Genomic DNA, 71,532 nt, shown 5'->3' with positions numbered 1-71,532 from the left:
GGAGGCATCCTGCGAGAGGCCGAATTCCAGGAGGCACCCGGCAATTTAAGGCCGCAGGACCCAAAACAATTCTACAGGCTTTTTCCCTGGAAAACAAAATTCAGAAGCCACTGTTCTGGGTGTCAGTTTTCAGGACCAACTTGGCACTCTTAAACCAGACCAAGTTGGCACTGGTGCCACCTTGCGTCTGGGAGGCATCCTGCGAGACGCCGAATTTCAGGAGGCACCCATCAATTTAAGGCCGCAGGACCCTGAACCATTGTACAGGCTTTTTCCCTGGGAAACAAAACTCACAAGCCACTGTTCTGGGTGTCAGTTTGCAGGAGCCACTTGGCACTCTCAAAGCAGACCAATTTGGCACTGGTGCCACCTTGCGTCTGGGAGGCATCCTGCAAGACGCCGAGTTCCAGGAGGAACCCGGCAATTTAAGGCCGCAGGACCCTGAACCATTGTACAGGCTTTTTCCCTGGGAAACAAAACTCACAAGCCACTGTTCTGGGTGTCAGTTTCCAGGACCCACTTGGCACTCTTAAACCAGACCAAGTTGGCACTGGTGTTGCTTAGCGTCTGGGAAACACCTGGCGAGTTGCGGAATTCCAGGAGGCACCTGGCAATTTAAGGCCGCAGGACCCTGAACCATTGTACAGGCTTTTTCCCTGGGAAAAAATAATTCAGAAGCCATTGTTCTGGGTGTCAGTTTTCAGGACCCACTTGGCACTCTTAAACCAGACCAAGTTGGAACTGGTGCCACCTTGCGTCTGGGAGGCATCCTGCGAGAGGCGGAATTCCAGGAGGCACCCGGCAATTTAAGGCCTCAGGCCCCTGAACCATTGTACAGGCTTTTTCCCTGGGAAACAAAACTCACAAGCCACTGTTCTGGGTGTCAGTTTGCAGGAGCCACCTGGCACTCTCAAACCAGACCAAGTTGGCACTGGTGTCATGTTGCGCCTGGGACGCATCCTGCGAGAGGCGGATCTCCAGGAGGCACCCGGCAATTTAAGGCCGCAGGACCCTGAACCATTGTACAGGCTTTTTCCCTGGGAAACAAAACTCACAAGCCACTGTTCTGGGTGTCAGTTTGCAGGACCCACTTGACACTCGCAAAGCAGACCAAGTTGGCACTGGTGCCACCTTGCGTCTGGGAGGCATCCTGCGAGAGGCCGAATACCAGGAGGCACCTGGCAATTTAAGGCCGAAGGATCCTGAACCATTGTACAGGCTTTTTCCCTGGGAAACAAAACTCACAAGCCACTGTTCTGGGTGTCAGTTTTCAGGACCCACTTGGCACTCTTAAACCAGACCAAGTTGGCACTGGTGCCACCTTGCGTCTGGGAGGCATCCTGCGAGAGGCTGAATTCCAGGAGGCACCTGGCAATTTAAGACCGCAGGACCCTGAGCCATTGTACAGGCTTTTTCCCTGGGAAACAAAACTCACAAGCCACTGTTCTGGGTGTCAGTTTTCAGGACCCACTTGGCACTCTCAAACCAGACCAAGTTGGCACTGGTGCCACTTTGCGTCTGGGAGGCATCCTGCGAGAGGCGCAATTCCAGGAGGCACCCAGCAATTTAAGGCCGCAGGAACCTGAACCATTGTACAGGCTTTTTCCCTGGGAGACAAAACTCACAAGCCACTGTTCTGGGTGTCAGTTTGCAGGACCCACTTGGCACTCTTAAACCAGACCAAGTTGGCACTGCTGCCAGCTTGCGTCTGGGAGGCATCTTGTAAGACGCCGAATATCAGGAGGCATCCGGAAATTTAAGGCCGCAGGACCCTGAACCATTGTACAGGCTTTTTCCCTGGGAAACAAAACTCACAAGCCACTGTTCTGGGTGTCAGTTTGCAGGTCACACTTGGCACTCTCAAACCAGACCAAGTTGGCACTGGTGTTGCTTAGCGTCTGGTAAACATCTGGCGAGATGCGGAATTCCAGGAGGCACCCCGCAATTTAAGGCCGCGTGAACCTGAACCATTGTACAGGCTTTTTCCCTGGGAAACAAAACTCACAAGCCACTGTTCTGGGTGTCAGTTTTCAGGACCCACTTGGCACTCTTAAACCAGACCAAGTTGGCACTGGTGCCACCTTGCGTCTGGGAGGCATCCTGCGAGAGGCCGAATTCCAGGAGGCACCCGGCAATTTAAGGAGGCAGGAACCTGAACCATTGTACAGGCTTTTTCCCTGGGAAACAAAACTCACAAGCCACTGTTCTGGGTATCAGTTTTCAGGACCCACTTGGCACTCTTAAACCAGACCAAGTTGGCACTGGTGCCACCTTGCGTCTGGGAGGCATCCTGCGAGAGGCGCAATTCCAGGAGGCAACCGGGCAATTTAAGGCCTCAGGCCCCTGAACCATTGTACAGGCTTTATCCCTGGGAAGCAAAACTCACAAGCCACTGTTCTGGGTGTCAGTTTTCAGGACCCACTTGGCACTCTTAAACCAGACCAAGTTGGCACTGGTGCCACCTTGCGTCTGGGAGGCATCCTGCGAGAGGCGCAATTCCAGGAGGCAACCGGGCAATTTAAGGCCTCAGGCCCCTGAACCATTGTACAGGCTTTATCCCTGGGAAGCAAAACTCACAAGCCACTGTTCTGGGTGTCAGTTTTCAGGACCCACTTGGCACTCTTAAACCAGACCAAGTTGGCACTGGTGCCACCTTGCGTCTGGGAGGCATCCTGCGAGAGGCCGAATTCCAGGAGGCACCCGGCAATTTAAGGCCGCAGGACCCAAAACCATTCTACAGGCTTTTTCCCTGGAAAACAAAATTCAGAAGCCACTGTTCTGGGTGTCAGTTTCCAGGACCCACTTGGCACTCTTAAACCAGACCAAGTAGGCACTGGTGTTGCTTAGCGTCAGGGAAACATCTGGCGAGATGCGGAATTCCAGGAGGCACCCGGCAATTTAAGGCCGCAGGACCCTGAACCATTGTACAGGCTTTTTCCCTGGGAAACAAAACTCACAAGCCACTGTTCTGGGTGTCAGTTTGCAGGACCCACTTGACACTCTCAAACCAGACCAAGTTGGAAATGGTGTCATTTTGCCTCTGGGAGGCACCCTGCGAGAGTCCGAATTCCAGGAGGCACCCAGCAATTTAAGACCGCAGGCCCCTGAACCATTGTACAGGCTTTTTCCCTGGGAAACAAAACTCACAAGCCACTGTTCTGGGTGTCAGTTTTCAGGACCCACTTGACACTCTCAAAGCAGACCAAGTTGGCACAGGTGCCAACTTGCGTCTGGAAGGCATCCTGAGAGAGGCGCAATTCCAGGAGGCACCCGTCAATTTAAGGCCGCAGGACCCTGAACCATTGTACAGGCTTTTTCCCTGGGAAACAAAACTCACAAGCCACTGTTCTGGGTGTCAGTTTTCAGGACCCACTTGGCACTCTTAAACCAGACCAAGTTGGAACTGGTGCCACCTTGCGTCTGGGAGGCATCCTGCGAGAGGCCGAATTCCAGGAGGCACCCGGCAATTTAAGTCCGCAGGACCCTGAACCATTGTACAGGCTTTTTCCCTGGGAAACAAAACTCACAAGCTACTGTTCTGGGTGTCAGTTTGCAGGAGCCACCTGGCACTCTCAAACCAGACCAAGTTGGCACTGGTGCCATTTTGTGTCTTGGAGGCATTCTGCAAGACGCCGAATTGCAGGAGGCACCCAGCAATTTAAGGCCGCAGGACCCTGAACCATTGTACAGGCTTTTTCCCTGGGAAACAAAACTCACAAGCCACTGTTCTGGGTGTCAGTTTCCAGGACCCACTTGGCACTCTTAAACCAGACCAAGTTGGCACTGGTGTTGCTTAGCGTCTGGGAAACACCTGGCGAGATGCGGAATTGCAGGAGGCACCCGGCAATTTAAGGCCGCAGGACCCTGAACCATTGTACAGGCTTTTTCCCTGGGAAACAAAACTCACAAGCCACTGTTCTGGGTGTCAGTTTTCAGGACCCACTTGACACTCTCAAAGCAGACCAAGTTGGCACTGGTGCCACCTTGCGTCTGGGAGGCATCCTGCGAGAGGGGCAATTCCAGGAGGCACCCGGCAATTTAAGTCCGCAGGACCCTGAACCACAGTATAAGCTTTTTCCCTGGGAAACAAAACTCACAAGCCACTGTTCTGGGTGTCAGTTTTCAGGACCCACTTGGCACTCTTAAACAAGACCAAGTTGGCACTGGTGCCACCTTGTGTCTGGGAGGCATCCTGCGAGAGGCCGAATTCCAGGAGGCACCCGGCAATTTCAGGCCTCAGGCCCCTGAACAATTCTACAGGCTTTTTCCCTGGGAAACAAAACTCACAAGCCACTGTTCTGGGTGTCAGTTTTCAGGACCCACTTGGCACTCTTAAACCCTACCAAGTTGGAACTGGTGCCACCTTGCGTCTGGGAGGCATCCTGCGAGAGGCCGAATTCCAGGAGGCACCCAGCAATTTAAGGCAGCAGGACCCTGAACCATTGTACAGGCTTTTTCCCTGGGCAACAAAACTCACAAGCCACTGTTCTGGGTGTCAGTTTTCAGGACGAACTTGACACTCTTAAACCAGACCAAGTTGGAAATGGTGTCATTTTGCCTCTGGGAGGCACCCTGCGAGAGTCCGCATTCCAGGAGGCACCCAGCAATTTAAGGCCTCAGGCCCCTGAACCATTGTACAGGCTTTTTCCCTGGGAAACAAAACTCACAAGCCACTGTTCTGGGTGTCAGTTTTCAGGACCCACTTGGCACTCTCAAACCAGACCAAGTTGGCACTGGTGCCACCTTGCGTCTGGGAGGCATCCTGCGAGAGGCGGAATTCCAGGAGGCACCCGGCAATTTAAGGCCGCAGGACCCTGAACCATTCTACAGGCTTTTTCCCTGGAAAACAAAATTCAGAAGCCACTGTTCTGGGTGTCAGTTTGCAGGACCCACTTGGCACTCTTAAACCAGACCAAGTTGGCACTGGTGCCACCTTGCGTCTGGGAGGCATCTTGGAAGACGCCGAATTCCAGGAGGCACCCGGCAATTTAACGCCGCAGGAACCTGAACCATTGTACAGGCTTTTTCCCTGGGAAACAAAACTCACAAGCCACTGTTCTGGGTGTCAGTTTGCAGGACCCACTTGACACTCTCAAACCAGACCAAGTTGGAAATGGTGTCATTTTGCCTCTGGGAGGCACCCTGCGAGAGTCCGAATTCCAGGAGGCACCCAGCAATTTAAGACCGCAGGCCCCTGAACCATTGTACAGGCTTTTTCCCTGGGAAACAAAACTCACAAGCCACTGTTCTGGGTGTCAGTTTTCAGGACCCACTTGACACTCTCAAAGCAGACCAAGTTGGCACAGGTGCCAACTTGCGTCTGGAAGGCATCCTGAGAGAGGCGCAATTCCAGGAGGCACCCGTCAATTTAAGGCCGCAGGACCCTGAACCATTGTACAGGCTTTTTCCCTGGGAAACAAAACTCACAAGCCACTGTTCTGGGTGTCAGTTTTCAGGACCCACTTGGCACTCTTAAACCAGACCAAGTTGGAACTGGTGCCACCTTGCGTCTGGGAGGCATCCTGCGAGAGGCCGAATTCCAGGAGGCACCCGGCAATTTAAGTCCGCAGGACCCTGAACCATTGTACAGGCTTTTTCCCTGGGAAACAAAACTCACAAGCTACTGTTCTGGGTGTCAGTTTGCAGGAGCCACCTGGCACTCTCAAACCAGACCAAGTTGGCACTGGTGCCATTTTGTGTCTTGGAGGCATTCTGCAAGACGCCGAATTGCAGGAGGCACCCAGCAATTTAAGGCCGCAGGACCCTGAACCATTGTACAGGCTTTTTCCCTGGGAAACAAAACTCACAAGCCACTGTTCTGGGTGTCAGTTTCCAGGACCCACTTGGCACTCTTAAACCAGACCAAGTTGGCACTGGTGTTGCTTAGCGTCTGGGAAACACCTGGCGAGATGCGGAATTGCAGGAGGCACCCGGCAATTTAAGGCCGCAGGACCCTGAACCATTGTACAGGCTTTTTCCCTGGGAAACAAAACTCACAAGCCACTGTTCTGGGTGTCAGTTTTCAGGACCCACTTGACACTCTCAAAGCAGACCAAGTTGGCACTGGTGCCACCTTGCGTCTGGGAGGCATCCTGCGAGAGGGGCAATTCCAGGAGGCACCCGGCAATTTAAGTCCGCAGGACCCTGAACCACAGTATAAGCTTTTTCCCTGGGAAACAAAACTCACAAGCCACTGTTCTGGGTGTCAGTTTTCAGGACCCACTTGGCACTCTTAAACAAGACCAAGTTTGCACTGGTGCCACCTTGTGTCTGGGAGGCATCCTGCGAGAGGCCGAATTCCAGGAGGCACCCGGCAATTTCAGGCCTCAGGCCCCTGAACAATTCTACAGGCTTTTTCCCTGGGAAACAAAACTCACAAGCCACTGTTCTGGGTGTCAGTTTTCAGGACCCACTTGGCACTCTTAAACCCTACCAAGTTGGAACTGGTGCCACCTTGCGTCTGGGAGGCATCCTGCGAGAGGCCGAATTCCAGGAGGCACCCAGCAATTTAAGGCAGCAGGACCCTGAACCATTGTACAGGCTTTTTCCCTGGGCAACAAAACTCACAAGCCACTGTTCTGGGTGTCAGTTTTCAGGACGAACTTGACACTCTTAAACCAGACCAAGTTGGAAATGGTGTCATTTTGCCTCTGGGAGGCACCCTGCGAGAGTCCGCATTCCAGGAGGCACCCAGCAATTTAAGGCCTCAGGCCCCTGAACCATTGTACAGGCTTTTTCCCTGGGAAACAAAACTCACAAGCCACTGTTCTGGGTGTCAGTTTTCAGGACCCACTTGGCACTCTCAAACCAGACCAAGTTGGCACTGGTGCCACCTTGCGTCTGGGAGGCATCCTGCGAGAGGCGGAATTCCAGGAGGCACCCGGCAATTTAAGGCCGCAGGACCCTGAACCATTCTACAGGCTTTTTCCCTGGAAAACAAAATTCAGAAGCCACTGTTCTGGGTGTCAGTTTGCAGGACCCACTTGGCACTCTTAAACCAGACCAAGTTGGCACTGGTGCCACCTTGCGTCTGGGAGGCATCTTGGAAGACGCCGAATTCCAGGAGGCACCCGGCAATTTAACGCCGCAGGAACCTGAACCATTGTACAGGCTTTTTCCCTGGGAAACAAAACTCACAAGCCACTGTTCTGGGTGTCAGTTTGCAGGACCCACTTGGCACTCTTAAACCAGACCAAGTTGGCACTGGTGTTGCTTAGCGTCTGGGAAACATCTGGCGAGATGCGGAATTCCAGGAGGAACCCGGCAATTAAAGGCCTCAGGACCCTGAACCATTGTACAGGCTTTTTCCCTGGGAAACAAAACTCACAAGCCACTGTTCTGGGTGTCAGTTTTCAGGACCCACTTGGCACTCTTAAACCAGACCAAGTTGGCACTGGTGTTGCTTAGCGTCTGGGAAACACCTGGCGAGTTGCGGAATTCCAGGAGGCACCCGGCAATTTAAGGCCGCAGGACCCTGAACCATTGTACAGGCTTTTTCCCTGGGAAACAAAACTCACAAGCCACTGTTCTGGGTGTCAGTTTTCAGGACCCACTTGGCACTCTCAAACCAGACCAAGTTGGCACTGGTGCCACCTTGCGTCTGGGAGGCATCCTGCGAGAGGCGGAATTCCAGGAGGCACCTGGCATATTAAGGCTGCAGGACCCAAAACCTTTCTACAGGCTTTTTCCCTGGAAAAAAAAATTCAGAAGCCATTGTTCCGGGTGTCAGTTTGCAGGAGGCACCTGGCACTCTCAAACCAGACCAAGTTGGCACTGGTGCCACCTTACGTCTGGGAAGCATCCTGCGAGAGGCGCAATTCCAGGTGGCACCCGGCAATTTAAGGCCGCAGGACCCTGAACCATTGTACAGGCTTTTTCCCTGGGCAACAAAACTCACAAGCCACTGTTCTGGGTGTCAGTTTGCAGGACCCACTTGACACTCTCAAACCAGACCAAGTTGGAAATGGTGTCATATTGCCTCTGGGAGGCACCCTGCGAGAGTCTGAATTCCAGGAGGCACCCAGCAATTTAAGGCCTCAGGCCCCTGAACCATTTTACAGGCTTTTCCCCTGGGAAACAAAACTCACAAGCCACTGTTCTGGGTGTCAGTTTTCAGGACCCACTTGGCACTCTTAAACCAGACCAAGTTGGAACTGGTGCCACCTTGCGTCTGGGAGGCATCCTGCGAGAGGCGCAATTCAAGGAAGCACTTGGCAATTTAAGGCCTCAGGCCCCTGAACCATTCTACAGGCTTTTTCCCTGGGCAACAAAACTCACAAGCCACTGTTCTGGGTGTCAGTTTTCAGGACCCACTTGACACTCTCAAAGCAGACCAAGTTGGCACTGGTGCCACCTTGCGTCTGGGAGGCATTCTGCGAGAGGCGCCATTCCAGGAGGCAACCGGGCAATTTAAGGCCTCAGGCCCCTGAACCATTGTACAGGCTTTATCCCTGGGAAGCAAAACTCACAAGCCACTGTTCTGGGTGTCAGTTTTCAGGACCCACTTGGCACTCTTAAACCAGACCAAGTTGGAACTGGTGCCACCTTGCGTCTGGGAGGCATCCTGCGAGAGGCCGAATTCCAGGAGGCACCCGGTAATTTAAGGCCGCAGGACCCAAAACCATTCTACAGGCTTTTTCCCTGGGAAACAAAATTCAGAAGCCACTGTTCTGGGTGTCAGTATTCAGGACCCACTTGGCACTCTTAAACCAGACCAAGTTGGCACTGGTGCCACCTTGCGTCTGGGAGGCATCCTGCGAGAGGCCGAATTTCAGGAGGCACCCATCAATTTAAGGCCGCAGGACCCTGAACCATTGTACAGGCTTTTTCCCTGGGAAACAAAACTCACAAGCCACTGTTCTGGGTGTCAGTTTGCAGGAGCCACCTAGCACTCTCAAAGCAGACCAAGTTGGCACTGGTGCCACCTTGCGTCTGGGAGGCATCCTGCGAGAGGCGCAATTCAAGGAAGCACTTGGCAATTTAAGGCCTCAGGCCCCTGAACCATTCTACAGGCTTTTTCCCTGGGCAACAAAACTCACAAGCCACTGTTCTGGGTGTCAGTTTTCAGGACCCACTTGACACTCTCAAAGCAGACCAAGTTGGCACTGGTGCCACCTTGCGTCTGGGAGGCATCCTGCGAGAGGCGCCATTCCAGGAGGCAACCGGGCAATTTAAGGCCTCAGGCCCCTGAACCATTGTACAGGCTTTATCCCTGGGAAGCAAAACTCACAAGCCACTGTTCTGGGTGTCAGTTTTCAGGACCCACTTGGCACTCTTAAACCAGACCAAGTTGGAACTGGTGCCACCTTGCGTCTGGGAGGCATCCTGCGAGAGGCCGAATTCCAGGAGGCACCCGGCAATTTAAGGCCGCAGGACCCAAAACCATTCTACAGGCTTTTTCCCTGGGAAACAAAATTCAGAAGCCACTGTTCTGGGTGTCAGTATTCAGGACCCACTTGGCACTCTTAAACCAGACCAAGTTGGCACTGGTGCCACCTTGCGTCTGGGAGGCATCCTGCGAGAGGCCGAATTTCAGGAGGCACCCATCAATTTAAGGCCGCAGGACCCTGAACCATTGTACAGGCTTTTTCCCTGGGAAACAAAACTCACAAGCCACTGTTCTGGGTGTCAGTTTGCAGGAGCCACCTGGCACTCTCAAACCAGACCAAGTTGGCACTGGTGCCACCTTGCGTCTGGGAGGCATCCTGCAAGACGCCGAATTCCAGGAGGCACCCGGCAATTTAAGGCCGCAGGACCCTGAACCATTGTACAGGCTTTTTCCCTGGGAAACAAAACTCACAAGCCACTGTTCTGGGTGTCAGTTTGCAGGACCCACTTGGCACTCTTAAACCAGACCAAGTTGGCACTGGTGTTGCTTAGCGTCTGGGAAACATCTGGCGAGATGCGGAATTCCAGGAGGAACCCGGCAATTAAAGGCCTCAGGACCCTGAACCATTGTACAGGCTTTTTCCCTGGGAAACAAAACTCACAAGCCACTGTTCTGGGTGTCAGTTTTCAGGACCCACTTGGCACTCTTAAACCAGACCAAGTTGGCACTGGTGTTGCTTAGCGTCTGGGAAACACCTGGCGAGTTGCGGAATTCCAGGAGGCACCCGGCAATTTAAGGCCGCAGGACCCTGAACCATTGTACAGGCTTTTTCCCTGGGAAACAAAACTCACAAGCCACTGTTCTGGGTGTCAGTTTTCAGGACCCACTTGGCACTCTCAAACCAGACCAAGTTGGCACTGGTGCCACCTTGCGTCTGGGAGGCATCCTGCGAGAGGCGGAATTCCAGGAGGCACCTGGCATATTAAGGCTGCAGGACCCAAAACCTTTCTACAGGCTTTTTCCCTGGAAAAAAAAATTCAGAAGCCATTGTTCCGGGTGTCAGTTTGCAGGAGGCACCTGGCACTCTCAAACCAGACCAAGTTGGCACTGGTGCCACCTTACGTCTGGGAAGCATCCTGCGAGAGGCGCAATTCCAGGTGGCACCCGGCAATTTAAGGCCGCAGGACCCTGAACCATTGTACAGGCTTTTTCCCTGGGCAACAAAACTCACAAGCCACTGTTCTGGGTGTCAGTTTGCAGGACCCACTTGACACTCTCAAACCAGACCAAGTTGGAAATGGTGTCATATTGCCTCTGGGAGGCACCCTGCGAGAGTCTGAATTCCAGGAGGCACCCAGCAATTTAAGGCCTCAGGCCCCTGAACCATTTTACAGGCTTTTCCCCTGGGAAACAAAACTCACAAGCCACTGTTCTGGGTGTCAGTTTTCAGGACCCACTTGGCACTCTTAAACCAGACCAAGTTGGAACTGGTGCCACCTTGCGTCTGGGAGGCATCCTGCGAGAGGCGCAATTCAAGGAAGCACTTGGCAATTTAAGGCCTCAGGCCCCTGAACCATTCTACAGGCTTTTTCCCTGGGCAACAAAACTCACAAGCCACTGTTCTGGGTGTCAGTTTTCAGGACCCACTTGACACTCTCAAAGCAGACCAAGTTGGCACTGGTGCCACCTTGCGTCTGGGAGGCATTCTGCGAGAGGCGCCATTCCAGGAGGCAACCGGGCAATTTAAGGCCTCAGGCCCCTGAACCATTGTACAGGCTTTATCCCTGGGAAGCAAAACTCACAAGCCACTGTTCTGGGTGTCAGTTTTCAGGACCCACTTGGCACTCTTAAACCAGACCAAGTTGGAACTGGTGCCACCTTGCGTCTGGGAGGCATCCTGCGAGAGGCCGAATTCCAGGAGGCACCCGGTAATTTAAGGCCGCAGGACCCAAAACCATTCTACAGGCTTTTTCCCTGGGAAACAAAATTCAGAAGCCACTGTTCTGGGTGTCAGTATTCAGGACCCACTTGGCACTCTTAAACCAGACCAAGTTGGCACTGGTGCCACCTTGCGTCTGGGAGGCATCCTGCGAGAGGCCGAATTTCAGGAGGCACCCATCAATTTAAGGCCGCAGGACCCTGAACCATTGTACAGGCTTTTTCCCTGGGAAACAAAACTCACAAGCCACTGTTCTGGGTGTCAGTTTGCAGGAGCCACCTAGCACTCTCAAAGCAGACCAAGTTGGCACTGGTGCCACCTTGCGTCTGGGAGGCATCCTGCGAGAGGCGCAATTCAAGGAAGCACTTGGCAATTTAAGGCCTCAGGCCCCTGAACCATTCTACAGGCTTTTTCCCTGGGCAACAAAACTCACAAGCCACTGTTCTGGGTGTCAGTTTTCAGGACCCACTTGACACTCTCAAAGCAGACCAAGTTGGCACTGGTGCCACCTTGCGTCTGGGAGGCATCCTGCGAGAGGCGCCATTCCAGGAGGCAACCGGGCAATTTAAGGCCTCAGGCCCCTGAACCATTGTACAGGCTTTATCCCTGGGAAGCAAAACTCACAAGCCACTGTTCTGGGTGTCAGTTTTCAGGACCCACTTGGCACTCTTAAACCAGACCAAGTTGGAACTGGTGCCACCTTGCGTCTGGGAGGCATCCTGCGAGAGGCCGAATTCCAGGAGGCACCCGGCAATTTAAGGCCGCAGGACCCAAAACCATTCTACAGGCTTTTTCCCTGGGAAACAAAATTCAGAAGCCACTGTTCTGGGTGTCAGTATTCAGGACCCACTTGGCACTCTTAAACCAGACCAAGTTGGCACTGGTGCCACCTTGCGTCTGGGAGGCATCCTGCGAGAGGCCGAATTTCAGGAGGCACCCATCAATTTAAGGCCGCAGGACCCTGAACCATTGTACAGGCTTTTTCCCTGGGAAACAAAACTCACAAGCCACTGTTCTGGGTGTCAGTTTGCAGGAGCCACCTGGCACTCTCAAACCAGACCAAGTTGGCACTGGTGCCACCTTGCGTCTGGGAGGCATCCTGCAAGACGCCGAATTCCAGGAGGCACCCGGCAATTTAAGGCCGCAGGACCCTGAACCATTGTACAGGCTTTTTCCCTGGGAAACAAAACTCACAAGCCACTGTTCTGGGTGTCAGTTTCCAGGACCCACTTGGCACTCTTAAACCAGACCAAGTTGGCACTGGTGTTGCTTAGCGTCTGGGAAACACCTGGCGAGTTGCGGAATTCCAGGAGGCACCCGGCAATTTAAGGCCGCAGGACCCTGAACCATTGTACAGGATTTTTCCCTGGGAAACAAAACTCACAAGCCACTGTTCTGGGTGTCAGTTTTCAGGACCCACTTGGCACTCTCAAACCAGACCAAGTTGGCACTGGTGCCACCTTGCGTCTGGGAGGCATCCTGCGAGAGGCGGAATTCCAGGAGGCAGCCGGCATATTAAGGCTGCAGGACCCAAAACCTTTCTACAGGCTTTTTCCCTGGAAAAAAAAATTCAGAAGCCATTGTTCTGGGTGTCAGTTTGCAGGAGGCACCTGGCACTCTCAAACCAGACCAAGTTGGCACTGGTGCCACCTTACGTCTGGGAGGCATCCTGCCAGAGGCGCAATTCCAGGTGGCACCCGGCAATTTAAGGCCGCAGGACCCTGAACCATTGTACAGGCTTTTTCCCTGGGCAACAAAACTCACAAGCCACTGTTCTGGGTGTCAGTTTGCAGGACCCACTTGACACTCTCAAACCAGACCAAGTTGGAAATGGTGTCATATTGCCTCTGGGAGGCACCCTGCGAGAGTCTGAATTCCAGGAGGCACCCAGCAATTTAAGGCCTCAGGCCCCTGAACCATTTTACAGGCTTTTCCCCTGGGAAACAAAACTCACAAGCCACTGTTCTGGGTGTCAGTTTTCAGGACCCACTTGGCACTCTTAAACCAGACCAAGTTGGAACTGGTGCCACCTTGCGTCTGGGAGGCATCCTGCGAGAGGCGCAATTCAAGGAAGCACTCGGCAATTTAAGGCCTCAGGCCCCTGAACCATTCTACAGGCTTTTTCCCTGGGCAACAAAACTCACAAGCCACTGTTCTGGGTGTCAGTTTTCAGGACCCACTTGGCACTCTCAAAGCAGACCAAGTTGGCACTGGTGCCACCTTGCGTCTGGGAGGCATCCTGCGAGAGGCGCCATTCCAGGAGGCAACCGGGCAATTTAAGGCCTCAGGCCCCTGAACCATTGTACAGGCTTTATCCCTGGGAAGCAAAACTCACAAGCCACTGTTCTGGGTGTCAGTTTTCAGGACCCACTTGGCACTCTTAAACCAGACCAAGTTGGAACTGGTGCCACCTTGCGTCTGGGAGGCATCCTGCGAGAGGCCGAATTCCAGGAGGCACCCGGCAATTTAAGGCCGCAGGACCCAAAACCATTCTACAGGCTTTTTCCCTGGAAAACAAAATTCAGAAGCCACTGTTCTGGGTGTCAGTATTCAGGACCCACTTGGCACTCTTAAACCAGACCAAGTTGGCACTGGTGCCACCTTGCGTCTGGGAGGCATCCTGTGAGAGGCCGAATTTCAGGAGGCACCCATCAATTTAAGGCCGCAGGACCCTGAACCATTGTACAGGCTTTTTCCCTGGGAAACAAAACTCACAAGCCACTGTTCTGGGTGTCAGTTTGCAGGAGCCACCTGGCACTCTCAAAGCAGACCAAGTTGGCACTGGTGCCACCTTGCGTCTGGGAGGCATCCTGCAAGACGCCGAATTCCAGGAGGCACCCGGCAATTTAAGGCCGCAGGACCCTGAACCATTGTACAGGCTTTTTCCCTGGGAAACAAAACTCACAAGCCACTGTTCTGGGTGTCAGTTTCCAGGACCCACTTGGCACTCTTAAACCAGACCAAGTTGGCACTGGTGTTGCTTAGCGTCTGGGAAACACCTGGCAAGTTGCGGAATTCCAGGAGGCACCCGGAAATTTAAGGCCGCAGGACCCTGAACCATTGTACAGGCTTTTTCCCTGGAAAAAATAATTCAGAAGCCATTGTTCTGGGTGTCAGTTTTCAGGACCCACTTGGCACTCTTAAACCAGACCAAGTTGGAACTGGTGCCACCTTGCGTCTGGGAGGCATCCTGCGAGAGGCCGAATTCCAGGAGGCACCCGGCAATTTAAGGCCTCAGGCCCCTGAACCATTGTACAGGCTTTTTCCCTGGGAAACAAAACTCACAAGCCACTGTTCTGGGTGTCAGTTTGCAGGAGCCACCTGGCACTCACAAACCAGACCGAGTTGGCACTGGTGTCATGTTGCGCCTGGGACGCATCCTGCGAGAGGCGGATCTCCAGGAGGCACCCGGCAATTTAAGGCCGCAGGACCCTGAACCATTGTACAGGCTTTTTCCCTGGGAAACAAAACTCACAAGCCACTGTTCTGGGTGTCAGTTTGCAGGACCAACTTGACACTCGCAAAGCAGACCAAGTTGGCACTGGTGCCACCTTGCGTCTGGGAGGCATCCTGCGAGAGGCCGAATACCAGGAGGCACGTGGCAATTTAAGGCCGCAGGATCCTGAACCATTGTACAGGCTTTTTCCCTGGGAAACAAAACTCACAAGCCACTGTTCTGGGTGTCAGTTTTCAGGACCCACTTGGCACTCTCAAACCAGACCAAGTTGGCACTGGTGCCACCTTGCGTCTGGGAGGCATCCTGCGAGAGGCGGAATTCCAGGAGGCAGCCGGCATATTAAGGCTGCAGGACCCAAAACCTTTCTACAGGCTTTTTCCCTGGAAAAAAAAATTCAGAAGCCATTGTTCTGGGTGTCAGTTTGCAGGAGGCACCTGGCACTCTCAAACCAGACCAAGTTGGCACTGGTGCCACCTTACGTCTGGGAGGCATCCTGCCAGAGGCGCAATTCCAGGTGGCACCCGGCAATTTAAGGCCGCAGGACCCTGAACCATTGTACAGGCTTTTTCCCTGGGCAACAAAACTCACAAGCCACTGTTCTGGGTGTCAGTTTGCAGGACCCACTTGACACTCTCAAACCAGACCAAGTTGGAAATGGTGTCATATTGCCTCTGGGAGGCACCCTGCGAGAGTCTGAATTCCAGGAGGCACCCAGCAATTTAAGGCCTCAGGCCCCTGAACCATTTTACAGGCTTTTCCCCTGGGAAACAAAACTCACAAGCCACTGTTCTGGGTGTCAGTTTTCAGGACCCACTTGGCACTCTTAAACCAGACCAAGTTGGAACTGGTGCCACCTTGCGTCTGGGAGGCATCCTGCGAGAGGCGCAATTCAAGGAAGCACTCGGCAATTTAAGGCCTCAGGCCCCTGAACCATTCTACAGGCTTTTTCCCTGGGCAACAAAACTCACAAGCCACTGTTCTGGGTGTCAGTTTTCAGGACCCACTTGGCACTCTCAAAGCAGACCAAGTTGGCACTGGTGCCACCTTGCGTCTGGGAGGCATCCTGCGAGAGGCGCCATTCCAGGAGGCAACCGGGCAATTTAAGGCCTCAGGCCCCTGAACCATTGTACAGGCTTTATCCCTGGGAAGCAAAACTCACAAGCCACTGTTCTGGGTGTCAGTTTTCAGGACCCACTTGGCACTCTTAAACCAGACCAAGTTGGAACTGGTGCCACCTTGCGTCTGGGAGGCATCCTGCGAGAGGCCGAATTCCAGGAGGCACCCGGCAATTTAAGGCCGCAGGACCCAAAACCATTCTACAGGCTTTTTCCCTGGAAAACAAAATTCAGAAGCCACTGTTCTGGGTGTCAGTATTCAGGACCCACTTGGCACTCTTAAACCAGACCAAGTTGGCACTGGTGCCACCTTGCGTCTGGGAGGCATCCTGTGAGAGGCCGAATTTCAGGAGGCACCCATCAATTTAAGGCCGCAGGACCCTGAACCATTGTACAGGCTTTTTCCCTGGGAAACAAAACTCACAAGCCACTGTTCTGGGTGTCAGTTTGCAGGAGCCACCTGGCACTCTCAAAGCAGACCAAGTTGGCACTGGTGCCACCTTGCGTCTGGGAGGCATCCTGCAAGACGCCGAATTCCAGGAGGCACCCGGCAATTTAAGGCCGCAGGACCCTGAACCATTGTACAGGCTTTTTCCCTGGGAAACAAAACTCACAAGCCACTGTTCTGGGTGTCAGTTTCCAGGACCCACTTGGCACTCTTAAACCAGACCAAGTTGGCACTGGTGTTGCTTAGCGTCTGGGAAACACCTGGCAAGTTGCGGAATTCCAGGAGGCACCCGGAAATTTAAGGCCGCAGGACCCTGAACCATTGTACAGGCTTTTTCCCTGGAAAAAATAATTCAGAAGCCATTGTTCTGGGTGTCAGTTTTCAGGACCCACTTGGCACTCTTAAACCAGACCAAGTTGGAACTGGTGCCACCTTGCGTCTGGGAGGCATCCTGCGAGAGGCCGAATTCCAGGAGGCACCCGGCAATTTAAGGCCTCAGGCCCCTGAACCATTGTACAGGCTTTTTCCCTGGGAAACAAAACTCACAAGCCACTGTTCTGGGTGTCAGTTTGCAGGAGCCACCTGGCACTCACAAACCAGACCGAGTTGGCACTGGTGTCATGTTGCGCCTGGGACGCATCCTGCGAGAGGCGGATCTCCAGGAGGCACCCGGCAATTTAAGGCCGCAGGACCCTGAACCATTGTACAGGCTTTTTCCCTGGGAAACAAAACTCACAAGCCACTGTTCTGGGTGTCAGTTTGCAGGACCAACTTGACACTCGCAAAGCAGACCAAGTTGGCACTGGTGCCACCTTGCGTCTGGGAGGCATCCTGCGAGAGGCCGAATACCAGGAGGCACGTGGCAATTTAAGGCCGCAGGATCCTGAACCATTGTACAGGCTTTTTCCCTGGGAAACAAAACTCACAAGCCACTGTTCTGGGTGTCAGTTTTCAGGACACACTTGGCACTCTTAAACCAGACCAAGTTGGCACTGGTGCCACCTTGCGTCTGGGAGGCATCCTGTGAGAGGCCGAATTTCAGGAGGCACCCATCAATTTAAGGCCGCAGGACCCTGAACCATTGTACAGGCTTTTTCCCTGGGAAACAAAACTCACAAGCCACTGTTCTGGGTGTCAGTTTGCAGGAGCCACCTGGCACTCTCAAAGCAGACCAAGTTGGCACTGGTGCCACCTTGCGTCTGGGAGGCATCCTGCAAGACGCCGAATTCCAGGAGGCACCCGGCAATTTAAGGCCGCAGGACCCTGAACCATTGTACAGGCTTTTTCCCTGGGAAACAAAACTCACAAGCCACTGTTCTGGGTGTCAGTTTCCAGGACCCACTTGGCACTCTTAAACCAGACCAAGTTGGCACTGGTGTTGCTTAGCGTCTGGGAAACACCTGGCAAGTTGCGGAATTCCAGGAGGCACCCGGAAATTTAAGGCCGCAGGACCCTGAACCATTGTACAGGCTTTTTCCCTGGAAAAAATAATTCAGAAGCCATTGTTCTGGGTGTCAGTTTTCAGGACCCACTTGGCACTCTTAAACCAGACCAAGTTGGAACTGGTGCCACCTTGCGTCTGGGAGGCATCCTGCGAGAGGCCGAATTCCAGGAGGCACCCGGCAATTTAAGGCCTCAGGCCCCTGAACCATTGTACAGGCTTTTTCCCTGGGAAACAAAACTCACAAGCCACTGTTCTGGGTGTCAGTTTGCAGGAGCCACCTGGCACTCACAAACCAGACCGAGTTGGCACTGGTGTCATGTTGCGCCTGGGACGCATCCTGCGAGAGGCGGATCTCCAGGAGGCACCCGGCAATTTAAGGCCGCAGGACCCTGAACCATTGTACAGGCTTTTTCCCTGGGAAACAAAACTCACAAGCCACTGTTCTGGGTGTCAGTTTGCAGGACCAACTTGACACTCGCAAAGCAGACCAAGTTGGCACTGGTGCCACCTTGCGTCTGGGAGGCATCCTGCGAGAGGCCGAATACCAGGAGGCACGTGGCAATTTAAGGCCGCAGGATCCTGAACCATTGTACAGGCTTTTTCCCTGGGAAACAAAACTCACAAGCCACTGTTCTGGGTGTCAGTTTTCAGGACACACTTGGCACTCTTAAACCAGACCAAGTTGGCACTGGTGCCACCTTGCGTCTGGGAGGCATCCTGCGAGAGGCTGAATTCCAGGAGGCACCTGGCAATTTAAGGCCGCAGGACCCTGAACCATTGTACAGGCTTTTTCCCTGGGAGACAAAACTCACAAGCCACTGTTCTGGGTGTCAGTTTGCAGGACCCACTTGGCACTCGCAACCCAGACCAAGTTGGCACTGCTGCCACCTTGCGTCTGGGAGGCATCTTGTAAGACGCCGAATATCAGGAGGCATCCGGAAATTTAAGGCCGCAGGACCCTGCACCATTGTACAGGCTTTTTCCCTGGGAAACAAAACTCACAAGCCACTGTTCTGGGTGTCAGTTTTCAGGACCCACTTGGCACTCTCAAACCAGACCAAGTTGGCACTGGTGTTGCTTAGCGTCTGGGAAACATCTGGCGAGATGCGGAATTCCAGGAGGCACCCCGCAATTTAAGGCCGCAGGACCCTGAACCATTGTACAGGCTTTTTCCCTGGGAAACAAAACTCACAAGCCACTGTTCTGGGTGTCAGTTTTCAGGACCCACTTGGCACTCTTAAACCAGACCAAGTTGGAAATGGTGTCATTTTGCCTCTGGGAGGCACCCTGCGAGAGTCCGAATTCCAGGAGGCACCCAGCAATTTAAGGCCTCAGGTCCCTGAACCATTGTACAGGCTTTTTCCCTGGGAAACAAAACTCAGAAGCCACTGTTCTGGGTGTCAGTTTTCAGGACCCACTTGGCACTCTTAAACCAGACCAAGTTGGAACTGGTGCCACCTTGCGTCTGGGAGGCATCCTGCGAGAGGCGCAATTCAAGGAAGCACTTGGCAATTTAAGGCCTCAGGCCCCTGAACCATTGTACAGGCTTTTTCCCTGGGAAACAAAACTCACAAGCCACTGTTCTGGGTGTCAGTTTTCAGGACCCACTTGACACTCTCAAAGAAGACCAAGTTGGCACTGGTGCCACCTTGCGTCTGGGAGGCATCCTGCGAGAGTCGCAATTCCAGGAGGCAACCGGGCAATTTAAGGCTTCAGGCCCCTGAACCATTGTACAGGCTTTATCCCTGGGAAGCAAAACTCACAAGCCACTGTTCTGGGTGTCAGTTTTCAGGACCCACTTGGCACTCTTAAACTAGACCAAGTTGGAACTGGTGCCACCTTGCGTCTGGGAGGCATCCTGCAAGACGCCGAATTCCAGGAGGCACCCGGAAATTTAAGGCCGCAGGACCCAGAACCATTGTACAGGCTTTTTCCCTGGGAAACAAAACTCACAAGCCACTGTTCTGGGTGTCAGTTTCCAGGACCCACTTGGCACTCTTAAACCAGACCAAGTTGGCACTGGTGTTGCTTAGCGTCTGGGAAACACCTGGCGAGTTGCGGAATTCCAGGAGGCACCTGGCAATTTAAGGCCTCAGGCCCCTGAACCATTGTACAGGCTTTTTCCCTGGGAAACAAAACTCACAAGCCACTGTTCTGGGTGTCAGTTTTCAGGACGCACTTGGCACTCTTAAACCAGACCAAGTTGGCACTGGTGCCACCTTGCGTCTGGGAGGCATCCTGCGAGAGGCGGAATTCCAGGAGGCACCCGGCAATTTAAGGCCGCAGGACCCAAAACCTTTCTACAAGCTTTTTCCCTGGAAAAAAAAATTCAGAAGCCATTGTTCTGGGTGTCAGTTTGCAGGAGGCACCTGGCACTCTCAAACCAGACCAAGTTGGCACTGGTGCCACCTTGCGTCTGGGAGGCATCCTGGAAGAGGCGCAATTCCAGGAGGCACCCAGCAATTTAAGGCCGCAGGAACCTGAACCATTGTACAGGCTTTTTCCCTGGGAGACAGAACTCACAAGCCACTGTTCTGGGTGTCAGTTTGCAGGACCCACTTGGCACTCTTAAACCAGACCAAGTTGGCACTGGTGTTGCTTAGCGTCTGGGAAACACCCGGCGAGATGCGGAATTCCAGGAGGCACCCGGCAATTTAAGGCCGCAGGAACCTGAACCATTGTACAGGCTTTTTCCCTGGGAAACAAAACTCACAAGCCACTGTTCTGGGTGTCAGTTTTCAGGACCCACTTGACACTCTCAAAGCAGACCAAGTTGGCACTGGTGCCACCTTGCGTCTGGGAGGCATCCTGCGTGAGGCGCAATTCCAGGAGGCACCCGGCAATTTAAGTCCGCAGGACCCTGAACCACTGTATAAGCTTTTTCCCTGGGCAACAAAACTCACAAGCCACTGTTCTGGGTGTCAGTTTGCAGGACCCACTTGGCACTCTTAAACAAGACCAAGTTGGCACTGGTGCCACCTTGTGTCTGGGAGGCATCCTGCGAGATGCGGAATTCCAGGAGGCACCCGGCAATTTAAGGCCTCAGGCCCCTGAACAATTCTACAGGCTTTTTCCCTGGGAAACAAAACTCACAAGCCACTGTTCTGGGTGTCAGTTTGCAGGACCCACTTGGCACTCTTAAACCAGACCAAGTTGGAACTGGTGCCACCTTGCGTCTGGGAGGCATCCTGCGAGAGGCCGAATTCCAGGAGGCACCCGGCAATTTAAGGCCGCAGGACCCTGAACCATTGTACAGGCTTTTTCCCTGGGAAACAAAACTCACAAGCCACTGTTCTGGGTGTCAGTTTTCAGGACCCACTTGGCACTCTCAAACCAGACCAAGTTGGCACTGGTGCCACCTTGCGTCTGGGAGGCATCCTGCGAGAGGCCGAATTCCAGGAGGCACCCGGCAATTTAAGGCCGCAGGACCCAAAACCATTCTACAGGCTTTTTCCCTGGGAGACAGAACTCACAAGCCACTGTTCTGGGTGTCAGTTTTCAGGACCCACTTGGCACTCTTAAACCAGACCAAGTTGGCACTGGTGCCACCTTGCGTCTGGGAGGCATCCTGCGAGAGGCCGAATTTCAGGAGGCACCCATCAATTTAAGGCCGCAGGACCCTGAACCATTGTACAGGCTTTTTCCCTGGGAAACAAAACTCACAAGCCACTGTTCTGGGTGTCAGTTTGCAGGAGCCACCTGGCACTCTCAAAGCAGACCAAGTTGGCACTGGTGCCACCTTGCGTCTGGGAGGCATCCTGCAAGACGCCGAATTCCAGGAGGCACCCGGCAATTTAAGGCCGCAGGACCCTGAAACATTGTACAGGCTTTTTCCCTGGGAAACAAAACTCACAAGCCACTGTTCTGGGTGTCAGTTTCCAGGACCCACTTGGCACTCTTAAACCAGACCAAGTTGGCACTGGTGTTGCTTAGCGTCTGGGAAACACCTGGCGAGTTGCGGAATTCCAGGAGGCACCTGGCAATTTAAGGCCTCAGGCCCCTGAACCATTGTACAGGCTTTTTCCCTGGGAAACAAAACTCACAAGCCACTGTTCTGGGTGTCAGTTTTCAGGACGCACTTGGCACTCTCAAACCAGACCAAGTTGGCACTGGTGTTGCTTAGCGTCTGGGAAACACCTGGCGAGATGCGGAATTCCAGGAGTCACCCGGCAATTTAAGGCCGCAGGAACCTGAACCATTGTACAGGCTTTTTCCCTGGGAAACAAAACTCACAAGCCACTGTTCTGGGTGTCAGTTTTCAGGACCCACTTGACACTCTCAAAGCAGACCAAGTTGGCACTGGTGCCACCTTGCGTCTGGGAGGCATCCTGCGTGAGGCGCAATTCCAGGAGGCACCCGGCAATTTAAGTCCGCAGGACCCTGAACCACTGTATAAGCTTTTTCCCTGGGAAACAAAACTCACAAGCCACTGTTCTGGGTGTCAGTTTTCAGGACCCACTTGACACTCTTAAACAAGACCAAGTTGGAACTGGTGCCACCTTGCGTCTGGGAGGCATCCTGCGAGAGGCGCCATTCCAGGAGGCAACCGGGCAATTTAAGGCCTCAGGCCCCTGAACCATTGTACAGGCTTTATCCCTGGGAAGCAAAACTCACAAGCCACTGTTCTGGGTGTCAGTTTTCAGGACCCACTTGGCACTCTTAAACCAGACCAAGTTGGAACTGGTGCCACCTTGCGTCTGGGAGGCATCCTGCGAGAGGCCGAATTCCAGGAGGCACCCGGCAATTTAAGGCCGCAGGACCCAAAACCATTCTACAGGCTTTTTCCCTGGGAAACAAAATTCAGAAGCCACTGTTCCGGGTGTCAGTTTGCAGGAGGCACCTGGCACTCTCAAACCAGACCAAGTTGGCACTGGTGCCACCTTACGTCTGGGAGGCATCCTGCCAGAGGCGCAATTCCAGGTGGCACCCGGCAATTTAAGGCCGCAGGACCCTGAACCATTGTACAGGCTTTTTCCCTGGGAAACAAAACTCACAAGCCACTGTTCTGGGTGTCAGTTTCCAGGACCCACTTGGCACTCTTAAACCAGACCAAGTTGGCACTGGTGTTGCTTAGCGTCTGGGAAACACCTGGCAAGTTGCGGAATTCCAGGAGGCACCCGGAAATTTAAGGCCGCAGGACCCTGAACCATTGTACAGGCTTTTTCCCTGGAAAAAATAATTCAGAAGCCATTGTTCTGGGTGTCAGTTTTCAGGACCCACTTGGCACTCTTAAACCAGACCAAGTTGGAACTGGTGCCACCTTGCGTCTGGGAGGCATCCTGCGAGAGGCCGAATTCCAGGAGGCACCCGGCAATTTAAGGCCTCAGGCCCCTGAACCATTGTACAGGCTTTTTCCCTGGGAAACAAAACTCACAAGCCACTGTTCTGGGTGTCAGTTTGCAGGAGCCACCTGGCACTCACAAACCAGACCGAGTTGGCACTGGTGTCATGTTGCGCCTGGGACGCATCCTGCGAGAGGCGGATCTCCAGGAGGCACCCGGCAATTTAAGGCCGCAGGACCCTGAACCATTGTACAGGCTTTTTCCCTGGGAAACAAAACTCACAAGCCACTGTTCTGGGTGTCAGTTTGCAGGACCAACTTGACACTCGCAAAGCAGACCAAGTTGGCACTGGTGCCACCTTGCGTCTGGGAGGCATCCTGCGAGAGGCCGAATACCAGGAGGCACGTGGCAATTTAAGGCCGCAGGATCCTGAACCATTGTACAGGCTTTTTCCCTGGGAAACAAAACTCACAAGCCACTGTTCTGGGTGTCAGTTTTCAGGACACACTTGGCACTCTTAAACCAGACCAAGTTGGCACTGGTGCCACCTTGCGTCTGGGAGGCATCCTGCGAGAGGCTGAATTCCAGGAGGCACCTGGCAATTTAAGGCCGCAGGACCCTGAACCATTGTACAGGCTTTTTCCCTGGGAGACAAAACTCACAAGCCACTGTTCTGGGTGTCAGTTTGCAGGACCCACTTGGCACTCGCAACCCAGACCAAGTTGGCACTGCTGCCACCTTGCGTCTGGGAGGCATCTTGTAAGACGCCGAATATCAGGAGGCATCCGGAAATTTAAGGCCGCAGGACCCTGAACCATTGTACAGGCTTTTTCCCTGGGAAACAAAACTCACAAGCCACTGTTCTGGGTGTCAGTTTTCAGGACCCACTTGGCACTCTCAAACCAGACCAAGTTGGCACTGGTGTTGCTTAGGGTCTGGGAAACATCTGGCGAGATGCGGAATTCCAGGAGGCACCCCGCAATTTAAGGCCGCAGGACCCTGAACCATTGTACAGGCTTTTTCCCTGGGAAACAAAACTCACAAGCCACTGTTCTGGGTGTCAGTTTTCAGGACCCACTTGGCACTCTTAAACCAGACCAAGTTGGAAATGGTGTCATTTTGCCTCTGGGAGGCACCCTGCGAGAGTCCGAATTCCAGGAGGCACCCAGCAATTTAAGGCCTCAGGACCCTGAACCATTGTACAGGCTTTTTCCCTGGGAAACAAAACTCACAAGCCACTGTTCTGGGTGTCAGTTTTCAGGACCCACTTGGCACTCTTAAACCAGACCAAGTTGGAACTGGTGCCACCTTGCGTCTGGGAGGCATCCTGCGAGAGGCGCAATTCAAGGAAGCACTTGGCAATTTAAGGCCTCAGGCCCCTGAACCATTGTACAGGCTTTTTCCCTGGGAAACAAAACTCACAAGCCACTGTTCTGGGTGTCAGTTTTCAGGACCCACTTGACACTCTCAAAGAAGACCAAGTTGGCACTGGTGCCACCTTGCGTCTGGGAGGCATCCTGCGAGAGGCGCAATTCCAGGAGGCAACCGGGCAATTTAAGGCTTCAGGCCCCTGAACCATTGTACAGGCTTTATCCCTGGGAAGCAAAACTCACAAGCCACTGTTCTGGGTGTCAGTTTTCAGGACCCACTTGGCACTCTTAAACTAGACCAAGTTGGAACTGGTGCCACCTTGCGTCTGGGAGGCATCCTGCAAGACGCCGAATTCCAGGAGGCACCCGGAAATTTAAGGCCGCAGGACCCAGAACCATTGTACAGGCTTTTCCCCTGGGAAACAAAACTCACAAGCCACTGTTCTGGGTGTCAGTTTCCAGGACCCACTTGGCACTCTTAAACCAGACCAAGTTGGCACTGGTGTTGCTTAGCGTCTGGGAAACACCTGGCGAGTTGCGGAATTCCAGGAGGCACCTGGCAATTTAAGGCCTCAGGCCCCTGAACCATTGTACAGGCTTTTTCCCTGGGAAACAAAACTCACAAGCCACTGTTCTGGGTGTCAGTTTTCAGGACGCACTTGGCACTCTTAAACCAGACCAAGTTGGCACTGGTGCCACCTTGCGTCTGGGAGGCATCCTGCGAGAGGCGGAATTCCAGGAGGCACCCGGCAATTTAAGGCCGCAGGACCCAAAACCTTTCTACAAGCTTTTTCCCTGGAAAAAAAAATTCAGAAGCCATTGTTCTGGGTGTCAGTTTGCAGGAGGCACCTGGCACTCTCAAACCAGACCAAGTTGGCACTGGTGCCACCTTGCGTCTGGGAGGCATCCTGGAAGAGGCGCAATTCCAGGAGGCACCCAGCAATTTAAGGCCGCAGGAACCTGAACCATTGTACAGGCTTTTTCCCTGGGAGACAGAACTCACAAGCCACTGTTCTGGGTGTCAGTTTGCAGGACCCACTTGGCACTCTTAAACCAGACCAAGTTGGCACTGGTGTTGCTTAGCGTCTGGGAAACACCTGGCGAGATGCGGAATTCTAGGAGGCACCCGGCAATTTAAGGCCGCAGGAACCTGAACCATTGTACAGGCTTTTTCCCTGGGAAACAAAACTCACAAGCCACTGTTCTGGGTGTCAGTTTTCAGGACCCACTTGACACTCTCAAAGCAGACCAAGTTGGCACAGGTGCCACCTTGCGTCTGGGAGGCATCCTGCGTGAGGCGCAATTCCAGGAGGCACCCGGCAATTTAAGTCCGCAGGACCCTGAACCACTGTATAAGCTTTTTCCCTGGGCAACAAAACTCACAAGCCACTGTTCTGGGTGTCAGTTTGCAGGACCCACTTGGCACTCTTAAACAAGACCAAGTTGGCACTGGTGCCACCTTGTGTCTGGGAGGCATCCTGCGAGAGGCCGAATTCCAGGAGGCACCCGGCAATTTAAGGCCTCAGGCCCCTGAACAATTCTACAGGCTTTTTCCCTGGGAAACAAAACTCACAAGCCACTGTTCTGGGTGTCAGTTTGCAGGACCCACTTGGCACTCTTAAACCAGACCAAGTTGGAACTGGTGCCACCTTGCGTCTGGGAGGCATCCTGCGAGAGGCCGAATTCCAGGAGGCACCCGGCAATTTAAGGCCGCAGGACCCTGAACCATTGTACAGGCTTTTTCCCTGGGAAACAAAAGTCACAAGCCACTGTTCTGGGTGTCAGTTTTCAGGACCCACTTGGCACTCTCAAAGCAGACCAAGTTGGCACTGGTGCCACCTTGCGTCTGGGAGGCATCCTGCGAGAGGCCGAATTCCAGGAGGCACCCGGCAATTTAAGGCCGCAGGACCCAAAACCATTCTACAGGCTTTTTCCCTGGAAAACAAAATTCAGAAGCCACTGTTCTGGGTGTCAGTTTTCAGGACCCACTTGGCACTCTTAAACCAGACCAAGTTGGCACTGGTGCCACCTTGCGTCTGGGAGGCATCCTGCGAGAGGCCGAATTTCAGGAGGCACCCATCAATTTAAGGCCGCAGGACCCTGAACCATTGTACAGGCTTTTTCCCTGGGAAACAAAACTCACAAGCCACTGTTCTGGGTGTCAGTTTGCAGGAGCCACCTGGCACTCTCAAAGCAGACCAAGTTGGCACTGGTGCCACCTTGCGTCTGGGAGGCATCCTGCAAGACGCCGAATTCCAGGAGGCACCCGGAAATTTAAGGCCGCAGGACCCTGAACCATTGTACAGGCTTTTTCCCTGGGAAACAAAACTCACAAGCCACTGTTCTGGGTGTCAGTTTCCAGGACCCACTTGGCACTCTTAAACCAGACCAAGTTGGCACTGGTGTTGCTTAGCGTCTGGGAACTACCTGGCGAGTTGCGGAATTCCAGGAGGCACCCGGCAATTTAAGGCCGCAGGACCCTGAACCATTGTACAGGCTTTTTCCCTGGGAAACAAAACTCACAAGCCACTGTTCTGGGTGTCAGTTTTCAGGACCCACTTGGCACTCTCAAACCAGACCAAGTTGGCACTGGTGCCACCTTGCGTCTGGGAGGCATCCTGCGAGAGGCGGAATTCCAGGAGGCACCCGGCATATTAAGGCTGCAGGACCCAAAACCTTTCTACAGGCTTTTTCCCTGGAAAAAAAAATTCAGAAGCAATTGTTCCGGGTGTCAGTTTGCAGGAGGCACCTGGCACTCTCAAACCAGACCAAGTTGGCACTGGTGCCACCTTACGTCTGGGAGGCATCCTGCCAGAGGCGCAATTCCAGGTGGCACCCGGCAATTTAAGGCCGCAGGACCCTGAACCATTGTACAGGCTTTTTCCCTGGGCAACAAAACTCACAAGCCACTGTTCTGGGTGTCAGTTTGCAGGACCCACTTGACACTCTCAAACCAGACCAAGTTGGAAATGGTGTCATATTGCCTCTGGGAGGCACCCTGCGAGAGTCTGAATTCCAGGAGGCACCCAGCAATTTAAGGCCTCAGGCCCCTGAACCATTTTACAGGCTTTTCCCCTGGGAAACAAAACTCACAAGCCACTGTTCTGGGTGTCAGTTTTCAGGACCCACTTGGCACTCTTAAACCAGACCAAGTTGGAACTGGTGCCACCTTGCGTCTGGGAGGCATCCTGCGAGAGGCGCAATTCAAGGAAGCACTCGGCAATTTAAGGCCTCAGGCCCCTGAACCATTCTACAGGCTTTTTCCCTGGGCAACAAAACTCACAAGCCACTGTTCTGGGTGTCAGTTTTCAGGACCCACTTGACACTCTCAAAGCAGACCAAGTTGGCACTGGTGCCACCTTGCGTCTGGGAGGCATCCTGCGAGAGGCGCCATTCCAGGAGGCAACCGGGCAATTTAAGGCCTCAGGCCCCTGAACCATTGTACAGGCTTTATCCCTGGGAAGCAAAACTCACAAGCCACTGTTCTGGGTGTCAGTTTTCAGGACCCACTTGGCACTCTTAAACCAGACCAAGTTGGAACTGGTGCCACCTTGCGTCTGGGAGGCATCCTGCGAGAGGCCGAATTCCAGGAGGCACCCGGCAATTTAAGGCCGCAGGACCCAAAACCATTCTACAGGCTTTTTCCCTGGAAAACAAAATTCAGAAGCCACTGTTCTGGGTGTCAGTATTCAGGACCCACTTGGCACTCTTAAACCAGACCAAGTTGGCACTGGTGCCACCTTGCGTCTGGGAGGCATCCTGTGAGAGGCCGAATTTCAGGAGGCACCCATCAATTTAAGGCCGCAGGACCCTGAACCATTGTACAGGCTTTTTCCCTGGGAAACAAAACTCACAAGCCACTGTTCTGGGTGTCAGTTTGCAGGAGCCACCTGGCACTCTCAAACCAGACCAAGTTGGCACTGGTGCCACCTTGCGTCTGGGAGGCATCCTGCAAGACGCCGAATTCCAGGAGGCACCCGGCAATTTAAGGCCGCAGGACCCTGAACCATTGTACAGGCTTTTTCCCTGGGAAACAAAACTCACAAGCCACTGTTCTGGGTGTCAGTTTCCAGGACCCACTTGGCACTCTTAAACCAGACCAAGTTGGCACTGGTGTTGCTTAGCGTCTGGGAAACACCTGGCAAGTTGCGGAATTCCAGGAGGCACCCGGAAATTTAAGGCCGCAGGACCCTGAACCATTGTACAGGCTTTTTCCCTGGAAAAAATAATTCAGAAGCCATTGTTCTGGGTGTCAGTTTTCAGGACCCACTTGGCACTCTTAAACCAGACCAAGTTGGAACTGGTGCCACCTTGCGTCTGGGAGGCATCCTGCGAGAGGCCGAATTCCAGGAGGCACCCGGCAATTTAAGGCCTCAGGCCCCTGAACCATTGTACAGGCTTTTTCCCTGGGAAACAAAACTCACAAGCCACTGTTCTGGGTGTCAGTTTGCAGGAGCCACCTGGCACTCACAAACCAGACCGAGTTGGCACTGGTGTCATGTTGCGCCTGGGACGCATCCTGCGAGAGGCGGATCTCCAGGAGGCACCCGGCAATTTAAGGCCGCAGGACCCTGAACCATTGTACAGGCTTTTTCCCTGGGAAACAAAACTCACAAGCCACTGTTCTGGGTGTCAGTTTGCAGGACCAACTTGACACTCGCAAAGCAGACCAAGTTGGCACTGGTGCCACCTTGCGTCTGGGAGGCATCCTGCGAGAGGCTGAATTCCAGGAGGCACCTGGCAATTTAAGGCCGCAGGACCCTGAACCATTGTACAGGCTTTTTCCCTGGGAGACAAAACTCACAAGCCACTGTTCTGGGTGTCAGTTTGCAGGACCCACTTGGCACTCGCAACCCAGACCAAGTTGGCACTGCTGCCACCTTGCGTCTGGGAGGCATCTTGTAAGACGCCGAATATCAGGAGGCATCCGGAAATTTAAGGCCGCAGGACCCTGAACCATTGTACAGGCTTTTTCCCTGGGAAACAAAACTCACAAGCCACTGTTCTGGGTGTCAGTTTTCAGGACCCACTTGGCACTCTCAAACCAGACCAAGTTGGCACTGGTGTTGCTTAGCGTCTGGGAAACATCTGGCGAGATGCGGAATTCCAGGAGGCACCCCGCAATTTAAGGCCGCAGGACCCTGAACCATTGTACAGGCTTTTTCCCTGGGAAACAAAACTCACAAGCCACTGTTCTGGGTGTCAGTTTTCAGGACCCACTTGGCACTCTTAAACCAGACCAAGTTGGAAATGGTGTCATTTTGCGTCTGGGAGGCACCCTGCGAGAGTCCGAATTCCAGGAGGCACCCAGCAATTTAAGGCCTCAGGACCCTGAACCATTGTACAGGCTTTTTCCCTGGGAAACAAAACTCACAAGCCACTGTTCTGGGTGTCAGTTTTCAGGACCCACTTGGCACTCTTAAACCAGACCAAGTTGGAACTGGTGCCACCTTGCGTCTGGGAGGCATCCTGCGAGAGGCGCAATTCAAGGAAGCACTTGGCAATTTAAGGCCTCAGGCCCCTGAACCATTGTACAGGCTTTTTCCCTGGGAAACAAAACTCACAAGCCACTGTTCTGGGTGTCAGTTTTCAGGACCCACTTGACACTCTCAAAGAAGACCAAGTTGGCACTGGTGCCACCTTGCGTCTGGGAGGCATCCTGCGAGAGGCGCAATTCCAGGAGGCAACCGGGCAATTTAAGGCTTCAGGCCCCTGAACCATTGTACAGGCTTTATCCCTGGGAAGCAAAACTCACAAGCCACTGTTCTGGGTGTCAGTTTTCAGGACCCACTTGGCACTCTTAAACTAGACCAAGTTGGAACTGGTGCCACCTTGCGTCTGGGAGGCATCCTGCAAGACGCCGAATTCCAGGAGGCACCCGGAAATTTAAGGCCGCAGGACCCAGAACCATTGTACAGGCTTTTCCCCTGGGAAACAAAACTCACAAGCCACTGTTCTGGGTGTCAGTTTCCAGGACCCACTTGGCACTCTTAAACCAGACCAAGTTGGCACTGGTGTTGCTTAGCGTCTGGGAAACACCTGGCGAGTTGCGGAATTCCAGGAGGCACCTGGCAATTTAAGGCCTCAGGCCCCTGAACCATTGTACAGGCTTTTTCCCTGGGAAACAAAACTCACAAGCCACTGTTCTGGGTGTCAGTTTTCAGGACGCACTTGGCACTCTTAAACCAGACCAAGTTGGCACTGGTGCCACCTTGCGTCTGGGAGGCATCCTGCGAGAGGCGGAATTCCAGGAGGCACCCGGCAATTTAAGGCCGCAGGACCCAAAACCTTTCTACAAGCTTTTTCCCTGGAAAAAAAAATTCAGAAGCCATTGTTCTGGGTGTCAGTTTGCAGGAGGCACCTGGCACTCTCAAACCAGACCAAGTTGGCACTGGTGCCACCTTGCGTCTGGGAGGCATCCTGGAAGAGGCGCAATTCCAGGAGGCACCCAGCAATTTAAGGCCGCAGGAACCTGAACCATTGTACAGGCTTTTTCCCTGGGAGACAGAACTCACAAGCCACTGTTCTGGGTGTCAGTTTGCAGGACCCACTTGGCACTCTTAAACCAGACCAAGTTGGCACTGGTGTTGCTTAGCGTCTGGGAAACACCTGGCGAGATGCGGAATTCTAGGAGGCACCCGGCAATTTAAGGCCGCAGGAACCTGAACCATTGTACAGGCTTTTTCCCTGGGAAACAAAACTCACAAGCCACTGTTCTGGGTGTCAGTTTTCAGGACCCACTTGACACTCTCAAAGCAGACCAAGTTGGCACTGGTGCCACCTTGCGTCTAGGAGGCATCCTGCGTGAGGCGCAATTCCAGGAGGCACCCGGCAATTTAAGTCCGCAGGACCCTGAACCACTGTATAAGCTTTTTCCCTGGGCAACAAAACTCACAAGCCACTGTTCTGGGTGTCAGTTTGCAGGACCCACTTGGCACTCTTAAACAAGACCAAGTTGGCACTGGTGCCACCTTGTGTCTGGGAGGCATCCTGCGAGAGGCCGAATTCCAGGAGGCACCCGGCAATTTAAGGCCTCAGGCCCCTGAACAATTCTACAGGCTTTTTCCCTGGGAAACAAAACTCACAAGCCACTGTTCTGGGTGTCAGTTTGCAGGACCCACTTGGCACTCTTAAACCAGACCAAGTTGGAACTGGTGCCACCTTGCGTCTGGGAGGCATCCTGCGAGAGGCCGAATTCCAGGAGGCACCCGGCAATTTAAGGCCGCAGGACCCTGAACCATTGTACAGGCTTTTTCCCTGGGAAACAAAAGTCACAAGCCACTGTTCTGGGTGTCAGTTTTCAGGACCCACTTGGCACTCTCAAACCAGACCAAGTTGGCACTGGTGCCACCTTGCGTCTGGGAGGCATCCTGCGAGAGGCCGAATTCCAGGAGGCACCCGGCAATTTAAGGCCGCAGGACCCAAAACCATTCTACAGGCTTTTTCCCTGGAAAACAAAATTCAGAAGCCACTGTTCTGGGTGTCAGTTTTCAGGACCCACTTGGCACTCTTAAACCAGACCAAGTTGGCACTGGTGCCACCTTGCGTCTGGGAGGCATCCTGCGAGAGGCCGAATTTCAGGAGGCACCCATCAATTTAAGGCCGCAGGACCCTGAACCATTGTACAGGCTTTTTCCCTGGGAAACAAAACTCACAAGCCACTGTTCTGGGTGTCAGTTTGCAGGAGCCACCTGGCACTCTCAAAGCAGACCAAGTTGGCACTGGTGCCACCTTGCGTCTGGGAGGCATCCTGCAAGACGCCGAATTCCAGGAGGCACCCGGCAATTTAAGGCCGCAGGACCCTGAAACATTGTACAGGCTTTTTCCCTGGGAAACAAAACTCACAAGCCACTGTTCTGGGTGTCAGTTTCCAGGACCCACTTGGCACTCTTAAACCAGACCAAGTTGGCACTGGTGTTGCTTAGCGTCTGGGAAACACCTGGCGAGTTGCGGAATTCCAGGAGGCACCCGGCAATTTAAGGCCGCAGGACCCTGAACCATTGTACAGGCTTTTTCCCTGGGAAACAAAACTCACAAGCCACTGTTCTGGGTGTCAGTTTTCAGGACCCACTTGGCACTCTCAAACCAGACCAAGTTGGCACTGGTGCCACCTTGCGTCTGGGAGGCATCCTGCGAGAGGCGGAATTCATGGAGGCACCCGGCATATTAAGGCTGCAGGACCCAAAACCTTTCTACAGGCTTTTTCCCTGGAAAAAAAAATTCAGAAGCAATTGTTCCGGGTGTCAGTTTGCAGGAGGCACCTGGCACTCTCAAACCAGACCAAGTTGGCACTGGTGCCACCTTACGTCTGGGAGGCATCCTGCCAGAGGCGCAATTCCAGGTGGCACCCGGCAATTTAAGGCCGCAGGACCCTGAACCATTGTACAGGCTTTTTCCCTGGGCAACAAAACTCACAAGCCACTGTTCTGGGTGTCAGTTTGCAGGACCCACTTGACACTCTCAAACCAGACCAAGTTGGAAATGGTGTCATATTGCCTCTGGGAGGCACCCTGCGAGAGTCTGAATTCCAGGAGGCACCCAGCAATTTAAGGCCTCAGGCCCCTGAACCATTTTACAGGCTTTTCCCCTGGGAAACAAAACTCACAAGCCACTGTTCTGGGTGTCAGTTTTCAGGACCCACTTGGCACTCTTAAACCAGACCAAGTTGGAACTGGTGCCACCTTGCGTCTGGGAGGCATCCTGCGAGAGGCGCAATTCAAGGAAGCACTCGGCAATTTAAGGCCTCAGGCCCCTGAACCATTCTACAGGCTTTTTCCCTGGGCAACAAAACTCACAAGCCACTGTTCTGGGTGTCAGTTTTCAGGACCCACTTGACACTCTCAAAGCAGACCAAGTTGGCACTGGTGCCACCTTGCGTCTGGGAGGCATCCTGCGAGAGGCGCCATTCCAGGAGGCAACCGGGCAATTTAAGGCCTCAGGCCCCTGAACCATTGTACAGGCTTTATCCCTGGGAAGCAAAACTCACAAGCCACTGTTCTGGGTGTCAGTTTTCAGGACCCACTTGGCACTCTTAAACCAGACCAAGTTGGAACTGGTGCCACCTTGCGTCTGGGAGGCATCCTGCAAGAGGCCGAATTCCAGGAGGCACCCGGCAATTTAAGGCCGCAGGACCCAAAACCATTCTACAGGCTTTTTCCCTGGAAAACAAAATTCAGAAGCCACTGTTCTGGGTGTCAGTATTCAGGACCCACTTGGCACTCTTAAACCAGACCAAGTTGGCACTGGTGCCACCTTGCGTCTGGGAGGCATCCTGTGAGAGGCCGAATTTCAGGAGGCACCCATCAATTTAAGGCCGCAGGACCCTGAACCATTGTACAGGCTTTTTCCCTGGGAAACAAAACTCACAAGCCACTGTTCTGGGTGTCAGTTTGCAGGAGCCACCTGGCACTCTCAAACCAGACCAAGTTGGCACTGGTGCCACCTTGCGTCTGGGAGGCATCCTGCAAGACGCCGAATTCCAGGAGGCACCCGGCAATTTAAGGCCGCAGGACCCTGAACCATTGTACAGGCTTTTTCCCTGGGAAACAAAACTCACAAGCCACTGTTCTGGGTGTCAGTTTCCAGGACCCACTTGGCACTCTTAAACCAGACCAAGTTGGCACTGGTGTTGCTTAGCGTCTGGGAAACACCTGGCAAGTTGCGGAATTCCAGGAGGCACCCGGAAATTTAAGGCCGCAGGACCCTGAACCATTGTACAGGCTTTTTCCCTGGAAAAAATAATTCAGAAGCCATTGTTCTGGGTGTCAGTTTTCAGGACCCACTTGGCACTCTTAAACCAGACCAAGTTGGAACTGGTGCCACCTTGCGTCTGGGAGGCATCCTGCGAGAGGCCGAATTCCAGGAGGCACCCGGCAATTTAAGGCCTCAGGCCCCTGAACCATTGTACAGGCTTTTTCCCTGGGAAACAAAACTCACAAGCCACTGTTCTGGGTGTCAGTTTGCAGGAGCCACCTGGCACTCACAAACCAGACCGAGTTGGCACTGGTGTCATGTTGCGCCTGGGACGCATCCTGCGAGAGGCGGATCTCCAGGAGGCACCCGGCAATTTAAGGCCGCAGGACCCTGAACCATTGTACAGGCTTTTTCCCTGGGAAACAAAACTCACAAGCCACTGTTCTGGGTGTCAGTTTGCAGGACCAACTTGACACTCGCAAAGCAGACCAAGTTGGCACTGGTGCCACCTTGCGTCTGGGAGGCATCCTGCGAGAGGCCGAATACCAGGAGGCACGTGGCAATTTAAGGCCGCAGGATCCTGAACCATTGTACAGGCTTTTTCCCTGGGAAACAAAACTCACAAGCCACTGTTCTGGGTGTCAGTTTTCAGGACACACTTGGCACTCTTAAACCAGACCAAGTTGGCACTGGTGCCACCTTGCGTCTGGGAGGCATCCTGCGAGAGGCTGAATTCCAGGAGGCACCTGGCAATTTAAGGCCGCAGGACTCTGAACCATTGTACAGGCTTTTTCCCTGGGAGACAAAACTCACAAGCCACTGTTCTGGGTGTCAGTTTGCAGGACCCACTTGGCACTCGCAACCCAGACCAAGTTGGCACTGCTGCCACCTTGCGTCTGGGAGGCATCTTGTAAGACGCCGAATATCAGGAGGCATCCGGAAATTTAAGGCCGCAGGACCCTGAACCATTGTACAGGCTTTTTCCCTGGGAAACAAAACTCACAAGCCACTGTTCTGGGTGTCAGTTTTCAGGACCCACTTGGCACTCTCAAACCAGACCAAGTTGGCACTGGTGTTGCTTAGCGTCTGGGAAACATCTGGCGAGATGCGGAATTCCAGGAGGCACCCCGCAATTTAAGGCCGCAGGACCCTGAACCATTGTACAGGCTTTTTCCCTGGGAAACAAAACTCACAAGCCACTGTTCTGGGTGTCAGTTTTCAGGACCCACTTGGCACTCTTAAACCAGACCAAGTTGGAAATGGTGTCATTTTGCCTCTGGGAGGCACCCTGCGAGAGTCCGAATTCCAGGAGGCACCCAGCAATTTAAGGCCTCAGGACCCTGAACCATTGTACAGGCTTTTTCCCTGGGAAACAAAACTCACAAGCCACTGTTCTGGGTGTCAGTTTTCAGGACCCACTTGGCACTCTTAAACCAGACCAAGTTGGAACTGGTGCCACCTTGCGTCTGGGAGGCATCCTGCGAGAGGCGGAATTCAAGGAAGCACTTGGCAATTTAAGGCCTCAGGCCCCTGAACCATTGTACAGGCTTTTTCCCTGGGAAACAAAACTCACAAGCCACTGTTCTGGGTGTCAGTTTTCAGGACCCACTTGACACTCTCAAAGAAGACCAAGTTGGCACTGGTGCCACCTTGCGTCTGGGAGGCATCCTGCGAGAGGCGCAATTCCAGGAGGCAACCGGGCAATTTAAGGCTTCAGGCCCCTGAACCATTGTACAGGCTTTATCCCTGGGAAGCAAAACTCACAAGCCACTGTTCTGGGTGTCAGTTTTCAGGACCCACTTGGCACTCTTAAACTAGACCAAGTTGGAACTGGTGCCACCTTGCGTCTGGGAGGCATCCTGCAAGACGCCGAATTCCAGGAGGCACCCGGAAATTTAAGGCCGCAGGACCCAGAACCATTGTACAGGCTTTTTCCCTGGGAAACAAAACTCACAAGCCACTGTTCTGGGTGTCAGTTTCCAGGACCCACTTGGCACTCTTAAACCAGACCAAGTTGGCACTGGTGTTGCTTAGCGTCTGGGAAACACCTGGCGAGTTGCGGAATTCCAGGAGGCACCTGGCAATTTAAGGCCTCAGGCCCCTGAACCATTGTACAGGCTTTTTCCCTGGGAAACAAAACTCACAAGCCACTGTTCTGGGTGTCAGTTTTCAGGACGCACTTGGCACTCTTAAACCAGACCAAGTTGGAACTGGTGCCACCTTGCGTCTGGGAGGCATCCTGCGAGAGGCGGAATTCCAGGAGGCACCCGGCAATTTAAGGCCGCAGGACCCAAAACCTTTCTACAAGCTTTTTCCCTGGAAAAAAAATTCAGAAGCCATTGTTCTGGGTGTCAGTTTGCAGGAGGCACCTGGCACTCTCAAACCAGACCAAGTTGGCACTGGTGCCACCTTGCGTCTGGGAGGCATCCTGGAAGAGGCGCAATTCCAGGAGGCACCCAGCAATTTAAGGCCGCAGGAACCTGAACCATTGTACAGGCTTTTTCCCTGGGAGACAGAACTCACAAGCCACTGTTCTGGGTGTCAGTTTGCAGGACCCACTTGGCACTCTTAAACCAGACCAAGTTGGCACTGGTGTTGCTTAGCGTCTGGGAAACACCTGGCGAGATGCGGAATTCCAGGAGGCACCCGGCAATTTAAGGCCGCAGGAACCTGAACCATTGTACAGGCTTTTTCCCTGGGAAACAAAACTCACAAGCCACTGTTCTGGGTGTCAGTTTTCAGGACCCACTTGACACTCTCAAAGCAGACCAAGTTGGCACTGGTGCCACCTTGCGTCTGGGAGGCATCCTGCGTGAGGCGCAATTCCAGGAGGCACCCGGCAATTTAAGTCCGCAGGACCCTGAACCACTGTATAAGCTTTTTCCCTGGGCAACAAAACTCACAAGCCACTGTTCTGGGTGTCAGTTTGCAGGACCCACTTGGCACTCTTAAACAAGACCAAGTTGGCACTGGTGCCACCTTGTGTCTGGGAGGCATCCTGCGAGAGGCCGAATTCCAGGAGGCACCCGGCAATTTAAGGCCTCAGGCCCCTGAACAATTCTACAGGCTTTTTCCCTGGGAAACAAAACTCACAAGCCACTGTTCTGGGTGTCAGTTTGCAGGACCCACTTGGCACTCTTAAACCAGACCAAGTTGGAACTGGTGCCACCTTGCGTCTGGGAGGCATCCTGCGAGAGGCCGAATTCCAGGAGGCACCCGGCAATTTAAGGCCGCAGGACCCTGAACCATTGTACAGGCTTTTTCCCTGGGAAACAAAAGTCACAAGCCACTGTTCTGGGTGTCAGTTTTCAGGACCCACTTGGCACTCTCAAACCAGACCAAGTTGGCACTGGTGCCACCTTGCGTCTGGGAGGCATCCTGCGAGAGGCCGAATTCCAGGAGGCACCCGGCAATTTAAGGCCGCAGGACCCAAAACCATTCTACAGGCTTTTTCCCTGGAAAACAAAATTCAGAAGCCACTGTTCTGGGTGTCAGTTTTCAGGACCCACTTGGCACTCTTAAACCAGACCAAGTTGGCACTGGTGCCACCTTGCGTCTGGGAGGCATCCTGCGAGAGGCCGAATTTCAGGAGGCACCCATCAATTTAAGGCCGCAGGACCCTGAACCATTGTACAGGCTTTTTCCCTGGGAAACAAAACTCACAAGCCACTGTTCTGGGTGTCAGTTTGCAGGAGCCACCTGGCACTCTCAAAGCAGACCAAGTTGGCACTGGTGCCACCTTGCGTCTGGGAGGCATCCTGCAAGACGCCGAATTCCAGGAGGCACCCGGCAATTTAAGGCCGCAGGACCCTGAAACATTGTACAGGCTTTTTCCCTGGGAAACAAAACTCACAAGCCACTGTTCTGGGTGTCAGTTTCCAGGACCCACTTGGCACTCTTAAACCAGACCAAGTTGGCACTGGTGTTGCTTAGCGTCTGGGAAACACCTGGCGAGTTGCGGAATTCCAGGAGGCACCTGGCAATTTAAGGCCTCAGGCCCCTGAACCATTGTACAGGCTTTTTCCCTGGGAAACAAAACTCACAAGCCACTGTTCTGGGTGTCAGTTTTCAGGACGCACTTGGCACTCTCAAACCAGACCAAGTTGGCACTGGTGTTGCTTAGCGTCTGGGAAACACCTGGCGAGATGCGGAATTCCAGGAGGCACCCGGCAATTTAAGGCCGCAGGAACCTGAACCATTGTACAGGCTTTTTCCCTGGGAAACAAAACTCACAAGCCACTGTTCTGGGTGTCAGTTTTCAGGACCCACTTGACACTCTCAAAGCAGACCAAGTTGGCACTGGTGCCACCTTGCGTCTGGGAGGCATCCTGCGTGAGGCGCAATTCCAGGAGGCACCCGGCAATTTAAGTCCGCAGGACCCTGAACCACTGTATAAGCTTTTTCCCTGGGCAACAAAACTCACAAGCCACTGTTCTGGGTGTCAGTTTTCAGGACCCACTTGGCACTCTTAAACAAGACCAAGTTGGCACTGGTGCCACCTTGTGTCTGGGAGGCATCCTGCGAGAGGCCGAATTCCAGGAGGCACCCGGCAATTTAAGGCCTCAGGCCCCTGAACAATTCTACAGGCTTTTTCCCTGGGAAACAAAACTCACAAGCCACTGTTCTGGGTGTCAGTTTGCAGGACCCACTTGGCACTCTTAAACCAGACCAAGTTGGAACTGGTGCCACCTTGCGTCTGGGAGGCATCCTGCGAGAGGCCGAATTCCAGGAGGCACCCGGCAATTTAAGGCCGCAGGACCCTGAACCATTGTACAGGCTTTTTCCCTGGGAAACAAAACTCACAAGCCACTGTTCTGGGTGTCAGTTTTCAGGACCCACTTGGCACTCTCAAACCAGACCAAGTTGGCACTGGTGCCACCTTGCGTCTGGGAGGCATCCTGCGAGAGGCCGAATTCCAGGAGGCACCCAGCAATTTAAGGCCGCAGGACCCAAAACCATTCTACAGGCTTTTTCCCTGGAAAACAAAATTCAGAAGCCACTGTTCTGGGTGTCAGTTTTCAGGACCCACTTGGCACTCTTAAACCAGACCAAGTTGGCACTGGTGCCACCTTGCGTCTGGGAGGCATCCTGCGAGAGGCCGAATTTCAGGAGGCACCCATCAATTTAAGGCCGCAGGACCCTGAACCATTGTACAGGCTTTTTCCCTGGGAAACAAAACTCACAAGCCACTGTTCTGGGTGTCAGTTTGCAGGAGCCACCTGGCACTCTCAAAGCAGACCAAGTTGGCACTGGTGCCACCTTGCGTCTGGGAGGCATCCTGCAAGACGCCGAATTCCAGGAGGCACCCGGCAATTTAAGGCCGCAGGACCCTGAACCATTGTACAGGCTTTTTCCCTGGGAAACAAAACTCACAAGCCACTGTTCTGGGTGTCAGTTTCCAGGACCCACTTGGCACTCTTAAACCAGACCAAGTTGGCACTGGTGTTGCTTAGCGTCTGGGAAACACCTGGCGAGTTGCGGAATTCCAGGAGGCACCTGGCAATTTAAGGCCTCAGGCCCCTGAACCATTGTACAGGCTTTTTCCTTGGGAAACAAAACTCACAAGCCACTGTTCTGGGTGTCAGTTTTCAGGACGCACTTGGCACTCTCAAACCAGACCAAGTTGGCACTGGTGCCACCTTGCGTCTGGGAGGCATCCTGCGAGAGGCGGAATTCCAGGAGGCACCCGGCAATTTAAGGCCGCAGGACCCAAAACCTTTCTACAAGCTTTTTCCCTGGAAAAAAAAATTCAGAAGCCATTGTTCTGGGTGTCAGTTTGCAGGAGGCACCTGGCACTCTCAAACCAGACCAAGTTGGCACTGGTGCCACCTTGCGTCTGGGAGGCATCCTGGAAGAGGCGCAATTCCAGGAGGCACCCAGCAATTTAAGGCCGCAGGAACCTGAACCATTGTACAGGCTTTTTCCCTGGGAGACAGAACTCACAAGCCACTGTTCTGGGTGTCAGTTTGCAGGACCCACTTGGCACTCTTAAACCAGACCAAGTTGGCACTGGTGTTGCTTAGCGTCTGGGAAACACCTGGCGAGATGCGGAATTCCAGGAGGCACCCGGCAATTTAAGGCCGCAGGAACCTGAACCATTGTACAGGCTTTTTCCCTGGGAAACAAAACTCACAAGCCACTGTTCTGGGTGTCAGTTTTCAGGACCCACTTGACACTCTCAAAGCAGACCAAGTTGGCACTGGTGCCACCTTGCGTCTGGGAGGCATCCTGCGTGAGGCGCAATTCCAGGAGGCACCCGGCAATTTAAGTCCGCAGGACCCTGAACCACTGTATAAGCTTTTTCCCTGGGAAACAAAACTCACAAGCCACTGTTCTGGGTGTCAGTTTTCAGGACCCACTTGACACTCTTAAACAAGACCAAGTTGGAACTGGTGCCACCTTGTGTCTGGGAGGCATCCTGCGAGAGGCCGAATTCCAGGACGCACCCGGCAATTTAAGGCCTCAGGCCCCTGAACAATTCTACAGGCTTTTTCCCTGGGAAACAAAACTCACAAGCCACTGTTCTGGGTGTCAGTTTGCAGGACCCACTTGGCACTCTTTAACCAGACCAAGTTGGAACTGGTGCCACCTTGCGTCTGGGAGGCATCCTGCGAGAGGCCGAATTCCAGGAGGCACCAGGCAATTTAAGGCCGAAGGACCCTGAACCATTGTACAGGCTTTTTCCCTGGGCAACAAAACTCACAAGCCACTGTTCTGGGTGTCAGTTTTCAGGACCCACTTGGCACTCTCAAACCAGACCAAGTTGGCACTGGTGCCACCTTGCGGCTGGGAGGCATCCTGCGAGTGGCCGAATTCCAGGAGGCACCCGGCAATTTAAGGCCGCAGGACCCTGAACCATTCTACAGGCTTTTTCCCTGGAGAACAAAATTCACAAGCCACTGTTCTGGGTGTCAGTTTGCAGGACCCACTTGGCACTCTCAAACAAGACCAAGTTGGCACTGGTGCCACCTTGCGTCTGAGAGGCATCTTGCAAGACGCCGAATTCCAGGAGGCACCCGGCAATTTAAGGCCTCAGGCCCCTGAACAATTCTACAGGCTTTTTCCCTGGGAAACAAAACTCACAAGCCACTGTTCTGGGTGTCAGTTTGCAGGACCCACTTGGCACTCTTAAACCAGACCAAGTTGGCACTGGTGTTGCTTAGCGTCTGGGAAACATCTGGCGAGATGCGGAATTCCAGGAGGCACCCGGCAATTTAAGGCCGCAGGACCCTGAACCATTGTACAGGCTTTTTCCCTGGGAAACAAAACTCACAAGCCACTGTTCTGGGTTTCAGTTTTCAGGACCCACTTGGCACTCTTAAACCAGACCAAGTTGGCACTGGTGTTGCTTAGCGTCTGGGAAACACCTGGCGAGTTGCGGAATTCCAGGAGGCACCCGGCAATTTAAGGCCGCAGGATCCTGAACCATTGTACAGGCTTTTTCCCTGGGAAACAAAACTCACAAGCCACTGTTCTGGGTGTCAGTTTTCAGGACGCACTTGACACTCTCAAACCAGACCAAGTTGGAAATGGTGTCATTTTGCCTCTGGGAGGCACCCTGCGAGAGTCCGAATTCCAGGAGGCACCCAGCAATTTAAGGCCTCAGGCCCCTGAACCATTGTACAGGCTTTTTCCCTGGGAAACAAAACTCACAAGCCACTGTTCTGGGTGTCAGTTTTCAGGACCCACTTGGCACTCTCAAACCAGACCAAGTTGGCACTGGTGCCACCTTGCGTCTGGGAGGCATCCTGCGAGAGGCGGAATTCCAGGAGGCACCCAGCAATTTAAGGCCGCAGGACCCTGAACCATTCTACAGGCTTTTTCCCTGGAAAACAAAATTCACAAGCCACTGTTCTGGGTGTCAGTTTTCAGGACCCACTTGGCACTCTCAAACAAGACCAAGTTGGCACTGGTGCCACCTTGCGTCTGGGAGGCATCTTGCAAGACGCCGAATTCCAGAAGGCACCCAGCAATTTAAGGCCTCAGGCCCCTGAACAATTCTACAGGCTTTTTCCCTGGGAAACAAAACTCACAAGCCACTGTTCTGGGTGTCAGTTTGCAGGACCCACTTGGCACTCTTAAACCAGACCAAGTTGGCACTGGTGTTGCTTAGCGTCTGGGAAACATCTGGCGAGATGCGGAATTCCAGGAGGCACCCGGCAATTTAAGGCCGCAGGACCCTGAACCATTGTACAGGCTTTTTCCCTGGGAAACAAAACTCACAAGCCACTGTTCTGGGTGTCAGTTTTCAGGACCCACTTGGCACTCTTAAACCAGACCAAGTTGGCACTGGTGTTGCTTAGCGTCTGGGAAACACCTGGCGAGTTGCGGAATTCCAGGAGGCACCCGGCAATTTAAGGCCGCAGGACCCTGAACCATTGTACAGGCTTTTTCCCTGGGAAACAAAACTCACAAGCCACTGTTCTGGGTGTCAGTTTTCAGGACGCACTTGGCACTCTCAAACCAGACCAAGTTGGAAATGGTGTCATTTTGCCTCTGGGAGGCACCCTGCGAGAGTCCGAATTCCAGGAGGCACCCAGCAATTTAAGGCCTCAGGCCCCTGAACCATTGTACAGGCTTTTTCCCTGGGAAACAAAACTCACAAGCCACTGTTCTGGGTGTCAGTTTTCAGGACCCACTTGGCACTCTCAAACCAGACCAAGTTGGCACTGGTGCCACCTTGCGTCTGGGAGGCATCCTGCGAGAGGCGGAATTCCAGGAGGCACCCGGCATATTAAGGCCGCAGGACCCAAAACTTTCTACAGGCTTTTTCCCTGGAAAAAAAAATTCAGAAGCCATTGTTCTGGGTGTCAGTTTGCAGGAGGCACCTGGCACTCTCAAACCAGACCAAGTTGGCACTGGTGCCACCTTGCGTCTGGGAGGCATCCTGCAAGACGCCGAATTCCAGGAGGCACCCGGAAATTTAAGGCCGCAGGACCCTGAACCATTGTACAGGCTTTTTCCCTGGAGAACAAAATTCACAAGCCACTGTTCTGGGTGTCAGTTTGCAGGACCCACTTGGCACTCTCAAACAAGACCAAGTTGGCACTGGTGCCACCTTGCGTCTGGGAGGCATCTTGCAAGACGCCGAATTCCAGGAGGCACCCAGCAATTTAAGGCCTCAGGCCCCTGAACAATTCTACAGGCTTTTTCCCTGGGAAACAAAACTCACAAGCCACTGTTCTGGGTGTCAGTTTTCAGGACCCACTTGGCACTCTTAAACCAGACCAAGTTGGAACTGGTGCCACCTTGTGTCTGGGAGGCATCCTGCGAGTGGCTGAATTCCAGGAGGCACCCGGCAATTTAAGGCCGCAGGACCCTGAACCATTGTACAGGCTTTTTCCCTGGGAAACAAAACTCACAAGCCACTGTTCTGGGTGTCAGTTTTCAGGACCCACTTGGCACTCTCAAACAAGACCAAGTTGGCACTGGTGCCATTTTGCGTCTGGGAGGCATCCTGCGAGAGGCCGAATTCCAGGAGGCACCCGGCAATTTAAGGCCGCAGGACCCTGTACAGGCTTTTTCCCTGGGCAACAAAACTCACAAGCCACTGTTCTGGGTGTCAGTTTCCAGGACCCACTTGGCACTCTTAAATCAGACCAAGTTGGCACTGGTGTTGCTTAGCGTCGGGGAAACACCTGGCGAGTTGCGGAATTCCAGGAGGCACCCGGCAATTTAAGGCCGCGGGACCCAAAACCTTTCTACAGGCTTTTTCCCTGGAAAAAAAAATTCAGAAGCCATTGTTCTGGGTGTAAGTTTTCAGGACCCACTTGACACTCGCAAAGAAGACCAAGTTGGCACTGGTGCCACCTTGCGTCTGGGAGGCATCCTGCGAGAGGCGGAATTCCAGGAGGCACCCGGCAATTTAAGGCCGCAGGACCCAAAACCATTCTACAGGCTTTTTCCCTGGAAAAAAAAATTCAGAAGCCATTGTTCTGGGTGTCAGTTTGCAGGAGGAACCTGGCACTTTCAAACCAGACCAAGTTGGCACTGGTGCCACCTTGCGTCTGGGAGGCATCCGGCGAGAGGCGCAATTCCAGGAGGCACCTGGCAATTTAAGGCCGCAGGACCCTGAACCACTGTATAAGCTTTTTCCCTGGGAAACAAAACTCACAAGCCACTGTTCTGGGTGTCAGTTTTCAGGACCCACTTGGCACTCTTAAACAAGACCAAGTTGGCACTGGTGCCACCTTGTGTCTGGGAGGCATCCTGCGAGAGGCCGAATTCCAGGAGGCACCCGGCAATTTAAGGCCTCAGGCCCCTGAACAATTCTACAGGCTTTTTCCCTGGGAAACAAAACTCACAAGCCACTGTTCTGGGTGTCAGTTTTCAGGACCCACTTGGCACTCTTAAACCAGACCAAATTGGCACTGGTGTTGCTTAGCGTCTGGGAAACACCTGGCGAGTTGCGGAATTCCAGGAGGCACCCGGCAATTTAAGGCCGCAGGACCCTGAACCATTGTACAGGCTTTTTCCCTGGGAAACAAAACTCACAAGCCACTGTTCTGGGTGTCAGTTTTCAGGACGCACTTGACACTCTCAAACCAGACCAAGTTGGAAATGGTGTCATTTTGCCTCTGGGAGGCACCCTGCGAGAGTCCGAATTCCAGGAGGCACCCAGCAATTTAAGGCCTCAGGCCCCTGAACCATTGTACAGGCTTTTTCCCTGGGAAACAAAACTCACAAGCCACTGTTCTGGGTGTCAGTTTTCAGGACCCACTTGGCACTCTCAAACCAGACCAAGTTGGCACTGGTGCCACCTTGCGTCTGGGAGGCATCCTGCGAGAGGCGGAATTCCAGGAGGCACCCGGCAATTTAAGGCCGCAGGACCCTGAATCATTCTACAGGCTTTTTCCCTGGAAAACAAAATTCACAAGCCACTGTTCTGGGTGTCAGTTTGCAGGACCCACTTGGCACTCTCAAACAAGACCAAGTTGGCACTGGTGCCACCTTGCGTCTGGGAGGTATCTTGCGAGAGGCCGAATTCCAGGAGGCACCCGGCAATTTAAGGCCGCAGGAACCTGAACCATTGTACAGGCTTTTTCCCTGGGAAACAAAACTCACAAGCCACTGTTCTGGGTGTCAGTTTTCAGGACCCACTTGGCACTCTTAAACGAGACCAAGTTGGCACTGGTGTTGCTTAGCGTCTGGGAAACATCTGGCGAGATGCGGAATTCCAGGAAGCACCCGGCAATTAAAGGCCGCAGGACCCTGAACCATTGTACAGGCTTTTTCCCTGGGAAACAAAACTCACAAGCCACTGTTCTGGGTGTCAGTTTTCAGGACCCACTTGGCACTCTTAAACCAGACCAAGTTGGCACTGGTGTTGCTTAGCGTCTGGGAAACACCTGGCAAATTGCGGAATTCCAGGAGGCACCCGGCAATTTAAGGCCGCAGGACCCTGAACCATTGTACAGGCTTTTTCCCTGGGAAACAAAACTCACAAGCCACTGTTCTGGGTGTCAGTTTTCAGGACCCACTTGACACTCTCAAACCAGACCAAGTTGGAAATGGTGTCATATTGCCTCTGGGAGGCATCCTGCGAGAGTCCGAATTCCAGGAGGCACCCAGCAATTTAAGGCCGCAGGACCCTGAACCATTTTACAGGCTTTTTCCCTGGGAAACAAAACTCACAAGCCACTGTTCTGGGTGTCAGTTTTCAGGACCCACTTGGCACTCTCAAACCAGACCAAGTTGGCACTGGTGCCACCTTGCGTCTGGGAGGCATCCTGCGAGAGGCGGAATTCCAGGAGGCACCCCGCATATTAAGGCCGCAGGACCCAAAACCTTTCTACAGGCTTTTTCCCTGGAAAAAAAAATTCAGAAGCCATTGTTGTGGGTGTCAGTTTGCAGGAGGCACCTGGCACTCTCAAACCAGACCAAGTTGGCACTGGTGCCACCTTGCGTCTGGGAGGCATCCTGCGAGAGGTGCAATTCCAGGTGGCACCCGGCAATTTAAGGCCGCAGGACCCTGAACCATTGTACAGGCTTTTCCCCTGGGCAACAAAACTCACAAGCCACTGTTCTGGGTGTCAGTTTTCAGGACCCACTTGACACTCTCAAACCAGACCAAGTTGGCACTGGTGCCATTTTGCGTCTTGGAGGCATCCTGCGAGAGGCCGAATTCCAGGAGGCACCCGGCAATTTAAGGTCGCAGGACCCTGAACCATTGTACAGGCTTTTTCCCTGGGAAACAAAACTCACAAGCTACTGTTCTGGGTGTCAGTTTTCAGGACCTACTTGGCACTCTTAAACCAGACAAAGCTGGCACTGGTGCCACCTTGCGTCTGGGAGGCATCCTGCGAGAGGCGCAATTTCAGGTGGCACCCGGCAATTTAAGGCCGCAGGACCCTGAACCATTGTACAGGCTTTTTCCCTGGGAAACAAAACTCACAAGCCACTGTTCTGGGTGTCAGTTTTCAGGACCCACTTGACACTCGCAAAGAAGACCAAGTTGGCACTGGTGCCAACTTGCGTCTGGGAGGCATCCTGCGAGAGGCGCAATTCCAGGAGGCACCCGGCAATTTAAGGCCGCAGGACCCTGAACCATTGTACAGGCTTTTTCCCTGGGAAACAAAACTCACAAGCCACTGTTCTGGGTGTCAGTTTTCAGGACCCACTTGGCACTCTTAAACCAGACCAAGTTGGAACTGGTGCCACCTTGTGTCTGAGAGGCATCCTGCGAGAGGCCGAATTTCAGGAGGCACCCATCAATTTAAGGCCGCAGGACCCTGAACCATTGTACAGGCTTTTTCCCTGGGAAACAAAACTCACAAGCCACTGTTCTGGGTGTCAGTTTGCAGGAGCCACCTGGCACTCTCAAAGCAGACCAAGTTGGCACTGGTGCCACCTTGCGTCTGGGAGGCATCCTGCAAGACGCCGAATTCCAGGAGGCACCCGGCAATTTAAGGCCGCAGGACCCTGAAACATTGTACAGGCTTTTTCCCTGGGAAACAAAACTCACAAGCCACTGTTCTGGGTGTCAGTTTCCAGGACCCACTTGGCACTCTTAAACCAGACCAAGTTGGCACTGGTGTTGCTTAGCGTCTGGGAAACACCTGGCGAGTTGCGGAATTCCAGGAGGCACCCGGCAATTTAAGGCCGCAGGACCCTGAACCATTGTACAGGCTTTTTCCCTGGAAAAAATAATTCAGAAGCCATTGTTCTGGGTGTCAGTTTTCAGGACCCACTTGGCACTCTCAAACCAGACCAAGTTGGCACTGGTGTCATGTTGCGCCTGGGAGGCATCCTGCGAGAGGCCGAATTCCAGGAGGCACCCGGCAATTTAAGGCCTCAGGCCCCTGAACCATTGTACAGGCTTTTTCCCTGGGAAACAAAACTCACAAGCCACTGTTCTGGGTGTCAGTTTGCAGGAGCCACCTGGCACTCTCAAACCAGACCAAGTTGGCACTGGTGTCATGTTGCGCCTGGGACGCATCCTGCGAGAGGCGGATCTCCAGGAGGCACCCGGCATCTTAAGGCCGCAGGACCCTGAACCATTGTACAGGCTTTTTCCCTGGGAAACAAAACTCACAAGCCACTGTTCTGGGTGTCAGTTTTCAGGACACACTTGGCACTCTTAAACCAGACCAAGTTGGCACTGGTGCCACCTTGCGTCTGGGAGGCATCCTGCGAGAGGCTGAATTCCAGGAGGCACCTGGCAATTTAAGGCCGCAGGACCCTGAACCATTGTACAGGCTTTTTCCCTGGGAGACAAAACTCACAAGCCACTGTTCTGGGTGTCAGTTTGCAGGACCCACTTGGCACTCGCAACCCAGACCAAGTTGGCACTGCTGCCACCTTGCGTCTGGGAGGCATCTTGTAAGACGCCGAATATCAGGAGGCATCCGGAAATTTAAGGCCGCAGGACCCTGAACCATTGTACAGGCTTTTTCCCTGGGAAACAAAACTCACAAGCCACTGTTCTGGGTGTCAGTTTTCAGGACCCACTTGGCACTCTCAAACCAGACCAAGTTGGCACTGGTGTTGCTTAGCGTCTGGGAAACATCTGGCGAGATGCGGCATTCCAGGAGGCACCCCGCAATTTAAGGCCGCAGGACCCTGAACCATTGTACAGGCTTTTTCCCTGGGAAACAAAACTCACAAGCCACTGTTCTGGGTGTCAGTTTTCAGGACCCACTTGGCACTCTTAAACCAGACCAAGTTGGAAATGGTGTCATTTTGCCTCTGGGAGGCACCCTGCGAGAGTCCGAATTCCAGGAGGCACCCAGCAATTTAAGGCCTCAGACCCCTGAACCATTGTACAGGCTTTTTCCCTGGGAAACAAAACTCACAAGCCACTGTTCTGGGTGTCAGTTTTCAGGACCCACTTGACACTCTCAAAGCAGACCAAGTTGGCACTGGTGCCACCTTGCGTCTGGGAGGCATCCTGCGAGAGGCGCAATTCCAGGAGGCAACCGGGCAATTTAAGGCTTCAGGCCCCTGAACCATTGTACAGGCTTTATCCCTGGGAAGCAAAACTCACAAGCCACTGTTCTGGGTGTCAGTTTTCAGGACCCACTTGGCACTCTTAAACTAGACCAAGTTGGAACTGGTGCCACCTTGCGTCTGGGAGGCATCCTGCGAGAGGCCGAATTCCAGGAGGCACCCGGCAATTTAAGGCCGCAGGACCCTGAACCATTCTACAGGCTTTTTCACTGGAAAACTAAATTCAGAAGCCACTGTTCTGGGTGTCAGTTTTCAGGACCCACTTGGCACTCTTAAACCAGACCAAGTTGGAACTGGTGCCACCTTGCGTCTGGGAGGCATCCTGCGAGAGGCCGAATTCCAGGAGGCACCCATGAATTTAAGGCCGCAGGACCCTGAACCATTGTACAGGCTTTTTCCCTGGGAAACAAAACTCACAAGCCACTGTTCTGGGTGTCAGTTTGCAGGAGCCACCTGGCACTCTCAAAGCAGACCAAGTTGGCACTGGTGCCACCTTGCGTCTGGGAGGCATCCTGCAAGACGCCGAATTCCAGGAGGCACCCGGAAATTTAAGGCCGCAGGACCCTGAACCATTGTACAGGCTTTTTCCCTGGGAAACAAAACTCACAAGCCACTGTTCTGGGTGTCAGTTTCCAGGACCCACTTGGCACTCTTAAACCAGACCAAGTTGGCACTGGTGTTGCTTAGCGTCTGGGAAACACCTGGCGAGTTGCGGAATTCCAGGAGGCACCTGGCAATTTAAGGCCTCAGGCCCCTGAACCATTGTACAGGCTTTTTCCCTGGGAAACAAAACTCACAAGCCACTGTTCTGGGTGTCAGTTTTCAGGACGCACTTGGCACTCTCAAACCAGACCAAGTTGGCACTGGTGCCACCTTGCGTCTGGGAGGCATCCTGCGAGAGGCGGAATTCCAGGAGGCACCTGGCAATTTAAGGCCGCAGGACCCAAAACCTTTCTACAAGCTTTTTCCCTGGAAAAAAAAATTCAGAAGCCATTGTTCTGGGTGTCAGTTTGCAGGAGGCACCTGGCACTCTCAAACCAGACCAAGTTGGCACTGGTGCCACCTTGCGTCTGGGAGGCATCCTGGAAGAGGCGCAATTCCAGGAGGCACCCAGCAGTTTAAGGCCGCAGGAACCTGAACCATTGTACAGGCTTTTTCCCTGGGAAACAAAACTCACAAGCCACTGTTCTGGGTGTCAGTTTTCAGGACCCACTTGACACTCTCAAAGCAGACCAAGTTGGCACTGGTGCCACCTTGCGTCTGGGAGGCATCCTGCGTGAGGCGCAATTCCAGGAGGCACCCGGCAATTTAAGTCCGCAGGACCCTGAACCACTGTATAAGCTTTTTCCCTGGGCAACAAAACTCACAAGCCACTGTTCTGGGTGTCAGTTTTCAGGACCCACTTGGCACTCTTAAACAAGACCAAGTTGGCACTGGTGCCACCTTGTGTCTGGGAGGCATCCTGCGAGAGGCCGAATTCCAGGAGGCACCCGGCAATTTAAGGCCTCAGGCCCCTGAACAATTCTACAGGCTTTTTCCCTGGGAAACAAAACTCACAAGCCACTGTTCTGGGTGTCAGTTTTCAGGACCCACTTGGCACTCTTTAACCAGACCAAGTTGGAACTGGTGCCACCTTGCGTCTGGGAGGCATCCTGCGAGAGGCCGAATTCCAGGAGGCACCCGGCAATTTACGGCCGCAGGACCCTGAACCATTGTACAGGCTTTTTCCCTGGGAAACAAAACTCACAAGCCACTGTTCTGGGTGTCAGTTTTCAGGACCCACTTGGCACTCTCAAACCAGACCAAGTTGGCACTGGTGCCACCTTGCGTCTGGGAGGCATCCTGCGAGAGGCCGAATTCCAGGAGGCACCCCGCAATTTAAGGCCGCAGGACCCTGAACCATTTTACAGGCTTTTTCCCTGGGCAACAAAACTCACAAGCCACTGTTCTGGGTGTCAGTTTTCAGGACGCACTTGGCATTCTCAAACCAGACCAAGTTGGAAATGGTGTCATTTTGGCTCTGGGAGGCACCCTGCGAGAGTCCGAATTCCAGGAGGCACCCGGCAATTTAAGGCCTCAGGCCCCTGAACCATTGTACAGGCTTTTTCCCTGGGAAACAAAACTCACAAGCCACTGTTCTGGGTGTCAGTTTTCAGGACCCACTTGGCACTCTTAAACCAGACCAAGTTGGAACTGGTGCCACCTTGCGTCTGGGAGGCATCCTGCGAGAGGCGCAATTCAAGGAAGCACTTGGCAATTTAAGGCCTCAGGCCCCTGAACCATTGTACAGGCTTTTTCCCTGGGAAACAAAACTCACAAGCCACTGTTCTGGGTGTCAGTTTTCAGGACCCACTTGACACTCTCAAAGCAGACCAAGTGGGCACTGGTGCCACCTTGCGTCTGGGAGGCATCCTGCGAGAGGCGCAATTCCAGGAGGCAACCGGGCAATTTAAGGCTTCAGGCCCCTGAACCATTGTACAGGCTTTATCCCTGGGAAGCAAAACTCACAAGCCACTGTTCTGGGTGTCAGTTTTCAGGACCCACTTGGCACTCTTAAACTAGACCAAGTTGGAACTGGTGCCACCTTGCGTCTGGGAGGCATCCTGCGAGAGGCCGAATTCCAGGAGGCACCCGGCAATTTAAGGCCGCAGGACCCAAAACCATTCTACAGGCTTTTTCCCTGGAAAACAAAATTCAGAAGCCACTGTTCTGGGTGTCAGTTTTCAGGACGCACTTGGCACTCTTAAACCAGACCAAGTTGGAAATGGTGTCATTTTGCCTCTGGGAGGCACCCTGCGAGAGTCCGAATTCCAGGAGGCACCCAGCAATTTAAGGCCTCAGGCCCCTGAACCATTTTACAGGCTTTTTCCCTGGGAAACAAAACTCACAAGCCACTGTTCTGGGTGTCAGTTTTCAGGACCCACTTGGCTCTCTCAAACCAGACCAAGTTGGCACTGGTGCCACCTTGCGTCTGGGAGGCATCCTGCGAGAGGCGGAATTCCAGGAGGCACCCGGCAATTTAAGGCCGCAGGACCCAAAACCTTTCTACAAGCTTTTTCCCTGGAAAAAAAAATTCAGAAGCCATTGTTCTGGGTGTCAGTTTGCAGGAGGCACCTGGCACTCTCAAACCAGACCAAGTTGGCACTGGTGCCACCTTGCGTCTGGGAGGCATCCTGGAAGAGGCGCAATTCCAGGAGGCACCCGGCAATTTAAGTCCGCAGGACCCTGAACTACTGTATAAGCTTTTTCCCTGGGCAACAAAACTCACAAGCCACTGTTCTGGGTGTCAGTTTGCAGGACCCACTTGGCACTCTTAAACAAGACCAAGTTGGCACTGGTGCCACCTTGTGTCTGGGAGGCATCCTGCGAGAGGCCGAATTCCAGGAGGCACCCGGCAATTTAAGGCCTCAGGCCCCTGAACAATTCTACAGGCTTTTTCCCTGGGAAACAAAACTCACAAGCCACTGTTCTGGGTGTCAGTTTTCAGGACCCACTTGGCACTCTTAAACCAGACCAAGTTGGAACTGGTGCCACCTTGCGTCTGGGAGGCATGCTGCGAGAGGCGGAATTCCAGGAGGCACCCGGCAATTTAAGGCCGCAGGACCCTGAACCATTGTACAGGCTTTTTCCCTGGGCAACAAAACTCACAAGCCACTGTTCTGGGTGTCAGTTTTCAGGACCCACTTGGCACTCTCAAACCAGACCAAGTTGGCACTGGTGCCACCTTGCGTCTGGGAGGCATCCTGTGAGTGGCCGAATTCCAGAAGGCACCCGGCAATTTAAGGCCGCAGGACCCTGAACCATTCTACAGGCTTTTTCCCTGGGAAACAAAATTCACAAGCCACTGTTCTGGGTGTCAGTTTGCAGGACCCACTTGGCACTCTCAAACAAGACCAAGTTGGCACTGGTGCCACCTTGCGTCTGGGAGGCATCTTGCAAGACGCCGAATTCCAGGAGGCACCCAGCAATTTAAGGCCTCAGGCCCCTGAACAATTCTACAGGCTTTTTCCCTGGGAAACAAAACTCACAAGCCACTGTTCTGGGTGTCAGTTTGCAGGACCCACTTGGCACTCTTAAACCAGACCAAGTTGGCACTGGTGTTGCTTAGCGTCTGGGAAACATCTGGCGAGATGCGGAATTCCAGGAGGCACCCGGCAATTTAAGGCCGCAGGACCCTGAACCATTGTACAGGCTTTTTCCCTGGGAAACAAAACTCACGAGCCACTGTTCTGGGTTTCAGTTTTCAGGACCCACTTGGCACTCTTAAACCAGACCAAGTTGGCACTGGTGTTGCTTAGCGTCTGGGAAACACCTGGCGAGTTGCGGAATTCCAGGAGGCACCCGGCAATTTAAGGCCGCAGGACCCTGAACCATTGTACAGGCTTTTTCCCTGGGAAACAAAACTCACAAGCCACTGTTCTGGGTGTCAGTTTTCAGGACGCACTTGACACTCTCAAACCAGACCAAGTTGGAAATGGTGTCATTTTGCCTCTGGGAGGCACCCTGCGAGAGTCCGAATTCCAGGAGGCACCCAGCAATTTAAGGCCTCAGGCCCCTGAACCATTGTACAGGCTTTTTCCCTGGGAAACAAAACTCACAAGCCACTGTTCTGGGTGTCAGTTTTCAGGACCCACTTGGCACTCTCAAACCAGACCAAGTTGGCACTGGTGCCACCTTGCGTCTGGGAGGCATCCTGCGAGAGGCGGAATTCCAGGAGGCACCCGGCAATTTAAGGCCGCAGGACCCTGAACCATTCTACAGGCTTTTTCCCTGGAAAACAAAATTCACAAGCCACTGTTCTGGGTGTCAGTTTGCAGGACCCACTTGGCACTCTCAAACAAGACCAAGTTGGCACTGGTGCCACCTTGCGTCTGGGAGGCATCTTGCAAGACGCCGAATTCCAGAAGGCACCCAGCAATTTAAGGCCTCAGGCCCCTGAACAATTCTACAGGCTTTTTCCCTGGGAAACAAAACTCACAAGCCACTGTTCTGGGTGTCAGTTTGCAGGACCCACTTGGCACTCTTAAACCAGACCAAGTTGGCACTGGTGTTGCTTAGCGTCTGGGAAACATCTGGCGAGATGCGGAATTCCAGGAGGCACCCGGCAATTAAAGGCCGCAGGACCCTGAACCATTGTACAGGCTTTTTCCCTGGGAAACAAAACTCACAAGCCACTGTTCTGGGTGTCAGTTTTCAGGACCCACTTGGCACTCTTAAACCAGACCAAGTTGGCACTGGTGTTGCTTAGCGTCTGGGAAACACCTGGCGAGTTGCGGAATTCCAGGAGGCACCCCGCAATTTAAGGCCGCAGGACCCTGAACCATTTTACAGGCTTTTTCCCTGGGCAACAAAACTCACAAGCCTCTGTTCTGGGTGTCAGTTTTCAGGACGCACTTGGCATTCTCAAACCAGACCAAGTTGGAAATGGTGTCATTTTGCCTCTGGGAGGCACCCTGCGAGAGTCCGAATTCCAGGAGGCACCCGGCAATTTAAGGCCTCAGGCCCCTGAACCATTGTACAGGCTTTTTCCCTGGGAAACAAAACTCACAAGCCACTGTTCTGGGTGTCAGTTTTCAGGACCCACTTGGCACTCTTAAACCAGACCAAGTTGGAACTGGTGCCACCTTGCGTCTGGGAGGCATCCTGCGAGAGGCGCAATTCAAGGAAGCACTTGGCAATTTAAGGCCTCAGGCCCCTGAACCATTGTACAGGCTTTTTCCCTGGGAAACAAAACTCACAAGCCACTGTTCTGGGTGTCAGTTTTCAGGACCCACTTGACACTCTCAAAGCAGACCAAGTTGGCACTGGTGCCACCTTGCGTCTGGGAGGCATCCTGCGAGAGGCGCAATTCCAGGAGGCAACCGGGCAATTTAAGGCTTCAGGCCCCTGAACCATTGTACAGGCTTTATCCCTGGGAAGCAAAACTCACAAGCCACTGTTCTGGGTGTCAGTTTTCAGGACCCACTTGGCACTCTTAAACTAGACCAAGTTGGAACTGGTGCCACCTTGCGTCTGGGAGGCATCCTGCGAGAGGCCGAATTCCAGGAGGCACCCGGCAATTTAAGGCCGCAGGACCCAAAACCATTCTACAGGCTTTTTCCCTGGAAAACAAAATTCAGAAGCCACTGTTCTGGGTGTCAGTTTTCAGGACGCACTTGGCACTCTTAAACCAGACCAAGTTGGCACTGGTGCCACCTTGCGTCTGGGAGGCATCCTGCGAGAGGCCGAATTCCAGGAGGCACCCATCAATTTAAGGCCGCAGGACCCTGAACCATTGTACAGGCTTTTTCTCTGGGAAACAAAACTCACAAGCCACTGTTCTGGGTGTCAGTTTGCAGGAGCCACCTGGCACTCTCAAAGCAGACCAAGTTGGCACTGGTGCCACCTTGCGTCTGGGAGGCATCCTGCAAGACGCCGAATTCCAGGAGGCACCCGGCAATTTAAGGCCGCAGGACCCTGAAACATTGTACAGGCTTTTTCCCTGGGAAACAAAACTCACAAGCCACTGTTCTGGGTGTCAGTTTCCAGGACCCACTTGGCACTCTTAAACCAGACCAAGTTGGCACTGGTGTTGCTTAGCGTCTGGGAAACACCTGGCGAGTTGCGGAATTCCAGGAGGCACCTGGCAATTTAAGGCCTCAGGCCCCTGAACCATTGTACAGGCTTTTTCCCTGGGAAACAAAACTCACAAGCCACTGTTCTGGGTGTCAGTTTTCAGGACGCACTTGGCACTCTCAAACCAGACCAAGTTGGCACTGGTGCCACCTTGCGTCTGGGAGGCATCCTGCGAGAGGCGGAATTCCAGGAGGCACCCGGCAATTTAAGGCCGCAGGACCCAAAACCTTTCTACAAGCTTTTTCCCTGGAAAAAAAAATTCAGAAGCCATTGTTCTGGGTGTCAGTTTGCAGGAGGCACCTGGCACTCTCAAACCAGACCAAGTTGGCACTGGTGCCACCTTGCGTCTGGGAGGCATCCTGGAAGAGGCGCAATTCCAGGAGGCACCCAGCAGTTTAAGGCCGCAGGAACCTGAACCATTGTACAGGCTTTTTCCCTGGGAGACAGAACTCACAAGCCACTGTTCTGGGTGTCAGTTTGCAGGACCCACTTGGCACTCTTAAACCAGACCAAGTTGGCACTGGTGTTGCTTAGCGTCTGGGAAACACCTGGCGAGAAGCGGAATTCCAGGAGGCACCCGGCAATTTAAGGCCGCAGGAACCTGAACCATTGTACAGGCTTTTTCCCTGGGAAACAAAACTCACAAGCCACTGTTCTGGGTGTCAGTTTTCAGGACCCACTTGGCACTCTTAAACCCTACCAAGTTGGCACTGGTGCCACCTTGCGTCTGGGAGGCATCCTGCGTGAGGCGCAATTCCAGGAGGCACCCGGCAATTTAAGTCCGCAGGACCCTGAACCACTGTATAAGCTTTTTCCCTGGGCAACAAAACTCACAAGCCACTGTTCTGGGTGTCAGTTTTCAGGACCCACTTGGCACTCTTAAACAAGACCAAGTTGGCACTGGTGCCACCTTGTGTCTGGGAGGCATCCTGCGAGAGGCCGAATTCCAGGAGGCACCCGGCAATTTAAGGCCTCAGGCCCCTGAACAATTCTACAGGCTTTTTCCCTGGGAAACAAAACTCACAAGCCACTGTTCTGGGTGTCAGTTTGCAGGACCCACTTGGCACTCTTAAACCAGACCAAGTTGGAACTGGTGCCACCTTGCGTCTGGGAGGCATCCTGCGAGAGGCCGAATTCCAGGAGGCACCCGGCAATTTAAGGCCGCAGGACCCTGAACCATTGTACAGGCTTTTTCCCTGGGCAACAAAACTCACAAGCCACTGTTCTGGGTGTCAGTTTTCAGGACCCACTTGACACTCTCAAACCAGACCAAGTTGGCACTGGTGCCACCTTGCGTCTGGGAGGCATCCTGCGAGAGGCCGAATTCCAGGAGGCACCCGGCAATTTAAGGCCGCAGGACCCAAAACCATTCTACAGGCTTTTTCCCTGGAAAACAAAATTCAGAAGCCACTGTTCTGGGTGTCAGTTTGCAGGACCCACTTGGCACTCTTAAACCAGACCAAGTTGGCACTGGTGCCACCTTGCGTCTGGGAGGCATCCTGCGAGAGGCCGAATTTCAGGAGGCACCCATCAATTTAAGGCCGCAGGACCCTGAACCATTGTACAGGCTTTTTCCCTGGGAAACAAAACTCACAAGCCACTGTTCTGGGTGTCAGTTTGCAGGACCCACCTGGCACTCTCAAAGCAGACCAAGTTGGCACTGGTGCCACCTTGCGTCTGGGAGGCATCCTGCAAGACGCCGAATTCCAGGAGGCACCCGGAAATTTAAGGCCGCAGGACCCTGAACCATTGTACAGGCTTTTTCCCTGGGAAACAAAACTCACAAGCCACTGTTCTGGGTGTCAGTTTCCAGGACCCACTTGGCACTCTTAAACCAGACCAAGTTGGCACTGGTGTTGCTTAGCGTCTGGGAAACACCTGGCGAGTTGCGGAATTCCAGGAGGCACCTGGCAATTTAAGGCCTCAGGCCCCTGAACCATTGTACAGGCTTTTTCCCTGGGAAACAAAACTCACAAGCCACTGTTCTGGGTGTCAGTTTTCAGGACGCACTTGGCACTCTCAAACCAGACCAAGTTGGCACTGGTGCCACCTTGCGTCTGGGAGGCATCCTGCGAGAGGCGGAATTCCAGGAGGCACCCGGCAATTTAAGGCCGCAGGACCCAAAACCTTTCTACAAGCTTTTTCCCTGGAAAAAAAAATTCAGAAGCCATTGTTCTGGGTGTCAGTTTGCAGGAGGCACCTGGCACTCTCAAACCAGACCAAGTTGGCACTGGTGCCACCTTGCGTCTGGGAGGCATCCTGGAAGAGGCGCAATTCCAGGAGGCACCCAGCAATTTAAGGCCGCAGGAACCTGAACCATTGTACAGGCTTTTTCCCTGGGAGACAGAACTCACAAGCCACTGTTCTGGGTGTCAGTTTGCAGGACCCACTTGGCACTCTTAAACCAGACCAAGTTGGCACTGGTGTTGCTTAGCGTCTGGGAAACACCTGGCGAGATGCGGAATTCCAGGAGGCACCCGGCAATTTAAGGCCGCAGGAACCTGAACCATTGTACAGGCTTTTTCCCTGGGAAACAAAACTCACAAGCCACTGTTCTGGGTGTCAGTTTTCAGGACCCACTTGACACTCTCAAAGCAGACCAAGTTGGCACTGGTGCCACCTTGCGTCTGGGAGGCATCCTGCGTGAGGCGCAATTCCAGGAGGCACCCGGTAATTTAAGTCCGCAGGACCCTGAACCACTGTATAAGCTTTTTCCCTGGGCAACAAAACTCACAAGCCACTGTTCTGGGTGTCAGTTTGCAGGACCCACTTGGCACTCTTAAACCAGACCAAGTTGGAACTGGTGCCACCTTGCGTCTGGGAGGCATCCTGCGAGAGGCCGAATTCCAGGAGGCACCCGGCAATTTAAGGCCGCAGGACCCTGAACCATTGTACAGGCTTTTTCCCTGGGAAACAAAACTCACAAGCCACTGTTCTGGGTGTCAGTTTTCAGGACCCACTTGGCACTCTCAAACCAGACCAAGTTGGCACTGGTGCCACCTTGCGTCTGGGAGGCATCCTGCGAGAGGCCGAATTCCAGGAGGCACCCCGCAATTTAAGGCCGCAGGACCCTGAACCATTTTACAGGCTTTTTCCCTGGGCAACAAAACTCACAAGCCACTGTTCTGGGTGTCAGTTTTCAGGACGCACTTGGCATTCTCAAACCAGACCAAGTTGGAAATGGTGTCATTTTGGCTCTGGGAGGCACCCTGCGAGAGTCCGAATTCCAGGAGGCACCCGGCAATTTAAGGCCTCAGGCCCCTGAACCATTGTACAGGCTTTTTCCCTGGGAAACAAAACTCACAAGCCACTGTTCTGGGTGTCAGTTTTCAGGACCCACTTGGCACTCTTAAACCAGACCAAGTTGGAACTGGTGCCACCTTGCGTCTGGGAGGCATCCTGCGAGAGGCGCAATTCAAGGAAGCACTTGGCAATTTAAGGCCTCAGGCCCCTGAACCATTGTACAGGCTTTTTCCCTGGGAAACAAAACTCACAAGCCACTGTTCTGGGTGTCAGTTTTCAGGACCCACTTGACACTCTCAAAGCAGACCAAGTGGGCACTGGTGCCACCTTGCGTCTGGGAGGCATCCTGCGAGAGGCGCAATTCCAGGAGGCAACCGGGCAATTTAAGGCTTCAGGCCCCTGAACCATTGTACAGGCTTTATCCCTGGGAAGCAAAACTCACAAGCCACTGTTCTGGGTGTCAGTTTTCAGGACCCACTTGGCACTCTTAAACTAGACCAAGTTGGAACTGGTGCCACCTTGCGTCTGGGAGGCATCCTGCGAGAGGCCGAATTCCAGGAGGCACCCGGCAATTTAAGGCCGCAGGACCCAAAACCATTCTACAGGCTTTTTCCCTGGAAAACAAAATTCAGAAGCCACTGTTCTGGGTGTCAGTTTTCAGGACGCACTTGGCACTCTTAAACCAGACCAAGTTGGAAATGGTGTCATTTTGCCTCTGGGAGGCACCCTGCGAGAGTCCGAATTCCAGGAGGCACCCAGCAATTTAAGGCCTCAGGCCCCTGAACCATTTTACAGGCTTTTTCCCTGGGAAACAAAACTCACAAGCCACTGTTCTGGGTGTCAGTTTTCAGGACCCACTTGGCTCTCTCAAACCAGACCAAGTTGGCACTGGTGCCACCTTGCGTCTGGGAGGCATCCTGCGAGAGGCGGAATTCCAGGAGGCACCCGGCAATTTAAGGCCGCAGGACCCAAAACCTTTCTACAAGCTTTTTCCCTGGAAAAAAAAATTCAGAAGCCATTGTTCTGGGTGTCAGTTTGCAGGAGGCACCTGGCACTCTCAAACCAGACCAAGTTGGCACTGGTGCCACCTTGCGTCTGGGAGGCATCCTGGAAGAGGCGCAATTCCAGGAGGCACCCGGCAATTTAAGTCCGCAGGACCCTGAACTACTGTATAAGCTTTTTCCCTGGGCAACAAAACTCACAAGCCACTGTTCTGGGTGTCAGTTTGCAGGACCCACTTGGCACTCTTAAACAAGACCAAGTTGGCACTGGTGCCACCTTGCGTCTGGGAGGCATCCTGCGAGAGGCCGAATTCCAGGAGGCACCCGGCAATTTAAGGCCTCAGGCCCCTGAACAATTCTACAGGCTTTTTCCCTGGGAAACAAAACTCACAAGCCACTGTTCTGGGTGTCAGTTTGCAGGACCCACTTGGCACTCTTAAACCAGACCAAGTTGGAACTGGTGCCACCTTGCGTCTGGGAGGCATGCTGCGAGAGGCGGAATTCCAGGAGGCACCCGGCAATTTAAGGCCGCAGGACCCTGAACCATTGTACAGGCTTTTTCCCTGGGCAACAAAACTCACAAGCCACTGTTCTGGGTGTCAGTTTTCAGGACCCACTTGGCACTCTCAAACCAGACCAAGTTGGCACTGGTGCCACCTTGCGTCTGGGAGGCATCCTGTGAGTGGCCGAATTCCAGAAGGCACCCGGCAATTTAAGGCCGCAGGACCCTGAACCATTCTACAGGCTTTTTCCCTGGGAAACAAAATTCACAAGCCACTGTTCTGGGTGTCAGTTTGCAGGACCCACTTGGCACTCTCAAACAAGACCAAGTTGGCACTGGTGCCACCTTGCGTCTGGGAGGCATCTTGCAAGACGCCGAATTCCAGGAGGCACCCAGCAATTTAAGGCCTCAGGCCCCTGAACAATTCTACAGGCTTTTTCCCTGGGAAACAAAACTCACAAGCCACTGTTCTGGGTGTCAGTTTGCAGGACCCACTTGGCACTCTTAAACCAGACCAAGTTGGCACTGGTGTTGCTTAGCGTCTGGGAAACATCTGGCGAGATGCGGAATTCCAGGAGGCACCCGGCAATTTAAGGCCGCAGGACCCTGAACCATTGTACAGGCTTTTTCCCTGGGAAACAAAACTCACGAGCCACTGTTCTGGGTTTCAGTTTTCAGGACCCACTTGGCACTCTTAAACCAGACCAAGTTGGCACTGGTGTTGCTTAGCGTCTGGGAAACACCTGGCGAGTTGCGGAATTCCAGGAGGCACCCGGCAATTTAAGGCCGCAGGACCCTGAACCATTGTACAGGCTTTTTCCCTGGGAAACAAAACTCACAAGCCACTGTTCTGGGTGTCAGTTTTCAGGACGCACTTGACACTCTCAAACCAGACCAAGTTGGAAATGGTGTCATTTTGCCTCTGGGAGGCACCCTGCGAGAGTCCGAATTCCAGGAGGCACCCAGCAATTTAAGGCCTCAGGCCCCTGAACCATTGTACAGGCTTTTTCCCTGGGAAACAAAACTCACAAGCCACTGTTCTGGGTGTCAGTTTTCAGGACCCACTTGGCACTCTCAAACCAGACCAAGTTGGCACTGGTGCCACCTTGCGTCTGGGAGGCATCCTGCGAGAGGCGGAATTCCAGGAGGCACCCGGCAATTTAAGGCCGCAGGACCCTGAACCATTCTACAGGCTTTTTCCCTGGAAAACAAAATTCACAAGCCACTGTTCTGGGTGTCAGTTTGCAGGACCCACTTGGCACTCTCAAACAAGACCAAGTTGGCACTGGTGCCACCTTGCGTCTGGGAGGCATCTTGCAAGACGCCGAATTCCAGAAGGCACCCAGCAATTTAAGGCCTCAGGCCCCTGAACAATTCTACAGGCTTTTTCCCTGGGAAACAAAACTCACAAGCCACTGTTCTGGGTGTCAGTTTGCAGGACCCACTTGGCACTCTTAAACCAGACCAAGTTGGCACTGGTGTTGCTTAGCGTCTGGGAAACATCTGGCGAGATGCGGAATTCCAGGAGGCACCCGGCAATTAAAGGCCGCAGGACCCTGAACCATTGTACAGGCTTTTTCCCTGGGAAACAAAACTCACAAGCCACTGTTCTGGGTGTCAGTTTTCAGGACCCACTTGGCACTCTTAAACCAGACCAAGTTGGCACTGGTGTTGCTTAGCGTCTGGGAAACACCTGGCGAGTTGCGGAATTCCAGGAGGCACCCCGCAATTTAAGGCCGCAGGACCCTGAACCATTTTACAGGCTTTTTCCCTGGGCAACAAAACTCACAAGCCTCTGTTCTGGGTGTCAGTTTTCAGGACGCACTTGGCATTCTCAAACCAGACCAAGTTGGAAATGGTGTCATTTTGCCTCTGGGAGGCACCCTGCGAGAGTCCGAATTCCAGGAGGCACCCGGCAATTTAAGGCCTCAGGCCCCTGAACCATTGTACAGGCTTTTTCCCTGGGAAACAAAACTCACAAGCCACTGTTCTGGGTGTCAGTTTTCAGGACCCACTTGGCACTCTTAAACCAGACCAAGTTGGAACTGGTGCCACCTTGCGTCTGGGAGGCATCCTGCGAGAGGCGCAATTCAAGGAAGCACTTGGCAATTTAAGGCCTCAGGCCCCTGAACCATTGTACAGGCTTTTTCCCTGGGAAACAAAACTCACAAGCCACTGTTCTGGGTGTCAGTTTTCAGGACCCACTTGACACTCTCAAAGCAGACCAAGTTGGCACTGGTGCCACCTTGCGTCTGGGAGGCATCCTGCGAGAGGCGCAATTCCAGGAGGCAACCGGGCAATTTAAGGCTTCAGGCCCCTGAACCATTGTACAGGCTTTATCCCTGGGAAGCAAAACTCACAAGCCACTGTTCTGGGTGTCAGTTTTCAGGACCCACTTGGCACTCTTAAACTAGACCAAGTTGGAACTGGTGCCACCTTGCGTCTGGGAGGCATCCTGCGAGAGGCCGAATTCCAGGAGGCACCCGGCAATTTAAGGCCGCAGGACCCAAAACCATTCTACAGGCTTTTTCCCTGGAAAACAAAATTCAGAAGCCACTGTTCTGGGTGTCAGTTTTCAGGACGCACTTGGCACTCTTAAACCAGACCAAGTTGGCACTGGTGCCACCTTGCGTCTGGGAGGCATCCTGCGAGAGGCCGAATTCCAGGAGGCACCCATCAATTTAAGGCCGCAGGACCCTGAACCATTGTACAGGCTTTTTCTCTGGGAAACAAAACTCACAAGCCACTGTTCTGGGTGTCAGTTTGCAGGAGCCACCTGGCACTCTCAAAGCAGACCAAGTTGGCACTGGTGCCACCTTGCGTCTGGGAGGCATCCTGCAAGACGCCGAATTCCAGGAGGCACCCGGCAATTTAAGGCCGCAGGACCCTGAAACATTGTACAGGCTTTTTCCCTGGGAAACAAAACTCACAAGCCACTGTTCTGGGTGTCAGTTTCCAGGACCCACTTGGCACTCTTAAACCAGACCAAGTTGGCACTGGTGTTGCTTAGCGTCTGGGAAACACCTGGCGAGTTGCGGAATTCCAGGAGGCACCTGGCAATTTAAGGCCTCAGGCCCCTGAACCATTGTACAGGCTTTTTCCCTGGGAAACAAAACTCACAAGCCACTGTTCTGGGTGTCAGTTTTCAGGACGCACTTGGCACTCTCAAACCAGACCAAGTTGGCACTGGTGCCACCTTGCGTCTGGGAGGCATCCTGCGAGAGGCGGAATTCGAGGAGGCACCCGGCAATTTAAGGCCGCAGGACCCAAAACCTTTCTACAAGCTTTTTCCCTGGAAAAAAAAATTCAGAAGCCATTGTTCTGGGTGTCAGTTTGCAGGAGGCACCTGGCACTCTCAAACCAGACCAAGTTGGCACTGGTGCCACCTTGCGTCTGGGAGGCATCCTGGAAGAGGCGCAATTCCAGGAGGCACCCAGCAGTTTAAGGCCGCAGGAACCTGAACCATTGTACAGGCTTTTTCCCTGGGAGACAGAACTCACAAGCCACTGTTCTGGGTGTCAGTTTGCAGGACCCACTTGGCACTCTTAAACCAGACCAAGTTGGCACTGGTGTTGCTTAGCGTCTGGGAAACACCTGGCGAGAAGCGGAATTCCAGGAGGCACCCGGCAATTTAAGGCCGCAGGAACCTGAACCATTGTACAGGCTTTTTCCCTGGGAAACAAAACTCACAAGCCACTGTTCTGGGTGTCAGTTTTCAGGACCCACTTGGCACTCTTAAACCCTACCAAGTTGGCACTGGTGCCACCTTGCGTCTGGGAGGCATCCTGCGTGAGGCGCAATTCCAGGAGGCACCCGGCAATTTAAGTCCGCAGGACCCTGAACCACTGTATAAGCTTTTTCCCTGGGCAACAAAACTCACAAGCCACTGTTCTGGGTGTCAGTTTTCAGGACCCACTTGGCACTCTTAAACAAGACCAAGTTGGCACTGGTGCCACCTTGTGTCTGGGAGGCATCCTGCGAGAGGCCGAATTCCAGGAGGCACCCGGCAATTTAAGGCCTCAGGCCCCTGAACAATTCTACAGGCTTTTTCCCTGGGAAACAAAACTCACAAGCCACTGTTCTGGGTGTCAGTTTGCAGGACCCACTTGGCACTCTTAAACCAGACCAAGTTGGAACTGGTGCCACCTTGCGTCTGGGAGGCATCCTGCGAGAGGCCGAATTCCAGGAGGCACCCGGCAATTTAAGGCCGCAGGACCCTGAACCATTGTACAGGCTTTTTCCCTGGGCAACAAAACTCACAAGCCACTGTTCTGGGTGTCAGTTTTCAGGACCCACTTGACACTCTCAAACCAGACCAAGTTGGCACTGGTGCCACCTTGCGTCTGGGAGGCATCCTGCGAGAGGCCGAATTCCAGGAGGCACCCGGCAATTTAAGGCCGCAGGACCCAAAACCATTCTACAGGCTTTTTCCCTGGAAAACAAAATTCAGAAGCCACTGTTCTGGGTGTCAGTTTGCAGGACCCACTTGGCACTCTTAAACCAGACCAAGTTGGCACTGGTGCCACCTTGCGTCTGGGAGGCATCCTGCGAGAGGCCGAATTTCAGGAGGCACCCATCAATTTAAGGCCGCAGGACCCTGAACCATTGTACAGGCTTTTTCCCTGGGAAACAAAACTCACAAGCCACTGTTCTGGGTGTCAGTTTGCAGGACCCACCTGGCACTCTCAAAGCAGACCAAGTTGGCACTGGTGCCACCTTGCGTCTGGGAGGCATCCTGCAAGACGCCGAATTCCAGGAGGCACCCGGAAATTTAAGGCCGCAGGACCCTGAACCATTGTACAGGCTTTTTCCCTGGGAAACAAAACTCACAAGCCACTGTTCTGGGTGTCAGTTTCCAGGACCCACTTGGCACTCTTAAACCAGACCAAGTTGGCACTGGTGTTGCTTAGCGTCTGGGAAACACCTGGCGAGTTGCGGAATTCCAGGAGGCACCTGGCAATTTAAGGCCTCAGGCCCCTGAACCATTGTACAGGCTTTTTCCCTGGGAAACAAAACTCACAAGCCACTGTTCTGGGTGTCAGTTTTCAGGACGCACTTGGCACTCTCAAACCAGACCAAGTTGGCACTGGTGCCACCTTGCGTCTGGGAGGCATCCTGCGAGAGGCGGAATTCCAGGAGGCACCCGGCAATTTAAGGCCGCAGGACCCAAAACCTTTCTACAAGCTTTTTCCCTGGAAAAAAAAATTCAGAAGCCATTGTTCTGGGTGTCAGTTTGCAGGAGGCACCTGGCACTCTCAAACCAGACCAAGTTGGCACTGGTGCCACCTTGCGTCTGGGAGGCATCCTGGAAGAGGCGCAATTCCAGGAGGCACCCAGCAATTTAAGGCCGCAGGAACCTGAACCATTGTACAGGCTTTTTCCCTGGGAGACAGAACTCACAAGCCACTGTTCTGGGTGTCAGTTTGCAGGACCCACTTGGCACTCTTAAACCAGACCAAGTTGGCACTGGTGTTGCTTAGCGTCTGGGAAACACCTGGCGAGATGCGGAATTCCAGGAGGCACCCGGCAATTTAAGGCCGCAGGAACCTGAACCATTGTACAGGCTTTTTCCCTGGGAAACAAAACTCACAAGCCACTGTTCTGGGTGTCAGTTTTCAGGACCCACTTGACACTCTCAAAGCAGACCAAGTTGGCACTGGTGCCACCTTGCGTCTGGGAGGCATCCTGCGTGAGGCGCAATTCCAGGAGGCACCCGGTAATTTAAGTCCGCAGGACCCTGAACCACTGTATAAGCTTTTTCCCTGGGCAACAAAACTCACAAGCCACTGTTCTGGGTGTCAGTTTTCAGGACCCACTTGGCACTCTTAAACAAGACCAAGTTGGCACTGGTGCCACCTTGTGTCTGGGAGGCATCCTGCGAGAGGCCGAATTCCAGGAGGCACCCGGCAATTTAAGGTCTCAGGCCCCTGAACCATTGTACAGGCTTTTTCCCTGGGAAACAAAACTCACAAGCCACTGTTCTGGGTGTCAGTTTTCAGGACCCACTTGGCACTCTCAAACCAGACCAAGTTGGCACTGGTGCCACCTTGCGTCTGGGAGGCATCCTGCGAGTGGCCGAATTCCCGGAGGCACCCGGCAATTTAAGGCCGCAGGACCCTGAACCATTCTACAGGCTTTTTCCCTGGAGAACAAAATTCACAAGCCACTGTTCTGGGTGTCAGTTTGCAGGACCCACTTGGCACTCTCAAACAAGACCAAGTTGGCACTGGTGCCACCTTGCGTCTGGGAGGCATCTTGCAAGACGCCGAATTCCAGGAGGCACCCAGCAATTTAAGGCCTCAGGCCCCTGAACAATTCTACAGGCTTTTTCCCTGGGAAACAAAACTCACAAGCCACTGTTCTGGGTGTCAGTTTGCAGGACCCACTTGGCACTCTTAAACCAGACCAAGTTGGCACTGGTGTTGCTTAGCGTCTGGGAAACATCTGGCGAGATGCGGAATTCCAGGAGGCACCCGGCAATTTAAGGCCGCAGGACCCTGAACCATTGTACAGGCTTTTTCCCTGGGAAACAAAACTCACAAGCCACTGTTCTGGGTGTCAGTTTTCAGGACCCACTTGGCACTCTTAAACCAGACCAAGTTGGCACTGGTGTTGCTTAGCGTCTGGGAAACACCTGGCGAGTTGCGGAATTCCAGGAGGCACCCGGCAATTTAAGGCCGCAGGACCCTGAACAATTCTACAGGCTTTTTCCCTGGGAAACAAAACTCACAAGCCACTGTTCTGGGTGTCAGTTTTCAGGACCCACTTGGCACTCTTAAACCCTACCAAGTTGGAACTGGTGCCACCTTGCGTCTGGGAGGCATCCTGCGAGAGGCGGAATTCCAGGAGGCACCCCGCAATTTAAGGCCGCAGGACCCTGAACAATTTTACAGGCTTTTTCCCTGGGCAACAAAACTCACAAGCCACTGTTCTGGGTGTCAGTTTTCAGGACGCACTTGGCACTCTCAAACCAGACCAAGTTGGAAATGGTGTCATTTTGCCTCTGGGAGGCACCCTGCGAGAGTCCGAATTCCAGGAGGCACCCAGCAATTTAAGGCCGAAGGATCCTGAACCATTGTACAGGCTTTTTCCCTGGGAAACAAAACTCACACGCCACTGTTCTGGGTGTCAGTTTTCAGGACCCACTTGGCACTCTCAAACCAGACCAAGTTGGCACTGGTGCCACCTTGCGTCTGGGAGGCATCCTGCGAGAGGCGGAATTCCAGGAGGCACCCGGCATATTAAGGCCGCAGGACCCAAAACCTTTCTACAGGCTTTTTCCCTGGAAAAAAAAATTCAGAAGCCATTGTTCTGGGTGTCAGTTTGCAGGAGGCACCTGGCACTCTCAAACCAGACCAAGTTGGCACTGGTGCCACCTTGCGTCTGGGAGGCATCCTGCGAGAGGCGCAATTCCAGGTGGCACCCGGCAATTTAAGGCCGCAGGACCCTGAACCATTGTAAAGGCTTTTTCCCTGCGCAACAAAACTCACAAGCCACTGTTCTGGGTGTCAGTTTCCAGGACCCACTTGGCACTCTTAAACCAGACCAAGCTGGCACTGGTGCCACCTTGCGTCTGGGAGGCATCCTGCGAGAGGCGCAATTTCAGGTGGCACCCGGTAATTTAAGGCCGCAGGACCCGGAACCATTGTACAGGCTTTTTCCCTGGGCAACAAAACTCACAAGCCACTGTTCTGGGTGTCAGTTTTCAGGACCCACTTGGCACTCTTAAACCAGACCAAGTTTGAACTGGTGCCACCTTGTGTCTGAGAGGCATCCTGCGAGAGGCCGAATTCCAGGAGGCACCTGGCAATTTAAGGCCTCAGGCCCCTGAACCATTGTACAGGCTTTTTCCCTGGGAAACAAAACTCACAAGCCACTGTTCTGGGTGTCAGTTTTCAGGACCCACTTGGTACTCTTAAACCAGACCAAGTTGGAACTGGTGCCACCTTGCGTCTGGGAGGCATCCTGCGAGTGGCTGAATTCCAGGAGGCACCCGGCAATTGAAGTCCGCAGGACCCTGAACCATTGTACAGGCTTTTTCCCTGGGAAACAAAACTCACAAGCCACTGTTCTGGGTGTCAGTTTTCAGGACCCACTTGGCACTCTCAAACCAGACCATGTTGGCACTGGTGCCATTTTGCGTCTGGGAGGCATCCTGCGAGAGGCGGAATTCCAGGAGGCACCCGGCAATTTAAGGCCGCAGGACCCTGTACAGGCTTTTTCCCTGGGCAACAAAACTCACAAGCCACTGTTCTGGGTGTCAGTTTCCAGGACCCACTTGGCACTCTTAAATCAGACCAAGTTGGCACTGGTGTTGCTTAGCGTCGGGGAAACACCTGGCGAGTTGCGGAATTCCAGGAGGCACCCGGCAATTTAAGGCCGCGGGACCCAAAACCTTTCTACAGGCTTTTTCCCTGGAAAAAAAAATTCAGAAGCCATTGTTCTGGGTGTCAGTTTTCAGGACCCACTTGACACTCGCAAAGAAGACCAAGTTGGCACTGGTGCCACCTTGCGTCTGGGAGGCATCCTGCGAGAGGCGGAATTCCAGGAGGCACCCGGCAATTTAAGGCCGCAGGACCCAAAACCATTCTACAGGCTTTTTCCCTGGAAAAAAATATTCAGAAGCCATTGTTCTGGGTGTCAGTTTGCAGGAGGCACCTGGCACTCTCAAACCAGACCAAGTTGGCACTGGTGCCACCTTGCGTCTGGGAGGCATCCGGCGAGAGGCGCAATTCCAGGAGGCACCCGGCAATTTAAGGCCGCAGGACCCTGAACCACTGTATAAGCTTTTTCCCTGGGAAACAAAACTCACAAGCCACTGTTCTGGGTGTCAGTTTTCAGGACCCACTTGGCACTCTTAAACAAGACCAAGTTGGCACTGGTGCCACCTTGTGTCTGGGAGGCATCCTGCGAGAGGCCGAATTCCAGGAGGCACCCGGCAATTTAAGGCCGCAGGACCCTGAACAATTCTACAGGCTTTTTCCCTGGGAAACAAAACTCACAAGCCACTGTTCTGGGTGTCAGTTTTCAGGACCCACTTGGCACTCTTAAACCCTACCAAGTTGGAACTGGTGCCACCTTGCGTCTGGGAGGCATCCTGCGAGAGGCGGAATTCCAGGAGGCACCCGGCAATTTAAGGCCGCAGGACCCTGAACCATTGTACAGGCTTTTTCCCTGGGCAACAAAACTCACAAGCCACTGTTCTGGGTGTCAGTTTTCAGGACGCACTTGACACTCTCAAACCAGACCAAGTTGGAAATGGTGTCATTTTGCCTCTGGGAGGCACCCTGCGAGAGTCCGAATTCCAGGAGGCACCCGGCAATTTAAGGCCTCAGGCCCCTGAACCATTGTACAGGCTTTTTCCCTGGGAAACAAAACTCACAAGCCACTGTTCTGGGTGTCAGTTTTCAGGACCCACTTGGCACTCTCAAACCAGACCAAGTTGGCACTGGTGCCACCTTGCGTCTGGGAGGCATCCTGCGAGAGGCGGAATTCCAGGAGGCACCCGGCAATTTAAGGCCGCAGGACCCTGAATCATTCTACAGGCTTTTTCCCTGGAAAACAAAATTCACAAGCCACTGTTCTGGGTGTCAGTTTGCAGGACCCACTTGGCACTCTCAAACAAGACCAAGTTGGCACTGGTGCCACCTTGCGTCTGGGAGGTATCTTGCGAGAGGCCGAATTCCAGGAGGCACCCGGCAATTTAAGGCCGCAGGAACCTGAACCATTGTACAGGCTTTTTCCCTGGGAAACAAAACTCACAAGCCACTGTTCTGGGTGTCAGTTTTCAGGACCCACTTGGCACTCTTAAACGAGACCAAGTTGGCACTGGTGTTGCTTAGCGTCTGGGAAACATCTGGCGAGATGCGGAATTCCAGGAAGCACCCGGCAATTAAAGGCCGCAGGACCCTGAACCATTGTACAGGCTTTTTCCCTGGGAAACAAAACTCACAAGCCACTGTTCTGGGTGTCAGTTTTCAGGACCCACTTGGCACTCTTAAACCAGACCAAGTTGGCACTGGTGTTTCTTAGCGTCTGGGAAACACCTGGCGAGTTGCGGAATTCCGGGAGGCACCCGGCAATTTAAGGCCGCAGGACCCTGAACCATTGTACAGGCTTTTTCCCTGGGAAACAAAACTCACAAGCCACTGTTCTGGGTGTCAGTTTTCAGGACCCACTTGACACTCTTAAACAAGACCAAGCTGGCACTGGTGCCACCTTGCGTCTGGGAGGCACCCTGCGAGAGTCCGAATTCCAGGAGGCACCCAGCAATTTAAGGCCTCAGGCCCCTGAACCATTGTACAGGCTTTTTCCCTGGGAAACAAAACTCACAAGCCACTGTTCTGGGTGTCAGTTTTCAGGACCCACTTGGCACTCTCAAACCAGACCAAGTTGGCACTGGTGCCACCTTGCGTCTGGGAGGCATCCTGCGAGAGGCGGAATTCCAGGAGGCACCCGGCATATTATAGCCGCAGGACCCAAAACCTTTCTACAGGCTTTTTCCCTGGAAAAAAAAATTCAGAAGCCATTGTTCTGGGTGTCAGTTTGCAGGAGGCACCTGGCACTCTCAAACCAGACCAAGTTGGCACTGGTGCCACCTTGCGTCTGGGAGGCATCCTGCGAGAGGTGCAATTCCAGATGGCACCCGGCAATTTAAGGCCGCAGGGCCCTGAACCATTGTACAGGCTTTTTCCCTGGGCAACAAAACTCACAAGCCACTGTTCTGGGTGTCAGGTTTCAGGACCCACTTGACACTCTCAAACAAGACCAAGTTGGCACTGGTGCCACCTTGCGTCTTGGAGGCATCCTGCGAGAGGCCGAATTCCAGGAGGCACCCGGCAATTTAAGGCCGCAGGACCCTGAACCATTGTACAGGCTTTTTCCCTGGGAAACAAAACTCACAAGCTACTGTTCTGGGTGTCAGTTTCCAGGACCCACTTGGCACTCTTAAACCAGACCAAGCTGGCACTGGTGCCACCTTGCGTCTGGGAGGCATCCTGCGAGAGGCGCAATTTCAGGTGGCACCCGGCAATTTAAGGCCGCAGGACCCTGAACCATTGTACAGGCTTTTTCCCTGGGAAACAAAACTCACAAGCCACTGTTCTGGGTGTCAGTTTTCAGGACCCACTTGACACTCGCAAAGAAGACCAAGTTGGCACTGGTGCCAACTTGCGTCTGGGAGGCATCCTGCGAGAGGCGCAATTCCAGGAGGCACCCGGCAATTTAAGGCCGCAGGACCCTGAACCATTGTACAGGCTTTTTCCCTGGGAAACAAAACTCACAAGCCACTGTTCTGGGTTTCAGTTTTCAGGACCCACTTGGCACTCTTAAACCAGACCAAGTTGGCACTGGTGTTGCTTAGCGTCTGGGAAACACCTGGCGAGTTGCGGAATTCCAGGAGGCACCCGGCAATTTAAGGCCGCAGGACCCTGAACCATTGTACAGGCTTTTTCCCTGGGCAACAAAACTCACAAGCCACTGTTCTGGGTGTCAGTTTTCAGGACGCACTTGACACTCTCAAACCAGACCAAGTTGGAAATGGTGTCATTTTGCCTCTGGGAGGCACCCTGCGAGAGTCCGAATTCCAGGAGGCACCCAGCAATTTAAGGCCTCAGGCCCCTGAACCATTGTACAGGCTTTTTCCCTG

Source organism: Fringilla coelebs (assembly GCF_963513975.1).
Source record: "Fringilla coelebs genome assembly, chromosome: 23".
In the NCBI taxonomy this organism is placed as follows: Eukaryota; Metazoa; Chordata; class Aves; order Passeriformes; family Fringillidae; genus Fringilla; species Fringilla coelebs.
This window is presented reverse-complemented; position numbering follows the sequence as displayed.